Here is a 72089-nt window from a genome sequence, read left to right as displayed (position 1 = left end):
ATGTTGATTTAGAAGTTCCATATCAATTTCTGCATATAAGTTCTCATTTCCATTCATTTTCTTTATTCCTTCACTCTGCAGTTCTTAATAGCAGCCTTTCAAAAATTTAACATTTATTTTTTTTCCAAAACTCCTCACCTTATTTTGGTATGCACATATTTATTGAATCAAAGGCTGAATTTTCCGCCAATATTATTAATGATATTAGCATATCTCTAGATACAATGGGGGCAGTATTCCCAAGTATCAACTTTCCACCATCCATCAACTCTCTTTGCTTACCAATTTTTGTAATGAAAATATTTTTCACTTCCTCCTATCTCACAAGTTGGGATTTTATCAACTATTTCCTTGACTTCAAATATATTTTATATATCTCCAAATCCTATCAGGTCTTTTAAATTTCTCAGAAATCCATCCCTTTTGTTGCCTCTTTATTTATGGCTATTCCTAAAATCATGACATTTCCTGGCAGTGCATCTAAATTCATCAACAGGTGCCCCATTGTCCACATTTAAAACTCTAACTCTTCAGGACCCTTCACAAATTTCTCTAAACCTGTCTTACCCATTTTACTCTAACTCACCATGTTAAGCATTTAGCTCCTCACTACTCAAAAGTCTGTGCCTTTAGCAAGGGTATCCACCTAATCTTGGAGACTTATTGAATCAGAATTTGCATTTGAACAAGAACTCTCCCTCCCTAGGTGATTAGTATTCACTGGTTTCAGTATTCACACCATATGAGATCTTATTTAATGTCATTGTCATTACTACCACCCTTGTGTTCATTCTCCTATGCCTGTGTTTTATGTTGTTGCTCTGATTAGATCGTCATTCACTCTTGTCTCATTCCCCAATTAGCTTTTCTAAAAGCAAATTTAAGTGTTACCTCTAAATATAGTGGGGCCTTGACTTATGAGTGTCCCGACTAATGAGTTTTTTCGAGATACAAGCCGTCTCTCAGCCGATTTTTTGCTTTGAGTTGCGAGCTAAAATTCGGGTTACGAGCCAGCTTCAGATACCCCACCTCTAGTTGTCCCAGCAAACGTCACAGTGAACGCCACGACATCAGCCCAGCATCACGTGTCTTACTTGTTCTCTTTTTGATTTGACATACGAGTAATTTGAGTTATGAGCTCTGTCACAGAACGAATTAAACTCGTAAGTCAAGGCCCCACTGTATGTTTTGATGTAGTATATATTAAATAGTTAATATAATTCTCTCACAATAAAATAGTAGAAAAGGTAGCAAGGAGCTCTGGCTCTCATGGCCTAAGAAATTCTCCACTCCACACTGGCCGCTGAGACTATGAAACTGGGCTTGCTTCTGTAAGAACAAAGGAGACTTAATATATGGAAGGAGCTCAATTGGCCACCAATAGATGACTAGATAAAGAAGATGTAGTACATATATACAATGCAATATTACTCACCCACAAAAAAAGAAATCTTACCATTTGCAACAACAAAAATGTACCTAGAGGGTACAGAGAACAAACCAAGGATTGTCAGATGGGAGAGAGTGCCTGGATGAAAAAGGTGAAAGGATTAAGAAGTTCAAATTGGTAATTATAAATTAGTCATGGGGATGTAAAGTACAGCATAGGGAATATAGTCAATAATATTATAATATCTATGTATAGTGCCAGGAGGATACTAGAATTATCAGGGGTATCATAACCTTGTAAATTATATAGTTGTCTAACCACTATGTTGTACACTTGAAATTAATCCTATATAATAAAAAGCTAATATGCAAATTGACCATAATGCCCTTGCACAAGATGGCTGGCAGGGGAGGGCAGTTGTGGGCAATTGGGTCGGCAGGGGAGTAGTTAGGCATCGATCAGGCTGACAGGGGAGTGGTTAGGGGCAATCAGGCAGGCAGGCAGGCGAGCAGTTGGGAGCCAGCAGTCTCGAACTGTGAGAGGGATGTCCGACTGCCGGTTTAGGCCCAATCCCATAGGAATCTGGCCTAAATCAGCAGTCAGACATCCTCCAAGGGATCCCAGATTGGAGAGGGTGCAGGCTGGGCTGAGGGACAGCTCCCCTACTCCCCAGTTCACAAATTTCATGCACCGGGCCTCTAGTATAAAATAATAGTGAACATCAACTGTGAACATAATTTAAAAGAAAACAAAGAAGGCATCCTAGAATAGCACCCCTTTACTTATAAGCTTGACCTATTGTCTGTCCTTTGCTTTGCTTATTTACAGATTTGGTTATAATCGAAAATGAAAACAACTTTTATTTTGCCCAATTTTAAAAAATTCTAACCTATGTTTGAATCTGGACCAGTCTATAGCCAGAGTCAGCTCAGGACCTACCTTATTCCCCTCCGCTCCACACCTAAACATATCACTATGTAATGTGCATATTAGGTACTTAAAAAATACTGAAGTTGTTGACATGGAAATTTAGGGCTGGAAAAAAAGATAAAAGCATACTCATCTGTGATCTTGTTATTTAGCATCTTTAATACAATAACATAACTATCATCATTGTTAACATTATTACGACTATAATTTAAAACCAAAATGTCATCATCTTGAATAAGAGAGTGAGAATGGACTTTTTTATTACATATTGACAGGACAGAATCAAGATTGATATTCTGTTAACAATAATGATCCAGATCCCATAGTGAATAAGCTTTTTAGGGAAAGCCCCTGACTAGTCTTAACTGGATTATTTCTACAAGAGACATGATTGTGTCATCTCATTATAACTGCATAATAGAGATCATAGCCTGCTTATAAGAGCAACACAGCCCAGCAGAAATGTCCCTCCTTATTAGAAAAAGCACAAATTATAATTATGCATGATTTTTATAAAGAATTCTTTGAACTCATAAATGTACAATATTCTTAAGTAAAGCCTATTTGATAATAATTAATAAATACTACCACATTTGGTGAAATGTACATGGTGTTAGCTTCAGTCCTTGGACCACACGCTGGGCCCACTTATTCTTTCCCCATTCTCTCTCAAACCCACGTTAGTCACCCTTTCACCCCCAAACTACAAAGGAAACTACTCTCCTAAGACTCTACATGTTACCAAAGCCAATCAAAATCATTAATACTCATATTACCTAAAATTATGAAGCATTTGGCATTCTTAACCACTCCTTCCTTCTTAAGACCTTTTCTTTCCTTGATTTCATAACATCAAGTCATTCCCTTCACACTTACAATACAATCTAACATCATTTTCTTACCGCTCTGGTGCTTTTCCCCAAGAGATCTGAAACCCTGTTCCTTTCCTTCAATGCAATGAAGCACTTCGATGAAATGATAGAAATGGTTCAGTGCTATCTCTGGTTGGAATTAAGAGTAGGGGTGCTCTGGTTGGAATTAAGGTTAGAATTAAGGGTAGGGTTGCTCTTTCCTGGTCAGCCATCAGAAAGCATGTATTAGGGTGATCAATTTCTCCCAGTTTGCCAGGGATGGTCCTGGCATTAGCCATTGAAACCCTTGTGTTTTAGGAAATTCCTTAGTCCTGGACAAATTGGAACAGTTGATTACCCTAAACTGTGTTCACAATCTGTAACCATTAAGTCCACTTTTTCATAGTGGCTCAACTAATTCACTTTCACATTTAAATCATGAATTTAAACAGTCTTTTCTGGGCACAATTTTGCTATAGATTTCAAACAACCAATTATTAACCTAACTGAAAGACCACAATTATATTGCCTCAATATGAATGCAAAAAATCTAATGGTAAATTCTTACCATATCCATCATACTTACCCACTAGGACTCATGAATAGGTGTGGTTTGCAAGCATACCTCTGAACACAGAGCTGAGAATGTACTATCCATATTACTGCAATATTTAATATAACTCTGTTAATACGAAGCTAGATACATACCTTGTGTGACAACATCCTATCTGATAAAAGAGAAAAATGGTAATTGGCGTACGACGATACCCTTTTCATTGGCTAATCAGGGCTATATGCAAATTAACTGTCAGCCAAGATAGCGGTTAACTGCCAACATAGGTGCAATGCTGGGAGGCGAAAGGGGAAGGAGGGAAGATGCTGCCTGCCGCTGACTGCAATCGGAAACCCAGGCGGCAGCCAAGAGCCAGAGAACCGAGCTGCCTTTGCTTGGAGAAGCCAGGCCTCCTTTGCTGGCTTCTGTGATAAGAGAACCTGGCCGCCTTTGCCGGCCCTGGGCCAGTAATGGGAGAAGCTGGGTGGGGCAGGGAAGAGGCGGATGTCTGCCTGGCTTCTCAGATCACTGATCACCAGTGATGGGAGAACACCCAGAGGCGGGGCCAGAGGCCAGGCTGCATAGCTGCCTGGGGACACCATCTGGACCCCAGGGGCGACGCAGCCAGGCCCCAGAAGGAGACCCAGAAGGTGACCCAGGCGCTGGGGCTGCGTTGCCGCTGGGGCACGCAATCCGGTCCCCCGGGGGCGACGCAGCCAGGCCCCAGAAGGAGACCCAGGGCCCGGGGCTGAGTTGCAGCTATGGTACGCAATCCAGTGCCTGGGCTGAGGAGACCCAGAAGGAGACCCAGGCGCCGGGGCTGTTTTTGCCGCTGGGGCACGCAATCCGGTGCCCAGGCTGAGGAGACCCAGGGCCCGGGGCTGCGTCGCAGCTGGGGCACGCCATCCGGTCCGGGGGCGATACAGCCAGGCCCCAGAAGGAGACCCAGGCACCAGGGCTGTATCGCTGCTGGGGCACGCAATCCACTACCTGGGCTGAGGAGACCCAGAAGGAGACGCAGGGGCCTCGCAAGAGGAGAGTCTCCATGGTCAGATGGCGTGGTGTCAGGACAGGAATAAAGACCCGAGGTGACTCAGATGCCTGGCCACAGGGTTAGACCAGCCAGCAGGGCCTTTCAGTTGGGACTGGGGTGGGGGTGGGGCAAGGGAGGCAAGCCGGAAATAGAGAACTACAACTCCCAGGAGGCTTAGCAGCCGGGCCTGGGTGCCTGGCTGTGAAATTGGATGGGCTGTAGTTTCGCAAGCCACTTTAAACTAGAGGCTTGCAAGGTTGGAAGTTCTGCGTCGGGAGCCAGGGAGAAATGGAGCTGGAGCAGAGAGAGGGGTCCATGGCAGCCGTGGGCTTTGAGGAGTTCTCAGCACCTCCTGGCTGGGAGCTGGCGCTGCCTCTGCTGAAGGTTGTCACATCCTGGAGAGCGAGCTTGAGACCGAAGTGGAGTTCCTGTCTGGGGGTCTGGGCAGCTCCAGCCTCCAGGAGCGAGATGAAGAGGAGGAGGCAGCCTGAGGCCAGCAAGGGCGGCGCCAACAGGAACTCAATTGCAGGAAGTACCAGGCGCTGGATCAGCGCTGCAGGGAGATCGAGCAGGCGAAGGAGCTGGTCCTGAACAGGCTCCATCAGGTATAGAGGATAACATGGAGACTCCAGCAGGAGCGGAGGTTCCTCATGAAGGTGCTGGACTCCTACGGTGACAACTTCCGGGCCAGCCAGTTCACCATCTTACTGGAGGACGAGGGCAGCCAGGGCAGAGACGCCCCCAACCCAGGCAACGCTGAGAATGAGCCTCCAGAGAAAGAGGGGCTGTCCCCGCCCAGGAGGACGCCAGCACCCACAGAAGCCAGCAGCCCGGCCCCTGGCGAGGGGCCCAGCAGTTGGAAGAGGCGGCGAGTGCCATAGGAAGGGCACTGGGCAGGAGTCCCGCTGACTCCGGAGCTGGCCCCCCGTGCAGATAAAGGTGGAGGAAGACTTTGGCTTCTAAGCCCTCGAGGCTCTGGACTTAAGTTGGGTTTCTCGGGGGCCAGACAAGCTGCTGCCCTACCCCACCCTAGCCAGCTCCCCCTTTGACTGACCCCCCAATAAATGGACCCGATGCAAAAAAAAAAAAAAGCTTATAGAGGCATGTTTATAGGATCAAATAGTATAAATATAGATGTAACAGGACAATAAAAAGAGAACCTGGCTATGATGATAACCTGAATGCTGCCTCTGTGTCATTCCTTCTTTGGGAACCCCTGGACCTGCTGGGGCTGGACCCCAACATTCCTCTTCTTATAAGGACTTCAGTGAGATGGGCTAAGGGTCCCACTGGAACTGCCACAATTTAATGTAATCCCCTCTTTAAAGATCTTATCTCCATATACAGGTACATTCTGAGGTTCTGGGGATTAGGATTTTAACATACATTTTGTTGATTACCCAAATCAGCCCTTAACAACCAGCATGTTTCAGAAAGTAGATTCCTACAGGGTTATTTACCAAACATTCAGAAGTATTTTTAAAAGAGCTAAGCCCCTCGCCCACCGTGTGGGCCCCTCCCAGCGAAGAACGAAGGCCTGGGTTCCGGGCACCGGAGGAAAACTGGTGCCAGCAGCCAGGGGAAGGGGCCCCCAAGGGGCCCCAGATTGGGAGAGGGCACAGGGTGGGCTGAGGGACCCACCCGAGTGCACAAATTTTTGTGCACCGGGCCTCTAGTATATTTAATAAAACTCTCACAATAATAAAATATGCAAGTATAGAGCTATTATTTTCATTGTTTTTTGCTTATAACAAGTGCTTTCTGTGTTGAAGAAAAACAAGGAAAAGAAAAGCAACTAATCCGTTAGACTGCCACAATTAAAGTTTTATTTTTGGCAGTTTAACAATTGAAATACAAAAACACATTGCTCTTCTATTTTCAGATTTAAAATATAAAATAAAAATAATATAAATGAGATGATAATATATATTTCTTCCCAGATGATAAAAATATTTCTGTATCATTTAAATAAAATGCCTATTTACAAAGAATTTACTTTATTATAATTACGTGTGTTAAAAAATTGTTCATGTCTTATATGCCAAATCAAATTATTCATTTAGAAAATAGAAATGCTTTTATTTTTAAAATTTATTAAAATTAGCCCAATTCCTTCATAGCCATGTTTAGATAGTTTTATATAAATAATACTGTTTTCTCTTCTAATACACATATCATTTCTTCTTAACTGTTAGCTGGTTGACAATAGAAATTTTCTTATTTTCTTTTTAAAATAGTTATTAAACAAGTCATATATAGTCAATTCTTCCTTCCATTTAAATAAGAGAAAAGCCTAATTCTGGTGACACAATCTGTGGTCTTTGCTGATTTTGCCTTAGTGGCTTATCATCTTTAGCCAGTGAATAATTCTTTCATTTTGAGCTCATCTTATCCCTGATGACCCAATTATTGCTCTGGGTAATGACCCAGTCAGATCTTATTTAGAAAGAAACTTACTTCTAAACAGCACGTAGTGATGCCTTTTTGACCTCAAAGAAGCCATAAAGGACATCTGCATCATCATATAGAGTAAAATGGGTCCAGTAAAATTAGGTTCCAGCTGAGAAGAAAGCCTCCTGGAGGCATTTCATGCCTCAGAATCATTGACTAGATCAAATGTTCCATTAGAAATTGTAATTGGTTTCATTCTTCATTCTCCCGGATGTCATTTATAAAAAAGTATTAGGTGGTCGTGTTTGACCACAAGGTAGATGCTTTGGTGCAACCTTGAATCTGCTTTGTTACTAAGCTAAACTATCTAACTCTTTAAATAGTCCCTTTATGGTTTGTTTTTGCCATTTTATCATTATTCTACATGGAGTTTGCAAGTCTGTTCTGTTTTTCAAATCTTAGAAAGTGAAGATTAAAACTAGCTATCATAAAAAAATATTTTCTTAGTACATTGGGAAGGAATGCACACAGAAGAAGTACTTGGTTGTTCCTTTTATTCTGAGGAAATCTTAACTGAGCAAGGCAGATTACACAGGAACATGCTGAATTTATTTTCAGATTTATTGTGTATTCTTTAATTCAGACAATTTAAGCAAAAATGCAAGATGAAGTTGAAAAAAACAAGAGCATTGTCTGCTTACTGGGACAGCTGCTGTATTAGGCTGTAAGGAACACAGCATAGGTAAAAAAAAAAAAAAAAAAAAAAAAAAAAAAAAAAAAAAGGAAGAAAACAATGTTGGTAGGAGAGAATGGAGAAGACTGCTGGTCTGTAGAAGGAGGGGCAGCAATCAGAGGCTAACCAGGATCTATATGCAGCAGTAAGATCACAAGCTTCCCAAGGGGGACTCACTGTCAATCCCTCGATTCTTAATGCCACCCGTAGAGTTTTGGTCTTCCTCACTGACTTGGCAAGAACTGCTTTCATATCCTTCCCCCTCTCCAAGCTTTCCACATCACTATTTCCACTCAAATGACAGTGGAACCCACTAAAGAAGTAACCAGTTAATGGCCAATGTCATTACTAAATTATGAATCATTCTCTGGTAAAAGGTGATCATAACTAAGTTAATGGGAATAATTTTTTCACCTTGTTTTTGTTTGTAAGAGGTTGTCTTTTCATCCCTAGGTCATGAATAAGTGCAAAGTCCCCTAGTTCTCTTTGCTAAAGTATGGCTAATTACCCTGAAAATAAAAAAAAAACACACAAACAAGTCATAATTATGGGCAAGGTGAAGACATTCCACCCATGACCTACTGAATTATAAAATCTGGGGTTAAGGCCCAGCAATCTGAATTTTAACAAGATTTCCAAATGATTCTGATGTACACTAACATGTTGACAAGCACTGTCTTAAGAAGTAGCACTTAAAATATTTGATTCGGGTAACAGGGATTATGACTAAGGGTTGCAGAACTAACAAAGATCAACTAAAGAACAACAAACAGATGATATTTATTCAGAATTTTCTATGCAAGGGAGTCAGCTACTATGAATTACATTTGGCAGAGATTCGGGCAGGCAGGGAAGTTGGACAGCTTTATAGTTTTAAAAAAGTGTATGTGTGTGTTGCGGGTAGAGGGGGGAGCTTCAGGGATGCTCTGGTTGGAGGTCGTCCACATGGGGATGTTGGAGGTAAACTAACTAGAAGTAGCACATCTTATGTGACTGGTTTCAGGAACATATTTGGCTTTCTCTGCCTGGTTCACAGAAGTAGGATAAAAAAAATAAGGAAACAAGCAATTATTGACCAAGTTCTGACCATCTGGGCCAATTTCTGGAGAGTTTGGATTTGCTTTCTGGAATGAATGACATGAAAATGACTAGCCAGCAACAAATCTAGAGCAATGAAATTGTCCAAGCACTCCTCATGCCCACAAGTTAATACTGATCTCTATATCATGTAGGGCATTGTCAGTATCACTAAAACTTCTGTCACTTAGTGATAAGTGTTTTACTATCTTTTCTAGTTGTATGATTGCCACCATTTGGGAACACTGCTCTGATTGCTTGCATAAACTATAAGGCAGCAATTCTCTCACAGAGAGTGTCTTAATAACCAAAAGTGATTTCCTTTTGGAGAACACACATGAGTCAGAATTCCCAGCCTTTGATTTATAGAATCAGACTCTCTACCAAGAAGATTTGGAATTCCTAAAGTGCCTGAGATGTTAGTATAAGGCAAAGAGGATCAGGTATCTCCAGCCCACAGAGGAAGTAGTGTGCAGTAGGAGTACATGGAGATCCAGGGAAAAAAAGAATTTGTACATGACACTAGGTCAGAATCAAGGCCATACATTACCTGGATTACATATTAGGATCCTTATTATTTTCTTTCAGATGGAAAGTATTTAACTCATTGTAGTACAAAGGTTTTTGAATTCAAATTTAGATTACTTAGGGTTTAATACATAGAAAAAGAACAACTTATTACAGCCTAAGAGAGAGGGACACTAGCAAAGTACAATTCTATTTCTAAAGGTCATTTTCCATGTAGATTTAGGTAGAAATGCCATCAGCTGTATGGTCTCATTTGATGAGACCAGAATTGCCCAGAAAAATTGTAAAATGGGGACCTAGTGATGGATGTCATGTATAGTAGCTGGTAAGATTGAGGGCTGTGACTACTGTTTGGGAAGTCTGAGAATAGCATTAGAATGAGCTTGTTCTGAAATAATTTAGTATATCATTTTTAGAAGACATTTGGTCAGCATATAAAAAAGAAATAAAATGAGCATCCTTATTCAACCTCTAAGGCACTGTAAGAAAAATTTTTTTTTAAATCCTGTATATGTAGAATGGTTGCTAATGTGAATATTCATAACAGCAGGTTTATATTGGAAAATTCTGATCAACCTAATTATTAAACACAACTAGAACCGAATAACACTCAAAAACAAGTAAAAGTATGTAATATGTATTTGAGAGAAGTGAAATTTATAACTATATATATTTACAGCAGAATCTAATATTTTTCCATAAACCCCACATTTACACATGAAGAAATCTTACTTACAAGATATTTCTTCCTTTGCTTATCTTTATTTAACAAATTTTCAACATAATATATATAAATATATTTTTTACAGTAAGAAAATGACAACTTAAGTACTCCCCACACCAAATAGATACTGGTTTAATTTTCCTGACACTTTGCCTCTCTAGTGAGAACCATGAAAAAGCAATGACGAGAATGCCAAGTTTAAATGTATTAGATTCACTTTTAAAAATCCCAAATCGGGGAGACCCTTGGGAGGAACTACATAATTTTTGCAGCAACAGACAAACCTACTATTTCTTGAGTCTTTGTTCATAAAACAGAATGAGCTCTTAAACCAAACTAAAGCCTCCAAACAAGGCTCTGTGTTCTTTAGAGATGGGCCATATGTCGCATTTGTCACTATTGACCTTCTCCATGGGTCCTCTGTAGAGTGTTTGCGACTTCATAGATGTTTTATCTCTGGGAAGAGAAGTTTTAGTGTTCTCTGGCCCCAGCAATTGCTGCAGATATTCCAACAATACATTTAATGTTTGGTTGGTAGGGAAACAATGTATATTTAAATGATGCTTTCAAAGCAGGTGTCATTGCACCCCTATGTTCATAGCAGCACAATTTACAATAGCTAAGATTTGGAAACAACCTAAATGCCCATCATCAGATGAGTGGATTAACAAACTGTGGTACATCTACACAATGGAATACTATGCCGCTATGAAAAACAAGGAACTTTTACCATTTGCAACAGCATGGATGGAACTGGAGAGCATTATGCTAAGCAAACTAAGCCAGTCGGAGAAAGATAAATATAACATGACCTCACTCATATGTGGGTATAATGATCAACATAATTTGATGAACAAGAATAGATCCAGAGACAAATGGCAGGGGAGGGGGGTTAGAGAGCAACCAAAGGATTTATGCATGCATATTAGCATAACTGATGGACACAGACATTGGGGCTTGCTTGAGGTGGGAATGGCTGGGGGGAGGTGGGGTCAAGCGGGGAAAAAGGCAACACATATAAAACTTTAGACAATAAAAAAATAAAAATAATAAAAGCAGATGTCATGGTACTCAAATTGTCAGAGAGTGCCTTTCCTGTGCACCAGTGCAAATAAATATTTTCTTCGAAGGGGAATTAGTGTTAAGACTATAAATTTATTGGTATCTTTAAACCATTTAAAATTTTGAGTTATTATATGATTTGTCTAAAGTTCAAACAAATATACTCTTCTAATATAATTGAGATGTGTGTTTGGTTTTGATTTCCAAACAAGCCCATATAAAAGATGTCTAAATTAAAAGATTTTCATTAGAGTAAATATTAACATTATGAAGGTGTGTGTGTTTTTCAAATTTGGTTGGGGGACATTGGAGGGTGGTGTCAAGTCTCTAGATATCTCTTTCTGTGCATGATCCTATCACTTCACTTCTTTCATTGCTAAACATTTAGAAATTTAGCGCTCTCACATTCTCTAATCTCACTCACTGTACCTTGGCAGCCTGGTTCCTAATTCTACTACTCAAAATATTAACTCAAATGTTTCTTACATATTTTGTTAAGGTAACATTAGCCGCTGTAACAAATAAACCCACAAATTTAGTGGTTAGAGTAGAAGTTAAGAATTTTATTTTCTCCTCTAGCAGAAAACTTATAGGAATTCTATCTTGGAAAAAGTGGCCTCACAATAGTCAGCATCTAATCAGCAGAAATAGAACAAGGAAATATGGTAGTGATATACTTGGCCCAAATGTTGAACTCACTTCTGTTATCATTTCATTGATAAAAACTACCCATATGTCCACACTTAAACACAAGGGGTGCTGGACAATGTACACTTTGAATAGGAAGCTGCTCCCCAGGATTTCTCTACATTACAGAATAAAACAGTATAAGAGCCAAATCTAAAACAACTGAGAACCAATAAGGAAGAAGCCAAAGTCAGAGAGACCCTCAAGAGGAAATACATAAGTTTACAGCACATCAATTAGTTCATTAAAGCTCTTGGATCTGTAGTCACGTTCTACATGACCCCATGACATTCACTCTATTGCATTCTGTATGTGTATATATATATTGGCCCAAGGGAGAAAAGAGGAAGGAATTTTACAAAGTCCTGAAATTCCAATATCTTATCTTAATTTCTTCCAGCTCTCATTCCTTCTCAATGGCCCACAGTCCATTAACAAGAAATCAGGTGGGTTTTTTTCCAAACTATGAATAAAGGAAATCAGAAAATATACTCCAAATCTAGCTTTTCCTTAATTTTTTCAAATTCTAAGGTTCTTGGCACAATTCTTGATTTTCCTGATGCCAAATTGGTTATGGAGCATCTAGGTTATCTAAATATACTATCAGGGGTCTGATTTCTCACGTAAGGGGGATGTAAAAGTCCAACTACTATATGGTGAGAAATCATGATTTCTAACATATAATGAAAGGGGAGCCAGACTCAATGCCCATCTGACTTTTTTTCTAATTCTGTAGGAGAAATATCAGTCTCCACAAATCAAATTTGTTCACACAAAAGACAGCAGCAGAACAAAGAATAAAGGCTTTTATAATTATGGCTTCATATCTGAATGCAAGTTAGAAAAATAATACTTCATTGCATACAATTACTCTGTTTTTGATGTATGGTATGTTCTGCCCAGTCTGGGAGCACAGCTTTAGCCTCTCATATGCTTGTACTTTTTCAAGACTATAACCATCTCTATAATAAAAGCCTAAGTGACTATTATGGTGGAATGACCAGAACAACTGGTTGTTATGATGAGCACTGACCATGCAGAAGCTGCCTCCTTCTGGTCATAGCACTGCTCAGCCAGAAGCTGGGCTCATGGCTGGTGAGCGCAGCAGCAGTGGTGGGAGCCTCTCCCGCTTCTGTGGCAGTGAGCTGAGCAGTAAGGAGCAGCGAGCAGGCAGGCGGTAAGGAGTGAGAGTTCCTGGACTGCGAGAGGGCACAGGCCAGGCTGAGGGCCGCCCCCCCCCCTCAGTGCATGAATTTTGTGCACCAGGCCTCTAGTCACATATAAAACATCAGAGCAGAAAACAAATGGAGCACTTCTGTGGTTTCCTCAATCTGAGAAGTTAAATTTCCAGAACATACACAGGAGGGATAAGCCATCTTTCACTTTTTCCAGTACCAGAGGCAGCCTCAGAATTTATACAAATATGTAGTAGGAAAAATTTTGACTAAATTTATTATCATATAAAATGAGTTAAACATACACTTTGCCTTTGAATATATGGCTTAGTGTTTTTTAAGAAATATATTTTTATTGCTTTTCAGAGAGAGGAAGGGAGAGGGGGGGAGAGATAGAAACATCAATGATGAGAGAGAATCTTCGATCAGCTGCCTCTACTGTGGATAGAGCCCGAAACCAAGGCATGTGCTTTCACTGGGAATTGAACCATGATCTCCTAGTTCATGGGCCTATGCTCAACCACTGAGCCACATCAGCTGGGTTATAGCTTAGTGTTAAGAGGTCAATAATGTAAATGTACATATACATATATATGTATACACACACATCTTGCAACTATAAATGCACACATACCCATTCACACCACTTTATATGATGTGATGGGTATTTTGATTATTTATAATTTGGAGTATTCTGATTTCTTTTATTCATAGACTGGGGGGAAAAAGCTGATTTCTTGTTAAATTAAAGGTGAAATAAAATACACCTTTATTTCTATTAAGATGCACACCAATTACTAGTCTAGAGTTCATTAGAGTTCATTAGGTCATTGTACATTGCTCTCTTTATCCAGTGGCTTAGACAGGTTGGCATAGGAGCATCACTCTCATTGTATTCCCTGTGAATGATGCGCTCCCCACTTCTGCCCCCCAGAGTTGTGTAACACATCAGAATTGTGCACGGGGGCAGCACTGAGCACAGTGGTAAGATGGATGAAGAAAACTCCCTTCCTGTGTTGCTCTCATAATAGTTCATTTATTCCTGTGGCATCTATGATGTGGTCACTGGACATTTACTCCAGACATTAGTATTAAAAACATGCATTGGCCATATGCTAGATATTTAAAACCTCATTTAAATGTTCTGATCTTTTACCCAGTTTTCACCCAGGAATAATAATGCCTTCCATAAACACTATTGAGAGACTTGGATTGGACTAAATTTGTTAAGCCAAATAACCATGTTCAAGTTCTCAGTACCCATAGAATCTACTTCAGAGTTGAGATTATATACCCATTAGCAGGACAGGAGTATAAGTCAAGCAAAGAGGGAAACCTTGGGGTCATTTTCCTTGTAGATTTACCTTGGGAGAATACAATCCTTCAGGAATACATGGAGTATATAAATAGGCAAGTGGGAGGTGCCTTCTGATTAGTGTCTCTATTCCACAAGTAAGATTTAGAATATCTCAATGTCAATGTGCCAGAACTGAGCTAGCTACTTTGACCTTTTTGCATTCTGTCTGCATCACTATCAAAATATACAATAAAAATGTCTTGTTAATCATGAACACACTCTTTGCCTTCTCATATTGAAGGCTGCTTCCAATCTTGGATCACATCTTTCTGATCTTTGCATGCCTCCAATACCCAGCCCACATCCCTTGTGTACAGTAAGTGCTCAATAAATGTTGGTTGCATTGAGGAGTGACCAAAAAGCAAAGTAAATGTAATGGTGGTGATACAATAGCTATGTATGAGGCATTTTGTTCTTTGAAGGACTTAAAAATAACATGAAGGACCTGGGGATTTAATAATACAATTGGGGCTGTATCTCTGAGAGGGCTGTACACACAGAATCAAATCACATAGGCAAGTGGTAGCAGCAGCCTAGCAGGAAACAATAATCCAAGCTCTCCAGATGCTGAACAAATAAATTTGGAGAAATATGGTAATTGTTAATAACATGAAATTGACAAGAGAATGGGGAACCACTTTGATATTGGATTACTACCTAGTCAATATTCAAGCTCATAAGAAAGTGAGCAGATGTTAGCCAAAGCAGATGTGAACATACATACAATAGAATAAAGACTAAAGGAATTTGGTTGCTTACTTGCAACATATATTTTATTTGATAGAAAAAACCCTTCAAACTTAATCCAACTAAAATGGGGCATATTTGGTTCATTTCTTTCAGTTTTTATCCAGTTCCCTCCAATAAAATTTACCAAATTTGATAGAGGCAGTTGACAAAACATTTCACCATTTGTGAGCTCAGCTGTCCAAAATCACCCCTCTCTTCTTAGTCAGGGCCCAAGAAGGGACATAAGTGGGAATTTCTCATTTATCACAAGGAGGAATATCAAAACAAGCAAAATCAGAGAGCAAAAATTTTAAGAACCTGAAGTCCAGAAACCAGAGGCGCAAACATCAGTATTTTTTTTTTTTTTTCAAGAATCCAGGTCATTCTACTATATGTCATATATTGCTTAACAACAGGGATACGTTCTGAGAAAAGTGTCATTAGATGATTTCATCGGTGCGAACATGTTGGAGTTCACTTATATAAACCTACATGGGCTAGCCTGCTACACACACAGGCTGTATGGTACAGCCTATTGTTCCCAGGCTACAAACTTGTAAAGCATGGTACTGTACTGAATACTACAGGAAATTGTAACACAATGGTATTTGTGTATCTAAACATATTCAAACATAGAAAAGGTACAGTAAAAATACAGTATAAAAGATTTAAAAATGGTACACTTACCATGCATGGAGCTCACAGGACTGGAAGTTGCTCTGGTGAGTCAGTGGGAGTGGTGAGTGAATGTGAAGGACATTACTGTACATCAAGCATGTCAAACTCGCAGCCTGCGTGCCGCATGCGGCCCACAATGAATATTTTTGCAGCCCAGCCAATATAACGGTATGTAAGACACATTTTAATAAAAGTTTCGTAACTTAATTTTTACAATATCCTGTTATACATAATTATTAATAACGAACTACACCGTTCGCTAATGACTGATGACTATAATCATGTTGCATTCATTTCCCTTCCGCGCCTTACATGCAGGCGCACCATTTCTCTCCACTAATACTAGCAGTGAATATTTTAGCAGCCAATTGCCATATCATTAGTCTTGGACTGACTTGTTTGGAGTGCGCAATAGGAAATATTTCGCTTTCGGAGAACAAGAAAACTAGGTTTACTTGTGTTACGCTTATTAACATGCAGTTATGCAGTGTTTGGTAAGTTAATGTTCAAGAAAAATATTAATTTTTATTTAAATGTTCTATTATTTTATGTTAATGATTACTCATTTATTCAGCCCTTTGTATTCAGCATGCCTCTATCGAAATAAATCTACGTTTCTATGAAAATTGTAGCTTTTGTTTTTTTGCAGCCCACAGAAACTTAAACCTTGTTTATTTGGCCCATGTTAGCCTTTGAGTTTGACATGCTTGCTGTACATGACTATAGGCTTTGTAAACACTGTACACTTAGGTTACACTAAATTTATAAAAAATTATTTCTTCAACAATAAGTTAACATTAGCGACTATTACTTTTTAATTATAAACTTTTTACTTTTTTTAACTTTCTGATCCTTTTGTTATAACACTACAACAGTTTTAAACGCTTAGTAGACTTCTTACCTGTTTGACAGTATTGACAGTAGTCGCTTCATGGGCCAAAAGTCACACCCATGGGTGTTATTTTTTCTTGACAGACTTTTTAATTTGCTGTGTTTCTTTGTTTTTTCAACCCCTTACCTTTTGACTGAGTGATGATCACGTTGGGCCCATTAGCTTCTGTGAAGGGCTGACTTTTTGGTCTTTTGTTTTTCTAAGTTGTTTGCTCAATTAAAATAATTTGCTGGTCACCACTTCAACCACTTAATAATAAATGTTTGAACACTAAGTGGGGCAGCCACACTCTTAATCATGGCTATCTCAACTTTAATTAAATTTTATTTCTCAAAGCATTTCTAAATTATATCTTATCAACACTAATAAAAGAGAAAAATGGTAATTGGCTTACGAGCTACCCTTTTCATTGGCTAATCAGGGCTATATGCAAATGAACTGCCAACTAAGATTGGCAGTTAACTGCCAACAAGATGGCGGTTAATTTGCATATGTAGGCACAATGCAGGGAGGTGAAAGGGAAAGCAGGAAGAAGCCCCCTGCCACTGACAGTGATCGGAAACCCAGGGGGGAGCTAAGAGCTGGGGGGCAGGGCAAAGGCGGCCCTGGGGCCGCCTTTGCCCTGCCCCCCAGCCATGATAGGAGAATCAGGTGCCTTTGCCGCCCTGGCCGGTGATAGCAGGAAGTAGGGGTGGAGCCAGCGATGGGAGCTGGGCACGGTCGAAGCTGGCAGTCCCAGGAGCTAGGGGTCCCTTGCCTGGGCCTAAAGCGAAGCCCACGATCATGGGGCCGCTGCCACTGCAGGTCCCCGCTGCCCTGGCCGGACGCCTAGGCCAGAGGCGTCAGGCCTGGGCAAGGGGCCGATTCTGCGATTGGAGGGTGATGGGGGTCAATGCCTGAGGGCTCCCAGTATGTGAGAGGGGGCAGGCTGGGCTGAGGGACACTCCCCCCCCCCACACACAAACACACACACACACACACCCAGTGCACGAATTTCGTGCACCGGGCCCCTAGTTAGTTATAATTGAGAATGAGTGCCTCCAACTCTATATACTGCCAAATTTATGAACACTCTCTAATCCCTTTCATTCATTCTTAAAAATCAGGATATTCTTTTCTCAGGTTATCTCTTTGTGTAATATTTTATGAAATTTAGTCAATATCAATCTGCATGCACTACTAATATTTAGTTTTCCAATGTATTTCCCGAGAGCCACACTTTCATTAGTTACATTCTCTACCTTCCCTGCCATCAAAGCCTTCACCAAATAACTGGCCCTTGCAAAACATGGACTACCATCCTTCCAGATTCTGATAATAGCTTTCACATCCACCCCGAAGATAATATTTTATGTTTTTGTTACGGCAGTATCCTAATTCAAGTTACCAAATTAACCACTTTAAGTGCTCAGTGGCTTAAAAACTAAGTAAAACAAGTTACTTCTCACTCACATTTTGTGTCCATCACAGGTCAGGCAGGTCCTCTGCTCTGTGTGGTCTTCACTCTTGATAATAGGGGAGTCACCATGTAGGTTCCTATCAGTTTCTGTAGTGAAGGAAAATTGCAGAGTTTCATACAACAGAAATCAGACTCTACAGTCTGAAAGTGAATTATGTTCCTATCATTCACAGCACATTGGTCAATATTAGCCACATGGTTCCACCTTCAGCAGGACCAGGAAGCGTAATCTTCCCATTAGTTGAATAGCACTAGTGACTAACCACCCCCTACAATCTAATCTCCACACTACAGCCAAGTGAGTTTTTACATTATTCAGCTATGAAACTGCTGTGCTCAAAACCCTTCCATGGCTTCCCACCATTTTCAGTGAAAGAGTCAGTTCATGCAACAGCTTCCAGGCCCTCCATCATTTGGCCACCTACTACCCGTCCACCTCATCTCCCACTCTTTCTTCTCCCATTCTTCTCCAGCCACACCAGGTTCTTTGTTACTCCTTGACCTGTCAAGCTTCCAACTGATTCAGGCCTCACACTTGCTATTCCTTTGGCCTGGAAGATTCTTTCCACAGATACATGGCTCACTCCTTTACTTGTTTCTCATGTCCACTCTCATGTCACCTTATCAGAGAAACCTTCTTTGACAACCCTATATAAAATGGCATCTCCTTCCACTGATGTTATTCTCTAACCTTCTCTCTCTGCTTCATTTTTCTTTAGTGCTGACTTCTGCCTGACATAACAGTATATATGTGCTTATTATCTGTATTCCCCCAGAAAATAAAAGTGTCTTGAAAGACAGATTTTTGTCTGTTTTACTTACTATTAGATCTTATGAGCCTAATATAAGCCTATCACCTAGTAGATGCTCAATAAATACTTTATGAATGGATCAATAAACACTGTGGCGATCCCAGGGCATCAAAGCATTGACTAAGACACAATATACTGGAAGTATCAGATTTTGGGAGGAAAAATAAGGAAAGGGGGAAAAAAGATAAATGGGAAGTTAACAAACACAAGGTTTTGTTCTTGCCAATCTCTTCTGAAATTTGTCTGTGCTTATAAGAAGATCAGTATTGATGAGGATGCGATATACTGATGAACATGTTTGAATATAAATTTCTTCCCTCTCTTCATTTCCTTGTTGTAACTCTTGAACATCTATTGGTTTTAAAATGCCATGGTTATAATAGTAGCACTGAAAAAGTATGATATCCCTAAGTTGAAAACTAAGGGGGAAATATGTAAACACATGGAAAATAAAGTGAAATATGGAATCAGGAAATGCTTTGCCTTGAAGATCTACAATGAAACTTCTAACATGAAGTATAAGGGGATTTAGATGAAAAAGTCATCAATCTCTCACACACCAGCTGGTATTTCCCCCAGTCAACAGAATGGGAAACGAAGTCATAGAGCAGTATAATTAATTGCCTAGGTCACAGAAATTGTGAGCAGCAGAGTAAGACAACTACTAGAGTTTCTGACCTCTGGTTTACTTGTACTTTTTCTGCCCTATAGTGCCCATATATTAAGTCTCATGGCTGTGCTGCGCCAGCACAGCCTGGTTCGGTGAGCCTGAGAGGGGGCGGTGAAGGATTAAGAAAACACAGACAAGAGAAGAAAAGCTGGGGCTGGGTGGGACGCTGCCCTCTCTGATGGAGAGACAGCGCCACAGCCTGCAAGCCAAGTATTTATTTTATAGCCAGATTCCACGAGGCAAAGTAAGGGCATGGTCAAGATGTTTACAACATTCCTGTGAGTTTCGAATCTACTCAATTACATGCTCCTGATCAAGCTTTGTTTACTTGCTGCACCTCAGGCAGCCTGTATCACTTAGCCACATGGGACCATAGCTTCAGACCATAACCTGTCCAAACACTGTAGCCGCTCTCCACATAATTCTAAATACAGTTTGAGGCAGAATTAGGTAATTTGTCCCAGACAACAGAACTTGCATTTGAGAAAACCAAAATTGTACTCTAAAATAATATATTAAAATATTTCACATAACAATAAATGTCAAATGCAAAAATATACACAGAATAGGAATTGGAAAATGTAAGTAAATAGTTTTATAACCTGCTTTTCCTAAGAGAGCAAAAATGACATCAATGTTATTTACTGTTCACCTTTCTTTCTCCTCCTGACAACAAGCTGAGTTTCTGCTAAGCCAAAAACTGACCTTAAATATATACCCAAATGAAGACTTAAAAACTGTCTGGTCTAGTGTTTCCTGACCAGTTTAAGTGCAAACCTCACTCACATACTCTTTCAAAACACTCATTTTCAAAATTATTTCTAATTTTTTCTTAGTATCCAAGAATATGTAAATTTAGGTTAAAAATTTCAATTGTACACCATGACCAAATGGGATTTATGCCAAGTAGGCAAGGCTGGATTAACATTCAAAACTAAATTAATGTACTTCATCATATCAGCAGACTAAAACAAAAATCACATGGTCATATCAATAGATGTAGAAAAAAAAATGACAAAATTTACCACACATTCATGATAAAAAAAACACTCAATAAACTAGGAACAGATGGGAACTTTCTCAACTTGATAAAGACTGCAAATAACCTACAGTTAATATCATCCTATATAATAAAACCCTATTATGCAAATTGACCAAACGGCAGAATGACCGGTCGCTATGATGTGCACTGACCATCAGGGGGCAGACTCTTAACACAGGAGCTGCCCCTGTTGGTCAGTGCACTCCCACAGGGGGAGCGCTGCTTAGTGAGAAGCAGGTGGGTAGTAAGGATGCGAGAGGGATGTCTGCCTGCCAGCTTAGGCCTGCTCCCTGTCTGTGAGAGGGCGCAGGCCGGGCTGAAGGACCCACCACCCCAGGGCACGAAGTTCGTGCACTGGGCCTCTAGTATTTAATAATGAGAAACTCAAAACTTTCCCACTAAATTCAGGTAGAAATCAAGAATGTTCCATCCCACACTTCCTTTTCAATGTAATACTAGTTGCTCTTGCATTATGGCAAGAAAAAGGAATAGAAGATATACAGAGTGGGAAGGTAGACATAAAAATTCATTCAAAAGTTACTATGGAGAGCCCTAGCTTATTTGGCTCAGTGGATAGAGCTACAGTCTGCAGATTGATGGGCCCCAGGTTCAATTCTGGCCAAGGGCATATGCCTGGGTTACAGACTCGATCCCCAGCAGTGGGTGTGCAGGAGGCAGCCAATTAATGATTCTCTCTCATCACTGATATTTCTATCTCTCTATCCCTCTCCCTTCCTCTCTGAAATCAATAAAAATATACATATTTTTAAAAAGTTACTATGGAGAGGAAAATGATCCAGAATTACCAACATAATATTGAAGGAGGAGAAGAAAGTTAGAGGACTGACACTACCTGACTTCAAGACACTATAAAGCTATAGTAACCAAGACAAAGTGGTATGCAAAATAATAGACAGATCAGTGGAACAGATTAGAGAGCCTACATTGAACCCCACAAATCTTTCATAAAGTAGCAAAGGCAATACAATGGAGCAAAGATAGTTTTTTTCAACAGATGGTGCTGGAATCTAGACATAGATCTTTCACCCTTCATGAAAATTAACTAAAAATGGATCATAGATTTAAACATAAAACTATAAAACTCCAAAATGCAGCGCAAGAGTAAATCTAGATGATCTTGGGTATGTCGGTGCCTTTTCTGACATAACATCAAAGACACAATCCATGAAAAAACAATTAATAGCATGGACTTCCTTCAAATTTAAAAATTTTATTCTGTAAAAGACAATATCAAGAGAATTAGAAGACAGTCACAGTTTGGAAGAAAATATTTGCAAAAGACACATCTGACAAATAACTGTTATCCAAAATATACAAAGAACCTTTAAAACTCAACAATAAAAAGCAAACAATCCAATTAAAAAATGGGCAAAAGATCTAAGTAGACACCTTATCAGAGAAGATATACAGATGGCAAATAAGCACATAAAAAGTTGCTCCACATTATATGTCAAAGGAAAATGCAAATTAAAACAATGAGATAACACTACACACACATAATATGGGCAAAATCTGGAACACTCACAACTCCAAATGCTGGAGAGCATGTGGAGCATGAACAACTCTTATACAGCACTGGTGGGAATGCAAAATGGTGCAGGTGCTTTGGAAGTTAGTTTGGCAGTTTCTTGCAAAACTAAATATCTTCTTACCGTATGATCCAGCAGTCATGCTACATGGTGTTTACCCAAAGAGATGAAAACTATGCCCATACAAAAACCTGTACATGAATGTTTATAGCAGCTTTCTTCATAATTGCTAAAACTTGGGAGAAACGAAGATATTCTTCAAAAGGTGAATAGATAGTTGTGATATATCCAGACAATAGCTATGAAGCTATGAAAAAGTATAAAGGAATCTTAAATGCATCTTACTAAGTGAAAGAAGCCAATGTGAAAAGGTGACATGCTGTATGATTCTAACTATATGACACTCTGGAAAATACAAAACTATAGAGGCAGTAAAAATATCAGTGGTTGTCAAGTTGAGGGTGGGTTGAATAGGCAGAGCACAGAGGATTCTTAAGGCAGTGAGAACTAGGTATAATAGCATAATGATGGTCATATATTATTATACATTTGTCCAAACTCACAGGATGTAGAACACCAAAAGTATAACCTAAGGTAAAATATGAACTTTGGGTGAATATGGTGTGTCAATTTAGGTTCATCCATGGTAAAAATTTTTAAAAAGTAACATTCTGGTGAATAATGTTGACAATCAAGGAAGCTATGCATGTGTAGGCACAAGTGCATATGGGAAATCTCTGTACATTCCTCTTGATTTTGTTATAAGCCTCAAACAGCTCTAACATATAACCTTTAAAAAGGAGTGATTCTATAAAAAAATCAATCTATAGATTAGTAAAAATTTTATTACATAATATATTATTCAATACTATTATAAATAACAACAGCAGCATACCCAATGTTCAATGTGCACACAGAACATTCTCAAAGACTTGCCGTATGTGAGGCTGGAAAATATATTTATGGATTGAAATGATGCAAAGTATGACCACAATGAAACTAAATAAGAATCAATAACAGAAATATTTGGACAATTCATAAATGCATGGAAATTAAACAATGGACTCCTAATTAACCAATAGGTCAAACAGAAATCACAAGAGTAATTAGAAAACACTCTGAGGTAAAAAAAAAAAATTTTAAAAAAACATAACATGCTAAAACTCAAGGGATGTAGGTAAAGCAGTACTCAAGAGGTTACATGTACAGTGACCACAGGTTTTGAGCTAATGATAAACTAAAACAAGAAATACCTCATTCAACTAATTGTTTCTTCAACATAGACATGGACAATCTCAAGCTGCCCTATTTAAACTTTTAATGACTTGAACCACTTCCTACATCCATCCCCTGAGCATTTGCAAACTGTTGATCTTGCAGATCATTTTGCAGATTAAAAAATCTGAGGTACAGAGAGAATGACTCTGTGTGTAATGTCACAGAGATGAATAGTGACAGAGCTAGTGTGTAAAGCCAGGCTCCGGGTGCCCTTTGCATCAAACCGTGCTTAAACCAGTCATATTTCACACATACACAGCTTCCAATTCATGTTTTTGGTAATGTTATTAATGAAGTAGAATAGCATTAATGAACGATGTTTATTTTCACATCGTACTCATAGATAAAACTGAAAGAACTCAAATTGGAGATTACTCATGTTCAGATTTGTAAGGTTAATAAGTCACCATAAGTCTGCTGTTTGTAGGATGTCATCATTTTCTTGACTTCAGAAATAGCTTCCCATCAGTAAAGCTCCTTGGGATGAATACTTGCTAAATTAATGAGTGTATCCAGTGGTACTAATAAAATATATCCTGAAATCTGTCCAGTTGGTCTCTTGTGAAGTTATCTCTGGAGTTGATTATCCAGTATCATGCCTGCATAAAAACTGCAGCATAAAAATATGTGTCTCCTTTCATTAGTAACCATAACAATTGTGTCTTAAATAGGCATAGGAAATGCAATCCTAAAATCCACCCAGTTCCTTGCTCTTTTTTATAGAATGTAGCTACTGACGCCTGCCATGCTGAGATTTAGCCTTCTTCTTTAGGAAGGCTCAAAGGACTTGTAATAAGCTTAGAACCTGTTCAAATCAAGAAAATGTTATTTTGTCACATGCATATGAGAAAGAGAGTAAGCTGAAACTTTGTGGAGGTTGGTGTCAGTCCTTCCAGAATAAGTCAGCATGAGGCTCCTATTGCTGCTTTTTGCACAAAAACCACAGATGTCTTCTCTCCAGGATATATATAAGGTCAAAAAAATATTGATTTTTGTTCTGCCCATGAAAGAAAAACAGCTGCAGCAATTTCCCTCCCACAGTAAACAACTAGAAAATTGAAGAAAATACATTAAATAACTGTTTTTCAGAGATTGGACATAGGCAACTCAAGATAGCAATCCTTGAAAAAAGAAGACAATTAAGGTGAGCTCAACGGTTGTACCACCATAACACAAAAAGGGGAACCCAAAGGAACCCAGTAGTCTTGTTGAGTTGAGGAAAAAGAGAAGACTAGATTTTTGTGAGGCAGGATCTCAGAAAGGAGAAAACTGCAGAGAGAGCAAGTACCCCTTGAAGTTTTAGATGACTACTAATCTGTGAACAAGGGATAAAAAACTATCTGAAGGCATGGTTAGAACAATGGAGCTGGACTAAGCATATTTGGCTTTTTCTGTCCAATTTTACCAGTTTTGGAAATTATTACATATTCCCTGGGGAAAAGTTAGTAAAAGATGGAGGAAGGTCAGGAACAATACATAGATTGAGCTCACCTCCCATGGAAGGTGGCATCAGGACTGAGAAACAAGCATCACATACCTAGAGTATTTACCTTGTTACTAATCTTTATTAAATTATCTGACACCAAAGAAGATCATTGGCTAGACCAATTTTACATGTATGAATCATATATGTGTACAAATATATGCATAAATTTCATATACACTGACTGGCCAGATTATTATGACCATCTGACATTTGTAGGCAAATTAGCCATACACTGCATCATATGGGATATGGAAGCCGAAGGCCTGTTCGAACACCTTTGCTGTCTGCAGTTACCAAGATAAAACGTCTCCAGTTCGCACAGGAACACAAGGATTGGACAGTCGAGCATTGGAAAAAAGTCATGTGGTCCAGTGAATCACATTTCCAGTTGCATCATGCAGATGTCAGAGTGAGAATTTGGTGGAAACAGCATGAAAACATGCACCCCACATGCATGAGTACAACCCTTCAAGCTGGTGGGGGCAGTGTTATGGTTTAGGGCATGTTTTCCTGGCATGATTTGGGCCCTTTAATTCGTGTGGAACGTCTGAATAGCACAACATACCTAAGTATCGTTGCTGATTGAGTTCATCCTATCATGTTGATTGCATATCCCAATGGAGATGGCTTCTTCCAACAAGACAATGCGCCATGCCACGGTGCTCGTATTGTGCACAAGTGGTTTCAAGAACATGAGGGAGACTTTACCTTGCTTAGGTGGCCCCCACAATCACCAGATCTCAATCCATTTGAGCATTTGTGGGACAAAGTTAAAAGAGCCATCAGGCAGCTCATTCCACAACCATCAAATCTCACAGAACTGGACAGTGCTATTCATCAGGCATGGTGTCAGATTCCTCGCATCAACTTTCAACATCTCGTGGAGTCAATACCAAGAAGAATCACCGCAGTATTGAAGGCAAAAGGTGGTCTAATGAAGTATTGATGGGGTGGTCACAATAATCTGGCCACTCAGTGTATATAAGTCACATGGGTTTAATGTTTAAATCCAGCTCTGTGTTCTACACAGATAACACAATTCTTGATGAAAACAGTTCACTCAGCCCCATGGCACACTGGTATGCAGGCTCTGATCATCCTTCCATAGGAAGTCATAGTCAGGAACTTGTACCTACAATGATATCATTTTGGCTACTTATCACCATGACCTTGATGACTGAAGCTATCTCCTTTTAAAGATATGATCAAAACTGGGAGGTAGTTACACTGTGTAGTCTTCAGTGTGCCAGAACAAGGATATAGGCTAATGGCAGAGCTACAGCTATGGCAATTAAGAAATGTCTAGATAATGCTATTATCTTTGCCCTAGCCAATGGAGAGGAATGACATAAAGCAAGGATGTACACTTTAAAAATGTATAAACGGCGTAATGGAAAAACTTTTAGAAACAGGTGATTTATTTTTGAGTTGGTAATTATAACATTAGATTTTTCATCTTGTGCTTCTTTCAGAACTATCATTCCTCTAAAATTAATACTCTCAAATCTGTTCTCTCTTCTGTAACTTCAACTCCTACTCCCTCACCATTTGGGAATTAAATTGTCTCTCAGGTTACCTACAAGCTTTTAGGTACTCAACTGGATGTAAAAACACATGTCTAGTTTTCCTGAAACAAATATTTCTTTCCCACTTTTCTAACCCCTTGGAGATTAGTAAATAACTCTACAACTCTGGGGGGAAATTCGCATTATAGTTTGGGTGCTTGCATTATAGTTTGGACGTTCACATTATAGTTTGGGTGTTTTCTTGAAGTGGTTAGCAAAATATCAACTATGAATTAATAGTAGAATAATATTTTTTAAATTAAAGAGTCAAGATTAGAAGAGGATGTCATCTGTTTATCTAGTGTGGGTAATCATATGGAACAAGATTTATGTTAGTATCAGTAGAACAGCTTTTCTGTTTCTAATTATCTGAGTTATTTAGGTAACTATTGTAAAGATGACTGACCAAGAATCACAGAGAAAAATCTCAAATACTATGATCACTCAATAAATAAGACTGGTGAAACTTCAATTTATATCAATTACAGAATTGTATATCAATATGAAACTTCAGCACAACTGTGAAAGTCACATCATGTTCAGCAGTTCCTAAATGGTCACAGCTTAACAAACTATTCAGGATGGGAGATTTTTTTTTGGGGGGGGGGGGGGCGGGGGGGGCGGGGGCGGGCTTCTGTCTATCCTCTGTCTCAAGTTAAAACCTTCAATAACATCCCTGGCAGATGTTAAGCAATAGAGAGACTACAGTCCACAGCTCTCAATCCATTGTGTTAAAAAGAGTGAAAGAAAATTTTATCTTACCAACATCTAACTCCTTCTATTATCTAGTAACTGTCTTAGTTTTATCTTCTGAGACAACAAAAAATAACTCAGCTCTTTCATTAACATAACTGGTGTCCTGTCTCTTTTCTTCCTATCTTATCTTCTCCAAGCAAACTCTTCATTTATTTAGCTGCCCAGGAGACTCAAATGGTGAAGTCATCATCAGCCTGATTGCTTTCTTAAAATCAATAAATATTTTCATATTTTATGTCTCTTGAAAAAAACTTTTTTCCAATAATTTAGTTTCTCTGAAATTATTCCATTTCATCTTATCACTTCAGTTTCTTTTCTCTAAGGTTCCAAGGTTTAAGTGAAGTAGACATCTGTTTATCTGGCATTACTTGAAAATTTTTCCCTTCATTTGGGGAATAACCATACCAATTTGATTTACATTGAGAATGCAACTCTAACTCAATATCATTCAGACTTTATAGACACAGACACAGAGAAAAAGACAAAGACAATGACATAGTCACAGACACAGACACAGACATACACAGACACAGACAGATCTAGATATGTAAATCTAGATCTACATATAAATACACAGAGAGATCTTTATATATACACTAGAGGCCTGGCACTGGAAATACATGCACCTGTGGGCCCCACCCTCCAGCCCCCCAATATCCATGTATTTTTGTATATGTGCATATGTATGCATATTTTGTGGGTGGTTTTTTTTTGTTGATAATCCTCACCTGAGGACATTTTTCATTGATTTTTAGAGTAGAAGGGAAGGTGAGAGACAGAGAGAGAAACATGGATGTGAGAAAGACACATCAATTGGTTGCCTCCTGCACATGCCCCAACCAGATCTGGCCAAAACAGCAGCGCTGACAGGGCCAACGGCTGGTGGCCCCCTGGGGCTCAGGCGTTGAGCATATGGCAATTTTCTGTTTCTGTTTCCACTTCTGGTAGACATCCCGCTTGTAGGAATTGCTGATAAAGTGACCACTTTCTGTCTTGATCTTCTTCTTGTCCTCCTGTCCTGACTGTTCCGCAAACCGCTTCTTCTTCCGGTCCCACGTGAGCAGCTGCCAGCCCCTAGTCAGGTTCTGGGCCTCGTTCCCTATCAGGTTCAGGACAGCGCCAGCCACCTGCTGCTCAAAGGTGCCCCTGTCCCCACCAACGCTCAGGCCCCGTTCACTGTTGAAGTCCTTGGGCTGATAGGGGACATAGAAATACTGGTCCAGTGGCCAGGCCTCCTCCTTCTGCCTCTTGGCTCCCCGCTCAGATCCGGGCTGCTGCCACTTCTGGCCCATGACCTCTGTGAAGACATCCTCCATGCTCTCTTCCTCCTCCTTCTCCTCTCTCTCCTCCTCCTCCTCCTCTTCCTTCCCAGGCTGTACCACCTGCCTTGCTGGGCAGCTCAGGGCTGGCCCTCCTGTCGTTCCTGCTGACCCTGCTGGAAGCTGGTGATGGCCCTGCAGTCCTTCTGCCATTTGGTCCACATCACCTGGCTGCTCAGGTCCCAGATGGAGGCGTTGATCTCAAAGATAGTCGCCCAGGATCGGTATTGCTTGATGCTGTCCACCAGCCTCAGCTACTGCAGCTCCTTCTCCTCAAAGCTCAAGCTGAAGAGGGGGTTCAGGCCCAGCCGTGCAGGGTCCAGCTCCTTGGCCTCTTTGATGGACTCTGGCAAGGGCGCCTGCCATGAGCGCATGTACTGCTGCTGGGTGTTGTTGGCCACGCGGCCCAGGCCCCACAGCTCCAGAGATGCCTCCAGGGTGTTCCCCAGGCCATAGTCCTCATCAACCACTATGCTCTGTGGCACCTGACCGAGCACGCTGTCCATACCTGCCTACCACACCTGAGGGCTCCTTGTGGGGGCGGGCGAGGGTAAAGGCATGGCCCAGGAACAGGTGCAGGTTCAGCAGGTAGGGGACCTCATCTGGGGCCACCAAGGAGTAAGCTGTGCCACTTCGGCCAGCCCAGGCAACACAACCCACACAGTGCAGGAAGAGCTTGCCCTTGGCTGGGAAGCTGAAGTTAATGACATTTTGAAGCAGCATGATGTCCAGGCCCCAGGCTGCCAGGTCAGTCACCATGAGGATGGAGCACTTGCTGTGGGTGAACTTGGCCAGGTTGATCTTGCAGGCTGTCTGGTTCAGGGCTCTGTAGATGTGGGCGCAGCTCACCCGCTGTGGTGGCCTCACACCCAGAGGAGACCAAGTGGTGGAGGGGGGTGGGGGAGGTAAACACTCAATGCCTGAGCCAGGAATGGGGGGGCAGGGCCAGATCAGTGGTTGGCCACTGCAGTGTGTGTCATAGCGACCAGTCCCAGTTATTCCCCTGTTTGGTCAATTTGCATATTAGCCTTTTATTATATAGGGAATCCTTTTATATAGCTATTAGAGGCCCAGTGCACGAATTCGTGCACCAGTGGGGTCCCTGGGCCCTCCAACATCCCCCAAGAGGTTCCAAATTGCGAGAGGGCATAGGCCAGGCCAAGGGACCCCACCGGTACATGATCAAGGCCAGGGTGGGACTCAGGAGGTTGGCCAGCTGGGGAGGCACCATGGGAGGGCTCCAGGGTGTGTCTGGCCCCTCTTGCTCAGTCCCAATCAGCTGGACCCCAGCAGCAAGCTAACCTGATTGGAGCATCTGCCCCCTGGTGGTCAGTGCATGTCATAGCGAGTGGTTGAGTGGCCTTAGCATATCATTAGCATATTATGCTTTGATTGGTTGAAGGGACAACCAGACACTTAGCATATTAGGCTTTTATTATATAGGATAGGTAGATAGATATAGATGCAACATTTGACTTCTAACATACAGAAGTAGATTTACCTTACTTTTTTATTTGTAAATTTATATCATTAATATATTATCATCAGTTCAAATGTGTTCTCTTTTTATGTTTTATTTTATTTCCTTTTCCCCCTCAAAGTCAGGCTTTTTTTTTTTCATGCTTCTGCTCCAGATAGACCTCCCACAAATTTTATTTCTTATGTATATGCACAGCAGTGTATAATATCTAGCAATGCTTTGCATATGTTTTATTTATCTGCATAAATAGCATTGAGCTATACAGCCATTTAATTTATTATTAATAATATTTTGATCTATGCACATTAATCTATGTACAACTAGGCAATTTCTTTGGAATCCTGTGTACTAGGCCCTCATAAAAATATTTTGCACTTTGTTTTTCTATTTATTTATTTCTAGTTTGTTTTCATCACTTTGCTACTCCAGGTAATGCTATCTTAATGTGCTCAAATGTGTTACTTTGTGTACTTGGGCAAGACATTTTCTCAAGCATACACTTAGCCGTGCAATTGCTGGGCCTTACAATATGCACATACTCAATTTCTTTCAATGCTGCGAAAATGTTATTCAAAATAGTTGCACCATTTTCTCTTCTACAGAAGCAGGTAAAGGTTCCCATTTCTTTACATCCTCCCTACCCACTTGGTTAATCTTATCTTGTCATTCTTTCTTCCCCAACAGTCACATATTAGTCACTGAAATGACTCCCATAATTTGAGTTTTGTTTTCTAATTTGTTGGTCATGGCTCTGATTATATTTTTTCCCCTCAGAAAGCAATTTTCCCCAACCAGTTTCAGGTCATGACTGACCGCCTGCATTATTTCTTATGTAATTCCACTTGAAATTTATCACTAGCTTTTCAAGGAAGAAAGGAGCAACTATATGGTGCAATTTCCGTGATAGCTTTTCCTAAAAGCCTATGGAAATAGATCTTCATACTTCTCAAGCTCTTGCTAACAGCATTTTTCTCTAAATGATCTTTTATGATTTGTCATTTTTTATTGAATGATTCCCTCACACCTCATTTCCTTCACTGTACATAATGCTATTTGACCAAGTGTAACAAAAATTCCCCTAGCAAATGAAAAATAAAAGCAGCCGGAAAAACTAATTTTATTTCTCCAGCAATCACTTTGCCACTTCTTATGTAGCAGATGTGTAGAGGGGTCCCAACATCCTCAGCCAGTCTGGGGGTCTGGAGCATGTTCCCCTTTTACCTTGGAAGTGAAACAAAGGAAATAGCCCATCTTGTTAAACACTCATTCAGATTCCACTCTCTTTGCGATGGGCTTCCTGAAACTGCGACATAAAGTGCCAATTGAAACCAGCCCTGTCATAGAGACTTTCACAAAATATGAACAGTGCTAAATACCTTGAAGTGAATCGATTTCCACTGAAAGTGTTTTAACTTCCTTTTAGGTCAAGAAATAGCACTTTCCCGAGCTTCACTATAACCTGAGAATTAATCCTAAGAGGCAGGTGTGCACTGCATACCTCATCTGTTCTGTGAAATTCATTGAAATACCTTTGTGTAGGAGTGTCCTGCCAGGCTGAGGTGCAGTTCTCAATGGCAATGGACGGATTACTCTGTGAGGGCGTTCCCTCCCATTAGAGGCTGCTCATCTGCTACTTCCGGTAAAAACATAATTAGGGTAGACCCAAGGGCAACATAAGATGTGAGCCCTTTTTAAATGTGTTAGACAGAATGGGCATTGGGTAAATTTGACAGATGAGCAAACTGAGGCTTTGAGAGATTTGAGAATTAAACAGGGACTCACAGCTGTGGTTACAATGACCCCTGAGGATGGAGCATAATCATGAAATGGAGGAGAAATCACCTAGAAAAGAGTGAAGTGACACAAACTGGTGGTTATTTTCAAACTGCCTATGTTCTGTATGGCATTTATAAGTGGGGGACTCCCATGTAAGAAACAGTAACAAGATGATGGTAAAAGCCATTATCTCTAACAGTGAGTGCCTGCTATGTAATAGAGACTATTACTATGTCAGATACTTTATTAGCTTATTTAACCCTTCCAACAGCCCTATGAATTAATGTTAATATACCCATTTTCGTGACAAAGAAACTCAAAGAATATATCAAGTAATCCCAGATCACATAAGGAGCAGAGCTCAGCATGAAATCAACGCCAAGCACCAGTGCCTGTGCACTCAAAACTACACACTCATGTCTTCACAACTCAAATAATACCACATAGAAGCCCCTCATAGCTTCTTGGAGAGAACAGTATCTATCCAAATACGGGGATATATCACTGTTCCCCACAACCTAGCCACCTGGAAGTTTCCCTCTTTTACCCACATCTAGAGCCCTTATGCGTGTGTGGCTCCGTTTTCCTTTCTTTGCCAGTGCTAAAAGTGGAAGGGCAATCCATATTTTTTCTCTGATTTCACTCTTTATTAAATAATTAGAGGCCCAGTGTACGACATTCATGCACTGAGGTGTATGGGGGGCCCTCAGCCAACCTGCACCCTCTCCAATCTGGGAGCCCTCAGGGGAGCCCTCTCCAATCTGGGAGTTTCTGTCTGTCTTTGCAATCATATGAGTAAATTGTCTGAGACCCCAACTCAGTTTGGTTTGTTGCCCACAGAATAATAGAGGCTTTTTTTTTTCTTTGCTTCATTGGTGGAGATTTCCTGGAAGTTTTAGGATATCTTCCCTTTAATTTTTCCTAGACACTCTGATTTTACTTATGTCTCTCACCTTTGCTTTCCCTCTATCCCCAGTAACTTGCTTCAGGCTCACTTTGCTCTAGTGTCTACGACAGTGATGGCGAACCTTTTGAGCTCAGCGTGTCAGCATTTTGAAAAACCCTAACTTAACTCTGGTGCCATGTCACATATAGAAATTTTTTGATATTTGCAACCATAGTAAAACAAAGACTTATATTTTTGATATTTATTTTATATATTTAAATGCCATTTAACAAAGAAAAATCAACCAAAAAAATGAGTTCACCTGTCACCTCTGACCCGCATGTCATAGGTTCACCATCACTGGTCTAGGAGCTCCATCTGCCACCAGAACTGTGATTCCCAGCACTCCTGGTGCTCCCTGCGCTCCGGGCTTCCACTTCCAGTCCTGGGGCTGCCACCAAAACTACTATACCCAGAATTCCTGGTGCTCCCCACCCTCTTGGTTTTCCCTTCCTTCTCTGTCTCCATTCCATGGCCTCCCACTCTGCAAAGTCCTCCAAGCCACCAGCCCTCCTTCTCTGCTCTCCATCTGGTGGCTTGGGGAGCCAAGTTCCTCAAACCACTCCACTCTCTGCCAGCTCTCCAGCTCTGCTCTCCACCCGGCGGCTTGGGGGGAACAACTGAGGGGGTCATGTCCCCCCAAGCCACCGGCTCTCCCACTCTGCTCTCTGCCCAGTGCCTGTGTATACAAATTTACCTGCCATCTTTGTTGGGTTAATTTTCATACTCACTCCTGATTGGCTGGTGAGCGTAGCAGAGGGATAGTCAATTTACATGTTTCTCTTTTATTATATGGGATATTAAACAATCATTTCAAAACCAAGACAGGGTTCACTGTGTAGAAAAAGACCTTGACTTCTTTGTACGCTGGGCTCTGAAATACTTGTGCTAAGAAAAGCCCGTCTTCCCAGCACTGACACCCACCAGTAGAGTGTGAATCAACCCATGGAATGAAGTGTTGGCTGTATGAAATCAGTCAGTTCCTTGACCCCCACCCCTGATTCTAGGATGACTTTTGTTCTCTCTGGCACATTATGTCATTTCCCCCCCCCCCCCCGAATGTGATGCATTTACTGATCACTAATATAATTCTTCATTTCTGGGTCAAGGGAGACTTTTTCTGACAGATTGGTTGAAGAAGGAATGGGAACAATTATTTATTTCGAAGGATGACTCAAACTCTCATGTTTTCATTTATTTTTTCCACTGTCCTAGCCAACATTCTGAAATGATGTCCTAAGAAGGCTATCGGGGCAAACAGACACAAGTTATCTCTGTGCTTTGCTGTCAGTTATACCTTTTTTTTTTTCATTTGCTCATGAAAGAATAACTATTTCCTGGTCCATATGGAGGAATCTGGCAGAATGAGGAATATGTGTTGCACTTGGGAAAATAGAATGTGAAAAGCAATGAACTAAGGACAATGAGATGCTTATTCTCCAAACAACTGGGGAGATGAAGTATTGCAAGTCCAAATAAACAATGGCCATTTTCATAAGGCAGGTGACAGTAGTGTATTATACTTTTTAAAGAACAAAAGACATGGCTCTGCTATCAGAGCAGGCCTATTGAAACCCAGAGGCATGGCTCACTCTACCATGACACAAGATATTGAAAGTCTCTGAAATGATGCTGCCACCACATGTGTAAATCTAGCCCTAATGCAACTTCTAAGCACTTAGAATGAATAATAGGTACTATAAGGGCCAAATTTGGATAAAGCCAGGCACTGACACAAAGATGGGTGCTTGGCAGTGGCAGAATTTGATGGAGCACAGCTGGTTCCCCCTTCTCAGTTCTTGAAGGAAAGCAACACAGGGCTTGAGGTTGCAGGCACAGATTCCAGAATGCCTAGAATCAAATCTTGGCCCACCTTCCATTAGTTGCTGACCTTGAGATAGTTATTTAACCATATTGTTCCCTAAGTGTCTCATATAAAGAGATGGTATGCTGACAATAACAATAGCTATCGCATAGGATTGCTGTGAGGGGTAGAGTTACCAGTGCATGAAAACCTCATAGAATAGCTAGAATTTATTAAATAAATATATAATATATGTAGCCTTCATATAATTATTAGATAATACTGAGGACTGGTGACTTGGAAAGGAATTTCTAAAATTATATGGACCAGTTAATTTCAGGTAAGGACAATGGGTGAATATGGATCGCAGACTCTTTGTCCCCCAAAATTAACTGCATCAACCATGCACACTACAAAACCCCATTAACAGAAACTATAGAAAGGATCACATTGAATTCTATAAATGTTAAAAAAGAAACAGAAGATTCCAGAATATCATTAAATGTCTCATAATATCCTCACATCTCCTTTCCACCACCAAGAAGCTATTCTGGCAGGAAAGAAAAACAAATATGGCCCAAAATCTTGCACTGACTCACCCAAATTAGGTGAAAGGTGAACTTAGTGGTACCTGTATCTTTTCATTATCTAATTCTGGGGATAGTGCAATGAATTTATTGGGGGGGAGAGAGGGGAAACAGGGGGACCACTAAAATGGAAGAACCAGACAAACAGGCTGACTTTTTTTGCTGACAATGTGTACATAGACCTAGGTAAGTATGTCTCAGCGATGGTGTGAGCACACTCCACCATGACATGCTTCCTCAGCACACCAGGAAGTAGCAACGTCCGCCTGAACGAACTCCTAGAGCCACATGCACAGTACCCCAGCCTTTCAGCTATTGGTCGCCTGTAGCAACTGTCTCCCTCTGATTGGTCCCCTCATGCTATATATACCCCTGTAGTTCCACAATAAAACGGATCTGCATCGCCGAACCTGGTCTCCGGAGTCATGCATGCAGATTCCCGAGCGCTAGCACGTTGGGGTTCCGTCGTCCTCACCCCCGAGGGACCCCCTGCTTCAATAATGAATACTCTGAGTCATCTCAGTAAATCAGAGACATGATCTTAAGTGTAAGATTTTGTTTCTCCATGAAAATAAGTTACAGACCCTTGACTAGATACTGTAGAACCTGGAATGGAACCTTCAGCAAAATCTCAGAAGAGAAAGCAGAGCCCAGATATTTTACCAAAGTCTTCACTCCCCTCACACTAGCCTTTCTATTGTGCCACAGCTAAAGAAACTACTTGTTTGCTTCCCAGGGCTACTGAATGATCTTTCTTTTAAATAGGCTTCATGTCCAGCTCTAAGTTTTACTTTGTAATACCTGTTTCATTTAACTAACAACAATGTCTTGTCTTGTGGATTTATTTCTCCAACAAATATAAGATGAAAAGCATTGTAGAGACCATCTCCTACAAAACTGCCCTTCTGAGAATAAGGAGAGCCTTCAAAGAAAAGTTAAGAAATCTGCTTATTAAATCCAGCTAAACTCTTATTTCCTTCGTTGTTGTTGACACAATTGCTCAGGATGGTTTGTGCTTTCATTTTAATTGCTTTTACCCAGTTACTGCTCCAAAGTTGAAGACTTGGGAGTAGTTAGCATGAGTATTTTCTACTTTTTGCACATTTGTGACAGTGAAGAGAGAAGAAAATTCTATAAGATCAACAAGAGACTATTTTTAATGACAAGGTACTTGGGGAAGGTGGCATGTCAGAGCCCCAGGGGTGAAGTAAGTCATTGGAGGAGCCCAGGGCAGCATGGGCCTCTGTTCCAGGAGGTATGCAGGGCACACTGAGCCTGGGGTTATCTTCTTGTCAGCACCAACCCCCCATCACATGTGCCCATTTCAGAGCTGCAAGAGGCTGCTGGCAGCCTTGCTGTTCACAGAGGACTGAAGGCAAGGATGAGCCAAAAGTTTCAATCTGGGGTTATTTTAGGTCATGGACTACGGTGACTTAGTAAAATATTCAAGAGGTATACCTTGACAAATCCAATCTGTTCCTTTATCAACTTTGATATACTGGCTGCATCCCTCAGGCACTGAAGGAAGCAGTCTTTGTTCTCTGCTAGTACCTGCTTTGCCAAAAGCCAGGAGAGGAGAAGAAAGTCAGACTTCAGCAGAAACGGTGAGTCCTGAAGCAACATTTGAGCTTTCAATCATTCTCACCATGATTTCCAGCACCCAGCATGTTTTTCCAGGCCCATTTCCACATTCTTCATCAGGGCCAACTTGCGAATGAGAAGTAGGGACCTGGAGATCCATCTCAGCCGGGAGAGTAAACTTCTGCTGATTGGAGCTCATCAGAAAAGACTGCAGCTCATCTTCTCACCACCCCCAAAGCAACAGCCTTACAATGCCTCCAGGCTTCCCTCTCTTTCATTCTATGCTTATGTGTTCTCCAAGGGCCAACTCAATTGATGCTTTTTCTCTGCCTTGGAGAGAGACAGCCATGTGTTCGGATTTTTACTTCTATCACTGCCTAGCTGTGAAACTTTTGGCAAGTTACTCAACTTTTCTGAGCCTATTTATTGTAAGAAATGTACCCAAAGTAGTCACCTGAGAGGGTTGCTGTAAGGATTAAATGAGAAAATGTGTACATGGTGCCTGGTATATTGAAGGTACTTTTATGCCTACTTTATCCTGATGTGTGTGATGCTCCAATTATTCCAGGCAATTCCTCATATTATCTGTTGTTAAAGATAAAAGCTATAGGTCAAGAAGGATTTTTGCTCTCTACATTATTTTTTTAAAGGTTGTGTTTATTTGTTTGCTTAATATTAGGCAAGGCTAGAATATGTTCCTTTTTATTAGTATTATCATCATAACTGAAATAGCACTAAAAGCTACTCTTTAATGAACAATTTTGTTATTCCACTTAATCTTTTCAACACCTTCATGATAGCTGTTGGTTATTTGTTGCAATTATCCCAAAACTTAGCAGCTTAACAAAGCAACTGGTTTCATATACCTCATGGATGTGTGGCTAAGGGATTTGAACAGGGCTCAGCAGGGCGATTCTCCTGCTCCTCGTGGTATCAACTGAGGCCACATGGGTTAATCGGCTGGTGGGCAGGCTTCTTTGGAGACTCCCAGGATGGCTTTATTCACACGCCTGCTCCCCAGGGACTGCTGGAAGCACTTGCTCTGCTGGGACAGTTGGCTGAAATGTTGGCGTATGGCCACTCCAGCTTGATATTTTCAGCCTAAGTCAGACTGCTCAAATAGCAACTTAGGACTCCCTGTAAGCCAGGAAATAGAAGCTGCCAGTCTTTTAAGGCTTGTACCCAGAAATTGCCAGTGTCATTTCTGCCATGTTCTATCAATCAGACTTCATCTCCTGATGGAGAAACTGTTAAATAATTTGTGTCCCTGTTTAATCCACTAGGAGGTATTATTGCTATTCTACTTATTTTGCAAATACAGTCCGAGTTTCACAGTAGCTGATTGACTTGCCCAACATCATGCAACTAGTGGTGAAAGAATGATTCAGAAATTCCTGGCCCTGCACACCTACTCTCATGTTAACCAGTTATTATTGTGTTTCTCTTTCTCTTTCTCTCTCTCTCTCTCTCTCTCTCTCTCTCTCTCTCTCTCTCTCTCTCTCTCCAGCATAACTAGAAACGAATGCTCATTCAAGCAGAGCAGTCCTGTTGCCTCCATGGAGGAGTGCCGTGGGAATTGTAATGGCTATCAGGCTCCCTGCTGCAATTGGAAAGTTGGTTAATGTATTGGCACTAATACAGCACCTCTTCCCATCACAGCAGAATTGGCTGTTACTGTCATAGTTGGATTATGGCCACTTCTCCCTCCTTTGCAAAATTTAAGTCTGTGATGTTCTCGTCAAGAGAAATGATGATGGAGTAACAGCCGGCCAGTGATTAAATTTGCTCGGCAACAATTCGTAAATAACCTACACATTCCATTTGTGGGCTTTGATTTGGTCCCTAAGTTGTACAAAGGGCTGACTTCCAGGTATTGGAATGGAAAAAAAGCCAGGGTGGGCCAGGGGCCATGGTGACAGGGGCAGAAGGGGAAGAGCCTGTGAGGGAGCCAGACTGGCCTCAGAACTGCAATGAGAAGGGATAAGCAGACAGGCATCTTAAGAAATCGGTTGGCCTCTCTCTTACCCTTTTCAACTGTCTACTAACAATCTCTTCCCTCCTTGCCACGCTCTGCCTGTGGCAGGTGGGCTGCGTGCTCCCTGCTATTCTGCTAGAGTCTGACTGTGAATCCAGCTCTGCTCTCCCTCCTTGCAGGTGATTTCAGGGGAGGAAGGAGAGGACGAGCGATGCCATTATCGTGGATAATAAGAGTCCATGAATCTTATTATGAGGATTTCCCTTCTTTATTCGCTCATTGTGCCAGGCCCAAACTGTTCAAACACACAGAAAGAAAATGCATTTGCACTCTTGCTCTAAATGCCAACAAATGGTTACCAGGTGATGAGACAGAGGGAGAAAACTAAAGAGAGCTGACTGAGCAAAAGGAATGTATGCCATTCAAAATGCATGGACAGAGAATGCCTGCCAATTAGCACAGGTTTAATTCTTTTTGTAAAATAACAACCGTGACAAAGGAAATAAAGACTTCATGACATCCCTCCACATACAATATCAAGTTTTCTTGGTCTTTTAAACTATGTTGTCCTTTTTTGTTCTATGTTTCAAGGAAAGTAATTTGAAGTGAATATACATTCTTTTCTAAAAATAGCTATATTGATATACTGTTTTTTCCATACCATTAAATTCACTAGTTTTACATACACAATTTAAGAATTTTTAATACATTTACAGAGTTGCACAACTATCATCACAATCTAATTTTGGAACATTTTTATCAGCCCTGAAAGAAACCTCGTGTTCTCTTGCAGTCACTCCCTGTTCATACATCCAGCCTCAGGCAATAACCAATCTACTCTTTGTTTGTCTAGATTTGCCTTTTCTGGACATTTGATATAAATGAGATCATACAATATGTGATCTCTTGTCTCTGGCTTCTCTCACTTAGAATAATGTTTTTCTGGTTCAACAATATTATAGCATGTATCAGTGTTTCATTGCTTTTTATTGCAAATAGTATTCTGTTGTATGCACGTGTCACATTTTGTTTCTCCATTCACCAGCCAATGGACGTTTGGGTGGCTTCCACTTTTTAGTTGTTATGAACTATGCTGCTATGAACATTCACATGCAAGTCTTTGTGGAGATGGGAATTTTTATTTCTAAGATTGCTGGAGTGACATGAAATACCTATGTTTAACATTTTAAGAAACTTCCAAACTCTTTTCCAAAACAGCTACACCATTTTATATTCCCAGTCGCAATCTGTAAGGGATCAAATTTCTCTAATTCCCCGCGAATTATTGTTAATGTTGACTTTTTTATTATAATCATTCTTCTAAGAAGTCCTCAGGTAAATACATTTAACATTACTGCCATAAATCAAGAAGATGGAAATGTTTCACATTTTAATGAAAACATGTCTCTGTTTCCAGGCATTTAGAGACTTAAAGTGAAATTTCACAAACTTTGGGGGTTAATGTGAATTCTCTTCATAAATAAGTCCAATTATCTCAAAGACTCATGCTTATGAATAGACTGGGATCTTGTTTCTGGTGTTATTGGGACATGTTCACAAACAACCTTTGTCCATCACTGAAATCATGTCTCAAATATATGGGAGATGTTGCAATATCTCTTACTATTTCCTACTCAACACGCCCATGATCCTTTGTGTTATTTTTTCATTATCTTATAAAACTCTGATGGCAAGCAGATCCATTCCTGATAATCAGTGGTCATTAAGAAAATATTTGAGCAAGGTGAAGAAATGCTATAAGGTGATACTCAAAGGAAAGACTCAACATAACACATACTTCTATGTGTCTTGTCAACTGAGGGTGATTAACTGTCCCAGTTTGCTGGGGCTGTGGGGTTCCCCACAGTGAGAGATGGACAGTGCTGAAACTGAGAGGCCCTGATAACCTGAGGGAGCCTCAGATTTAGACACACTACTTGTGATCAAACATGGAGCTCGGTGGGGAAGGCAGATAAGAGATTTGGTAGAAAAGTGCATCTATCTCAGAGTTGGGATATCTGAGATTTTTTTGTGTGTTTTCACTCTCCTAGTAATTGGCTCTGACTTAAGGAGTGGCTTGGCCCCTCCGACCTTGATGAATATGAAATCAGATATCTCAAAAGATCTTTTCCTGCTCTGATAAGTCATAATTCTTAGATGTATGTAATTATAAATATAACTTTATTTTATTGTTCCACAACCCCCAGCCAGTAGAGTCAAGAAAAAAGATAATTAGGCATAGGATTATGACATTTAAACTTAGAATTCTGTCACTTCTGACATTTTAAGAATATTAATTAATTGTTTGTTGTTCCCCATGGTTATTTCTATTTCTTAAACATTATAAGAGTGAATAGTATTATACTATTAATATAGTATTAACATAAATTTTTTCTGGTTCTGGGATTCCTCAAATAATCCAAATTCTAATCCTAAAAGACTAAAGCTTTTCTCATGGAATTCAAAACAGTCTCTGGCTTTAATTTTGGAACATAGTACAGTATTTGGTCATAGTATCTGGTACATTTAAGGAGCCTAATAACTATTTGTTGAATTCAACTGAATAAATAACTCTTTGATTTGATTTTAAAGTTACTATGCCCTGAATAGCTGTGGTAATTTTTCTCATCTCCTTTCCTTCTTTTCATTTTTAAAAAAGGTTATGATAATAATAACTGACACTGGGTGTATAAGCATTAAATGGAAAATGCAGATAAAATAATTTGTAAATAATAATACAATTTATAAATGTACCCCATTAACGTGTCCTGTTAAAAAGGAAATACACTGAGTTTATACACACTAGGTCTATATAGTCACTCAAGACTCGGTAATTAACGTGGGCTCTCAGTGGAGTTCTGAATTTCCATTCTGAGAACTGTAGCAATTTTTAGGGTTTATTATGATCTCTGATTGTATATATGTGCAAAAATACATTTAAGAAATTAAAATGCTTATATAGCTTAATTGCCTCTAAACCCGCATGTGTACATTATGAAATGTAGTTAATTCAAAACAGCAATAACCCCAGGTGAAAACAACAGCAAACAAACAAAGGCACACACACATACACACCCTACCACCATTCTCACAGCAGCAAGCAATTGCTCAGGGAGAAATTTTTGAAAATCAACTCAAAGGATTGGTTCTTTACTTTTTAAGGCAAATGGTACTGTTTTGTAATGAACCCGGGATTTCTCCACCTCTGCACTACTGACATTTCAGCTGGATAATTCTTTGTTGTGGGTGCTGCCGGTGTACTGCAGGATGCTGAGCAGTAGCCACGGCCTCTACCCACCAAATGCCAGGAATAATCACTCCAAACCTCCCACCTCCCCCTGTGCTGTGACAAACAAAAAATATTTCCAAATATCGCCAAATGTCCCCTGGGGGTGGGGATGGGGGACAAAAATGGCCCAGATTGGTAACCACTAATCTATCCTGAGAGTACATGAACCAGCTGGGAGAAATTTAACAAATAAAACATTGGAGTACTTATGTAAAAATTATATTGTGACATTCTGTAATAGTTTACACATTTACCTACAATTATTACTCATCACAAAATAATGTCATTCTTGCCCTTAAACGAAATTGAGACTTGTTGCCCATCGCACTCCTTTCCCCTGGAAGTAATATTGTTTCTTTGACCCTTGTTCTCTCTTATAGTTCAAATGCAGCTTTGTTTACTAAAGTCACATTTGGGAAGGCATCCATCTGTAACAAAAAGTCAGGCCTTTTTGGTAAGGTTTGCTATTTCAAAAGGTTTTGCTTGTCGAATTTTAGAAACTTCTATGGTACTGAAATTCGCCATTATTGTGTGTTAGTTTCATTCATTCCAATGAATTTTCTAATAACAATGTAACACGATTCTTTGCTATATATATATATATATATATATATATATATATATATATATATATCTTTCACTTATATAATATACATAATATATATATATTAATTATCAGTGTGTGATAAGCAATGTCATGAGAAACTGAGGCAAGGCAGTTTCAAGAGCTTTGCCAAAGCAATGAGAATTAGTGGAAGCTAACATTTCCTTAAACACTATAATGATTTGTGGCCTTTTATCCTCCAAGAAGTCTCTTCCTTCCTATGCAAAATTGGTTTCTGTCCATTTACCAGAAGTTCAATGAAATTATTGAGGAAAAATTATTAAAAATAAATAATATCTATAGCATTACACAGCTTCATCTTCATCTCATCAACTACATACTAGACAACTTCTCTCAAAAATTTTAGTGTCTAAAATTCAAACTAGTCAAAGATGAAATAATCATCTATGCCCCCCCACAAAAAAAAAAAACTTGCCTTGTTTCTGAATTGCTTATCTCAATGAATTCACTCTTGTTTCTTTTCACCCAAACTAGCAACCTCAGAATGGCACAGACCCAATGTATTTCTCATTAGCATGTTCGTCTTTCTATCCCATGGCCATAACCTTAGTCAGACCTCATATTTAGATTTTGTAGTGTTAAAAAAAATGAACAGTATCCTGTTATGAGCTGAATTATACCCACCCCCCCCCCAAAAAAAATTCATGTGTTGAAGCCATAACCCCCAGTACCTTAGACTGAGACTGCATTTGGAGATAGGCACTTTAAAGGGGTAATTAAGTTAAAATGAGGCCTTTGGTAATGGTTTTAATTCAACAAGGAGAGTAGCACACACAAAGGAACACACCAGGGATGTACCCACAGAGGAAAAGCCACCTGAAACCACAAAGAGTAGGTGGTCCTTTGCAAGATGGTGGTCATCAAGGAATGAGATCTCAGATGAAACCAAACCTGCCAACACCATGATCTCGGACTTAGAAGCCTCATGAATTGTGAGAAACAGATTTCTGTTGAGTAAGCCATTCGGTTTGGAGATTGCAACTGAGAATGGATGCAATCACATCCTCCATCCATATCCATGACCAAATTATAGGCTAAAATTAACTTGACACACCAACAACTCCACTATCTGGACTTGTGAGCCTCTACCGTTCTTCTCAAGGTATCAGCTCCTGTACACCAACTCTAACCATTTACTTCCTGCTGGAAATACCCTCTCCACAGTGTTTACCCTTTGGTAAAGTCCAACTCACGCCATTGTTTTTAAAGAAAAACTTTGAACCTTCTCCAATATGGGAAACCTTTCTCACATTTTTGCCTCACTGTACTTTGTTTACCCCGATACCAATGACACTTCACTGTACTTTGTTTCTACAGGACTGTCTACAATGCTGAATAGTGAGCTCCTTAACATCAGGGGTCATGTTTTATTCATCTTTACGTTCTCTTGTGCTCACTTAATGTGTTTAAAATAAATATAATGAATGAAAGAAGTCAAGAGTGAATGAACATACTGCTTTGGGCTAAGTGAGGGGTAAAAGTATTTCAGGTAAACATCTATAGAACATTATTGTGACACCAAATCAGAAGGTCTTCCCACTTGTGAAGTACAAGAAAGGGTTTGCTAATGAGTAGATTTAATTCATTTCTAGGATAGAGGAAATACCAAAATTAGGAAAGCCATCCCTTGGGCCAGGTATACTCAGACATACTTTCATTCTTTGATCATAATAAAATGGAAATTTCAAGACATCAAGAGAAAGTGACCAACTGAAATAGCTTTTACTAGCCCTTTGGTACAAATCTCTGCTAAAGAATTTCTTCTGACACCCAAGAAAACTTGGAAATACAGGCTGACAACTTCCTTCATCCTGGGTGTGAACAAAGAAGGAGCTATTTTTAAGATGAGTTTTCTGGGCATAAGTACATAAAATATTCTAAATCATTTTATTACCTCTCCTGGGGCATGGACTATAACATCTTGCCACAATATTATTATCTCACTTGGGGCTCTGGCAAAAAGAAAAAAAAATCTTTGTAAAATGAGAATTGTCATGTAAATTTCATAATTTATCTTTTTAGAAAGGGGCCCACACATTTTAGTGAACCTGCTTCATACTCAGCTTACTTTCACATTCTTAAGGAAAATATAAAGTGATATTGTTACTTGGTGACATTGAAAGGCCTCCTGGGCAAACAAGTCCTCTAGTTTTCTGGATTTTTGCCGGAAGCCGGTCCATCCTTGCTGCTTGACACAGTCGCTGCAGGAAAGAAACATCTGCACAGCATATGTTTCAAGGGACCTGGCGTATATAGCATACTGTTCTTAATATGTTTGCTCCCCTTAGCGCTGTGTGTTTTAACCAAGGTCACCTCTCCGAGAAAGGTTGTTTCCCCAGGTAGGAATTTTTCCCTGAAGTCAGGGAGGGGATGCCTCTCCTAGAAAGGTTGTTTCCCCAGGTAGGAATTTTTCCCTGAAGTCAGGGAGGGCATGAAACTCCTTAACTAAGTGCCAGGCGGGTAGTTAATCACTACAAACAATCATGCTTAAGCTACATAATCTTTACTCCCTGGAATGGAGATAAGAAACGCCCTAACCTTTGTAATAGAAATTGACAGGATTAAAATCAACTGGTATAAATACGGATGTAACAAGACAATAAACAGCAGAGCCTCTCTGGAGATCAAGACCAGAACTTGGCTGGAGATCCTGGCTAGAGATCCTGGCTAGGCTGCTGATCAACTGAACGCTGTCTCCGTGTCCTTCCTTCTTTGCCGACTCCGTCTACACCTTTGGGGACCCCTGGACCTGCTGGGGCTGGACCCCGGCATCTGGCGCCCGAACAGGGTTCCCTTAGGTAAGTCCCCCCGTACTTGGGACGGATAGGACTGCACCGTAGGGTGCTTCAGACCCCCCCTATAGAGGATAAGTAGGGTAAGCGGGTAGTTAGTACAAAACTTAGATTGACAGGATGGGTCATACTGAGTCTAAAGAAAAAAGACTTTGTATTAATCTTTTAACGCATATGCTTACTAGCAGAATTGGAGTTAAGGTTACTCCCAGTGAGACAGAAAGTTTTATAGAAGAAGTATGTCAATGGCTTCCAGAGGATGGAACTGTTAATTTAAAAACTTGGGTTGAAGTAGGAAAGCAATTAAAGAAACACCATGAATCTGACGAGGTCCTGCCATGTTTCTTTTCCCTCTGGGAATCAATCTGTGACACCTTGGCACCAGAGGCAAAAACGGTTGAACTTTCTCAAAATTTAAATAGTCCCTCGGCTCCACCCAGAGAGGATACATCATCATTGTCTTCAGCTCAATCTAAAAGCAATTTAGCTATGCCTACTGATCGGGAGGAGAATAAATATCATAAACATGACCATTGGTCCTTTCCAGTCAGTAGAGAGGAGAGTGGCCCTCCCATTCAAAACAGGCTCCCCAAATTAGAAAGGAAGCCTAAACCAGGTCCTGTGGCTCCTAGGAGCTCCATGTCTAAATTTCAAAGGGCGATAAGAGAAGCTGAAGCTAATGGAGATCTTGAATTCTCACTCTGCTTCCCAGTTACATATGAGAATGAGTCTGGTGGGAATAGAAACCCCACCTTGGAGCCTATACCTTACAAAGTACTTAAAGAATTAAAATTGGCCTGCTCTGAATATGGACCTCTAGCTCCTTACACACAAACCTTGGTAGAAACCCTAGCCAGTAAATGGATGACTCCTTATGATTGGTCACAGGTTTGTAAATCCTGTCTCTCAGGAGGCGATTACTTATTATGGAAAACTGAATATGATGATCTTGCTAAGAAAGCTGTAGCCACTAGCGGAAAAACCAGAAAAGGAATAACCCTAGACATGATATTAGGAGAAGGTGATTTTAACACGGCTGAGGAGCAAATGAATATGCCCACAGAGGCACTTACCAAAGTAACCAGTTGTGCAGTAAGTGCCTGGAAATCCCTACCGTGTACAGCAGGAAAAACAACCACCCTTACAGAGGTTAAACAGAAGGTCGAGGAACCATATCAGGATTTCCTTTCTCGCCTCATGCAGGCAGTCAAGAGAGTAATCAATAACAAAGAGGCAGCCGATATCCTAATCAAACAACTGGCTTTTGAAAATGCTAATAATACCTGTCAGGCTTTATTAAGGCCGATTCGCAGAACAGGAACTATAAATGATTTTATAAAACAGTGTGCTGATGTAAGTCCAGCATTTATACAGGGTGTAGCTATAGCTGCAGCTCTCAAAGGGGAGACATACCCTCAATATGTACAGACTATAGGACAAGCCAGCAATAATATAGGTAATAAAAGAAATATGAACTGCTACTCTTGTGGCTTATCTGGGCACTTTAGCAGAGAATGCCCAAATAAAAATAATAATAATACTCAGGCCAGATGGCAAGCTCCTCGACAGCCTGGAAATACGTTAGGGAATAATATTAATCCTCCAAAAACCATTTGTCCCCGATGTCAGAAAGGATTCCATTGGGCAAAGGAATGTAGATCAAAATACCATAAAAATGGTCGGCCTTTAAACTCTACAAATAGCTCCCAAGGAGGTTATATCCCATCACCTCAATTAGGAAACTTGAGAAGGGGCCAGCCCCAGGCCCCTGCAATAATAGGGGCATCAACCTTCAACCCCTTTGCAAATTTCGATCAGTCAGTGACCTCTTCAGGGCAACCCCAGGCAGTGCAGGATTGGACCTCCACTCAACCACCCATGCAATACTAACCCCAGACTCACCAGTAGTAGCCATTCCTACAGGAGTGTCTGGGCCGCTGCCTGAGGGAACTGTAGGTTTAATATTAGGGCGGAGCTCCACCTCCTTACAGGGGATCTTAGTCATCCCAGGAGTTGTTGATGCAGACTACACAGGAGAAATACAGATTTTACTTTCCCCACCCACCACAACTATACAGATTCAGCCCAACCAGAGAATTGCCCAATTACTCCTGTTACCAATACATAAAATAGGGACAGCTGTTACCCAGGAAGCTAGAGGGGCTGGAGGCTTTGGATCTAGTGATGCAGCATTTTGGATACAAGAAATCCATGCTACTAGACCTACAAAAATTTTACAAATTCAGGGAAAACCAATTGAAGGTCTATTGGATACAGGAGCAGATGTTTCCTGCATAGCAGAGAAGGATTGGCCCTCTTCATGGCCCACGCACACCACCTCCACTTCCCTAGTAGGACTAGGCAAGGCATCTAATGTAAAAAAGAGTTCTCAGATTCTAACTTGGGCTGATGAAGATCAACATTCAGGAACATTCTGTCCCTATGTAATTACGACTATCCCCTTTACATTATGGGGAAGAGATATCTTGTCTCAAATGGGAGTTGTATTATATAGCCCCAGTGATAGAGTAACATCACAGTTGCTAGACACGAGATTTAATCCAGGAAAGGGATTAGGAAAGGAAAGTAATACCTCACACTCCTGGACAGGATCTGTAATTGGGGCCATTGCCCTTAGGACTGCTGATCCCATAGTCTGGAAATCGTCACAACCAGTATGGGTTGAGCAATGGCCCTTAACATCTGAGAAAATATCAGCAGCCCGACAATTAATTGATCAGCAATTAGCAGAGGGACATATAGAGCCATCAAATAGTCCCTGGAACACACCCATATTTGTAATAAGAAAGAAATCAGGCAAGTGGAGACTTTTGCAAGATCTAAGAGCCATAAATGCCACCATGGAAGATATGGGTTCCTTACAACCTGGATTGCCCTCCCCTGTGGCAATTCCACAGGAGTATTGTGTTGTTGTTATTGACTTACAGGATTGTTTTTTCACTATACCTCTTCACCCAGCTGATTGTCAAAGATTCGCATTCAGCATACCATCAGAAAACTTTAAACAGCCTTATCAGAGATACCAATGGAAGGTTCTCCCACAAGGGATGAAAAATAGTCCTACATTATGTCAAAAGTTTGTAGATCAGGCATTGCAAGTTATTAGAAAGAAATTTTCAGATCTATATCTTATTCATTATATGGATGATATTTTACTAGCTCATAAAGATCGGGCTACTTTACAGGAAATTCTTACTCAGACCATCCTTGCTTTAGAAGAACATGGTCTAAAAATAGCCCCAGAAAAGATTCAGACTGAACCTTCTTTTTCATACTTAGGCAGAATATTACATACCTCTACTATCACCCATCAGCCTCTACAATTAAGAAAAGATCATTTAAACACATTGAATGATTATCAGAAACTATTAGGTGATATCAACTGGGTCAGGCCATATCTAAAAATAACCACTCTTGACTTGAAACCTCTATTTGACATTTTAAAGGGAGATTCTAACCCTAAGTTTCCCCGACAATTAACTGTAGAAGGAGAAAAGGCTATAGCAAAAATAGAACAGGCCATCAATAAACAGCAACTACAGTATCTAGATTATTCCAAATCTTGGGCCTTAATTATTCTAGCCACTAAATATACTCCTACAGGATGCTTGTGGCAGGAAGGACCATTAGAATGGATACATTTACCTGTCACTCCTAGGAAGATTGTACCACCCTATCCCTCTCTAGTGGCCACTCTCATTATCAAAGGTAGACGACGCAGTATCGAACTCTTTGGAAGAGAAGTTACTGAGATAATAATACCTTATAAAAGAGAACAATTAGACACACTATTACAATTTGAAGAAGAGTGGCAAATAGCTATAGGTAACTTCCCAGGACAAATTTTACATCATTTGCCAAGATCACCTATATTGCAATTTCTCTCCCTACATCCATTTATATTTCCTATTAAATGTTCAAAAGAACCATTATCACCTCCTGCCTCCTTAGTATTCACAGATGGTTCCTCTAATGGTAGGGCAGTAACAATCATTGACTCAATAACCCATGTTCAACAAACTCTAGAGACGTCAGCTCAGAGAACAGAGCTTTTGGCAGTCATTTATGCTTTTGAACAATTGCAACAGGTTCCCTTTAACTTGTACACTGACTCTCAATATATAGTTAAATTATTTCCTCATATTGAGACCGCCTCTCTCCCACAAGGAAGAACAGCCATTTTCTCTTTGTTAACTCAGCTACAAACTTGCATTCACAAACGAGAAAAGGCTTTCTATATTGGACATATTAGAGCTCATTCCTGCCTACCAGGACCCTTAAGTGAAGGAAATTATCAGGCGGATTTACTAACTCGCCCAGTAGTTTGTACAGCTCTAGAAGAAGCCCGGCGGTCTCATGCCATTCACCATCAAAATGCTTCTGCTCTCCGTCTATATTATCGCATATCTAGAGAAGCTGCTCGAAGTATTGTGCGTGACTGCGGCCATTGTCCTACTCATTTTCCTAGCCCTGCTACTGGAGTTAATCCAAGAGGACTTAGACCCTGTGACTTATGGCAGATGGATATTACTCATGTCCCATCTTTTGGCAAACTTTGCTATGTGCATGTTTGTATTGATACCTTTTCTCATGTTATCCTTGCTTCTGCACGTACAGGAGAAGCCTTTAAAGATGTAAGTCAACATCTATTCCAATGCTTTTCCTACCTAGGAATACCAAGGGCACTTAAAACTGACAATGGGCCTGCCTATACCTCTAGAGCTTTTAAAAACTTATGCTCTACATTCGGCATCGCACATACTACAGGAATACCCTACAATCCTCAAGGCCAAGCAATAGTAGAAAGGGCTCACCAAACTTTAAAAACACAAATTAAAAAATTACAAGAAAATGAGTTTAAATATTCCTCTCCTCATCATGTTCTACAACATGCTCAATTTGTAATTAATATACTAAATGTAGATTCTGAGGGAAATTCCCCGATGTACAGGCATTGGAACCCTGATCTATCTAAACCTAAAGCCCTCGTCAAATGGAAAGACTTGCTTACAGGAGCCTGGAAGGGACCTGATGTACTTTTAACCTGGGGGAGAGGATATGCTTGTATATTTCCACAGGACGCAGACTCACCTGTGTGGATTCCAGACCGTCTAGTCCGACCTTATGTCTCACCGCCCGCCATCTCTGCCTCATCATAGCACACCTGACCAGTGCCCATCTGCAGCAGATGTGCAGCCCTGAGCTGGAACAATCTGTCCATTGGGAGGATCACATGTGCCTCCTTTTTGTCTTTCCACATGTCTCAGCTTTGCCCCACATCTCCTTTCCTTTTTCCTTTTTTTAAAAATCTAACTACTTGTTTGCTGGTTCTTTGGCCTTTCTCCTTCTTTCCTGAACACAGCCTTTTCTAGAATCTCCCTACCCTACTGTTCCAGGAAGGGCACCTCCCTTTTCTGCCATGACTAGGGGGTGTCTAGTATATGTCCCATACATGGAGTTGTCTTGTGCCAAGAGCCTGACATCCTGGGCTGAGAAAGCCCTGTTCCAGGACTCTCCTTTGTCCTGTATTGGCGCCTCTTACCCTTGTGCCAAGAGGGACCCTCTTCTTACAATCCAATTGCCCATAGCTGTTGCCTGAGCTCTCTGTTCATGCTGAGGTTGAAGCTTCATGGTGGCTGGTACCATGGATCTGTCTCTGGCCCAATGGCGTAAGCTGGGCCCTCTCTAGAGAAGAAACCTGAGTTCCCTATGATCAATGCCAGAGCCCCGCCAGCAAGCGAGGGAATCCAAAGGCCGTTGCTGGGCATGGAGGCCAGAGGGACATAGGCTATCAAGGAGACAAAACTGAACCTCACATCACCCTACTTGGCCCAGAGATGGCTGGTAGTCAACGACGGGTAAGACGCCACAGGGTGGGGCAACCTAAGACAGGCACAGTCGGGGGCCAGTAGGAGAAAACTTGGGGTGCAACAAAGGTGGGGCACAGACCCCCCTCCCCAATGGTTCAGGGGCTTGAACACTCGCCCCTTCTGAGGAAGGTCTCCTGTCCCCATGGCTGCTTCCTGCTTCCCATGCCCAGCTCAGATCGGGACCCAGGTAAAGACAGAGACTGGCTGACAGCAGCTGCCCTCTCACTGCAACAGGACTTGTTTCCCATTTCTACCTGGGACCACAGGGAAAGGGGAAGCTGAAGGAAAGGGCTGTGTCAGGATGCTGCCTTCTTCCCTTTCTTCTCCCTCTTTTTTCTAAACACTTCCATGCCTTGTAGTTCTTTTGCTTTCTCTTCTTTTTCTACTACCCTCCATTTTCAATATCAGCTGGATCCAGAGGGCACAGCTTACTCCTCCTCGGACATCGACACCACCATCAACCACAGCCCTGATGGACCATTTGATGCAGCCCTTCAACTTGCTGACGCTTTGGGAAGCCTGTCGCCAGTGACGCCGCCCGCTAGCCAGACCAACAAAGACAATCAAACCAATAACTTGAGGACAGCTGAAATCCCTTGACTGAAGAGGCTGGCAACCTTCTACAGGAATGGGGCTCCTTCTGCGCTCCATCCACTATGTTTATAGCTATGCTCACTATCATTGCTTGCCACTCTTCTTCCGAGACTTAAATGGCCCAATCTGAGAGGTGGCCACTGATTTGCATGCGTGAGCATTTAAAAAATAAAAAAGGGGGAATTTGCCGGAAGCCGGTCCATCCTTGCTGCTTGACACAGTCGCTGCAGGAAAGAAACATCTGCACAGCATATGTTTCAAGGGACCTGGCGTATATAGCATACTGTTCTTAATATGTTTGCTCCCCTTAGCGCTGTGTGTTTTAACCAAGGTCACCTCTCCGAGAAAGGTTGTTTCCCCAGGTAGGAATTTTTCCCTGAAGTCAGGGAGGGGATGCCTCTCCTAGAAAGGTTGTTTCCCCAGGTAGGAATTTTTCCCTGAAGTCAGGGAGGGCATGAAACTCCTTAACTAAGTGCCAGGCGGGTAGTTAATCACTACAAACAATCATGCTTAAGCTACATAATCTTTACTCCCTGGAATGGAGATAAGAAACGCCCTAACCTTTGTAATAGAAATTGACAGGATTAAAATCAACTGGTATAAATACGGATGTAACAAGACAATAAACAGCAGAGCCTCTCTGGAGATCAAGACCAGAACTTGGCTGGAGATCCTGGCTAGAGATCCTGGCTAGGCTGCTGATCAACTGAACGCTGTCTCCGTGTCCTTCCTTCTTTGCCGACTCCGTCTACACCTTTGGGGACCCCTGGACCTGCTGGGGCTGGACCCCGGCAGATTTTCCCCTTCTTTACACACACTGAAGGGAGCTCCACAAGGCAGTGGGATTGTGAATTGACATAAAACTGTGTGCTCTGATTGCCCTCACTCCTATCTGTCTCTCCACCGTTCCAGCAGCACTGTCTGGATGTCTCCATGGAGGCATGCACTGAGAAGGAGGGAAGATACTATCCAGGACGAAGAGTCACTTCAATGACTAAATACAGTTCTCAAAACCATAGCAAACATCTGAAGGCTACATACTTAAAATGAGCAAGAGCTAGGCTTTCCTGAGAAAAAAGGGGGAGTCATGACTTCTTAAAATTTCCAAAATAATTTTAAATATCAAAACTCAAGCTTAGAAGACAGAACATAAAGTATATGTTAAAAAACCACAGAGCAGAGAAAACTGTGCCATGGGTAAAGAAATTTTCATTTCCTCACCCCTAAAGGAAATACATTTTTTCAACCAGTGGGCAAGAAAGAAGACGTGATGTACAGACTGGGATAATGAGGCTGGTGCTCGTCTTAAGATATTCCCACCAACTCTATCCCAAACTCTTCCTAGACACATCTAGGATGGCAGAGTGAGAGATATGCCCAGTGTGGGGCTGGGGAGTCCTAGAGCAGTGGAGTTAGTGCTGTGCTTCCCAGAGCTCACCCCAGGAAAATTTCATGCCTCTGAGAAAATGCATGGGGCTGAGAGCAACTTCACACACAGGGAGAGAATTGGTGATGGTAGAGGGCAATGCTTCAGTGGACAGCTTCCTGGGTTTGAGCTCAAGATGCAGAGCTTGTGGGCTTTGTAACTGGAGGCTACAGTAGGAACCATGGTCAGAGTCCAGACAGATCAGCCACCTGTCTTGAAAGCTAGCAAGTTCAAGACAGCCCACAAAATAACCAGACATTATTCCTCCAATGCCCCCTGGGAAAATGGATCATGTCTTGGGAGAAGGGGAGCTGAAATAGAGAGGCAAATTTTCAATTTCACTGAATATTTACATAAAAGAGATAGGGTTTTAAACCAAAACTATCTGAGATTTCCTGAAGAGGACAGATAGTTTTCCAACAACAGTGTGCATGTTGAGAGCAAATACAGGAATCTTAAAGAAAAATGCCTTTTTGTACATCTGGGTTGGTACTGTAAAATTAAATCAACTATAAAACAAAAATGTGTATCCATACCAACAGTGAGAGGGAACTTTTATGGGCTGAGGCAATTTTTACTAGACATATGCTAATAGTACTGAGGTATCCTCAATAAAGGCAATGCGAGAAAGCCTAACAGGTAGCCATAGTCGTCCTTTCCCCAAGGATCTGACTTACCTAGATTTCAGTTTTGCTTCTATTATTCCTCTTCTCAAAAATCATTGTTTTATTAGGGCTAAAAGTAATCTGGGAACCTAACCAAGTGGCATCACTATGTCTGGTGCTCTGAATGCTGAGATGAACAAGGAAACAGCTATGTCCTCAAGAGCCTCCAAAACGATGGTAGCTACACGCCTATGCCAAGTGTGGTGAGAATATGAAGCAACTGGAATGCTCCTCCACTGCTGGCAGGAACGTAAAGAGCAACCACGCTGGAAATCTTTCTGACAATATTGACTCAGGATGAACTTCTCCATACCCTATGACCCAGCAAGACCACTCGTAGGTGTCTACCCAACAGAAATATGTGTCTATGTTTCTTCAGAAGATCCATACAAGAATGTTCAAAGTGTTGGCATGGCTCAGTGGTTGAGCATGAACTCTTTGAACTAAGAGGTCATAGTTTGATTCCTGGTCAGGGCACATGCCAAGCTTACGTGCTGGATCCTCAGTAGAGGGCATGCAGGAGGAAGCTGATCAATGATTGTCTCTCATCATTGATGTTTCTCTCCCTCTCCCTCCCTCTCTGAAATCAATAAAAACACATTTTAAAAAAGAATCTTCAAAGCAATATTGCTTGTAGGAGACAAAAACAGCCTATCAAGAATGGATAAACTGTATAATCACATAGTAAAAAAAATGTACAACAATGTAGATGAATAAATTAAAATAAAACAGGTGATTATGGGTGAATCTTATAATGTTGAGCGTAGGATTCCATTTTTAGTTAATAGACAAAAGGTAAAAAAGAATCTAGAAGACAGAAAAGTCTTGGCAAGGAGTAGAGGCTAGAAGGGGGGCATGCGAGAGGCTTCTGGGTTATTTCTTGATCTTATGGCTTCACACAGGTGTGTGCTTAGTTGGTGAAAATTCAGTTTGTTGTATATTTATGATAGGCATACTTTTCTATTCACATTATATTTTAAAATACTTTATGTGGCACTGTATATTTCACTATGTTATTTTAATATTATCATAGTCCAGAAAAAAAAGTTTATAAAATTAACCTCCCAAAACCCAGATATAAATTACAGAGGATCCCAGATCTATATCCGTCTATTATTAATGCAGAAACTGAGTTTGCTTTTCGCTGAGATTTCCACAGCTTCCAACAAAAACTGTCAAAGTTCTCCACAGCCAGCTGCATGAATATACAAAGGTTCTCAGAAGCAAAAATAGGTAGGAAATGTCAGAATACTCATATTGCACTTCCTACCATCCCTTCTTACTGACACACACACAAAAAAAACACCTTTAAGAACCCCAAACTTAAATTTCTCCTTCCCATCTTAAATGCTCTAAAATTACAATCTTAAAAAGCATCATTTCAGAGGGAGACAGGCGCACCAGCAGGTGCTATTTCTAATTCCTCGCGGCTACCGTCTGCATAGAGTGCTAAGGGATAAAAGCCATGATGAGAGCATTCTTTCCACAATTTCATATTCATGGAATTTGTTGTTACTTAACTTTTCACAAATCATTAGGCTGAAGTACCTCTCCATTCTTCCCCCAAATAGTGTCATTTGACCTGGCATCCAGCTTAATATAGCCTCTGCTTTTGAATAGATTTCCTCACAAGTGGCAATCTCTAATAGGGTCATGTCGAGAGGCAACCCTACTGCATGCTACCTACTGCACGTTAGCGTGATGAGGGTAATTTCAAATGGCATTCAATCAGAAAATCTGAAAGTTTTATTCGTGAGGTTGGGGGCTTTCTCATGCTCAGATGAGCCTCACTGCAGCTCGACTTTGACATTTCAACTAAGATTTCAAAGGATGGAATTTTTTAAACTGCATGCGTATTCAATGGTCCATATTGCCTTACAGATCAAAGAGTTGGTTGTATTTTTAGAATATCAATTCAAATTCTTTTTGAATTTGAATTCTAAGTATAATAGACCACTTGCTAATTACTCATCAGTATGGAGAATCTCTAAGTATGTGAGATATATATTAAAACATGAAGTTCAAAATCTGTGTCTTGGTGGGAAAGAACACTACCCCTGCAATGCTATTAAAAATGTGCACCTATATTTCATTACAATTTTTTCAGGCTAGAACTGCTTGTGTAAGAAATGAGGCCTGGAAAGAATTTGGGGGGGGGGGGGGCTGAGATGGAACTGCTTGCCTTTTCCAATCTTCTGGCAGTTAAAAGGATTCTGGGCAGAGTCCTGGCTTAATAGGAAAATATGCTGAAATAAACAAATCATGATGCCTTGGGTGGAAGGGGAAGGCATATAGTTGCCTTCTCTGAGTATAAAAAAAAAGCTTAACCAAGATTAGTTATCACTTTTCAAGGAATTCTTGACTCTGAATAAGCTAGACAAAAACAAAAAAAGATACAAAGTTGGGATTAAGTCATGATTCTGTTATAAGGCATTTTGAAGATAGAGACTCTGATCATTGTGAGTCATTCTGACCTCAGTGGAGTAAGATTGTTAAGTATTAGATTTAGTTTCTTTGCATCTTTACTATTCAAGTGACCCAACAAAGAGCCAGGCTGAGAGTTTCTACTAGAATTTAGACAATTAACCATATTTCTAGTTTCTTGCTTCTACCATGAAGTCCTTTTGAGAAGAAAGAATGAGGGCATTATCCCCCAGCACCATATAGCTTCTACTGCATTCCCACTACAGTCTGTATGATCCCTGGCTATTCTGCCAATCTTTGATTTACCTTCCTGTGAGCTAATCCACATGTAGCTAAACTGTGGCTCATCTCAATTTAGGACTTTATCTTTCAGACATCTATACTTACTTGTTCTACTAGTTCTTTTTATTATAAAATAAATTATTATTATGGAATTGTTAAAAGTTGAGTAACTGGGAGAGAAGAGATTTTTCCCTATTTCCAATAACAACAACAAAACATTTAGTACCACTTTGGTAGTTGCCTTTCCTATACATATATAAGCTTACAGTAATTATATAAATTATAGAAATTTTTTTAAATATATTTTATTGATTTTTTACAGAGAGGAAGGGAGAGAGATAGAGAGTTAGAAACATCGATGAGAGAGAAACATTGATCAGCTGCCTCCTGCACATCTCCTACTGGGGATATGCCCGCAACCCAGGTACATGCCCTTGACCGGAATCAAACCCGGGACCCTTCAGTCCGCAGGCCGACGCTCTATCCACTGAGCCAAACCGGTTTCGGCAAATTATAGAAATTTTTATTCAATAATCTGAAATATTTTTGAGGGCATTTCTGGAGTATGCAGTAATGTGCAAGCTCAACATTAAAATATCACCAATGGTCTTTAAATGTTTTAGGTTTGGTATTATGATATAGTGGAACCCTTATTCTTTAATGAGCCTACAGTCATTAGCTATCAGGCCTTGGTACAAACCAAGTCCATGGACTTTTCCCTCAGCTGAAATTCAGGAAGCAAGTAGACACTAGCACAAAAAAAGCTCTAAAAGGCAAGGTCAGTAGGTGCTAGATAACCTTTCCATCTGTTTGCTCTGCCCATACTTATCTTTTCCACATGGAAGAATACTGGATCACGAATTCACTTTTCCTTACTGGGGCCCTTATTCATTCCTGAACTCTGAGTATATAATGTTCTGGAATATCTTTGTTGCTGATACTGACTTCTTCCCCCTTTCTGACCTAACTTTGCTTTTCCTACAAAGCCCAAAATTACAAAAAAATAAAAGATGGTGAGAAAGAACACCAGAGAAAGAGGATAAAGGAACAAAGAGGTAGGGAGAATTAGTCAATACTGAGAGATTCCAGCTAAAGTCCTGGAAAACCCTTTCTGTATGATCAAGAATAAAATTACACTCATTTATTTAACCAGGTCTTGTGTTAATGAAAAGGGAGTATATGTCCTCAAACAACTGGACTGAGCCAGCAGCTTATTTTCTAGCTTGTATTTAATTGAAAATTATTATTAGGATCACTTGGTTTACTTGTACTGTTCATACCCTACATAATGAAAAAGCTCAGATTTGAACAGTTAATTAAAATAATTAGAGAACAACTTGAGGTTTTAAAAATTGCTTACACCCTATTAAGCAAGTAGTGATATTATGAAATATTGGGATCTGTCACTGCTGTTTGTTTAGCAGACCATGCCTCCATTTTGTTTTATTGTTTATGCAGAACATTCTGACTTTCAGGGAGAAGAGATTTTCACAATGCTATTAAAATGCTTTGTGAAGACAGATTATCTAGAGCTGCCAAACCAAAAGTTTGGCTTGGAGAGTCAGTTAAGCATGCCTTGAAGAACTTAAAATAACTATTGCCATCACACCAAGCATGGCAATAGTCTCTGGATGAAAATCCTTTAAAAAGATGGATTTTAAAATAATTAAGCCTAGTTGTGTAGTGGAAATAAAAGAGATTTGATCAGAGTCAAAATATGAGTTTTGCAAAATAATATGTCATGAGTTAAATAACTCTAAGCCCAAACTTTAATTTTAACAAGTTCCTTATTCTCAGGATGCTGTTTGTTTGGTACAAAGAGATTCCAACTTCTGAGACATGCGAGATCCAGTGCTTTGTTAAAACAGTGGCCTTGTCATCAGAGATAGCAAGTGATTTTCACAGTATCATGTAAAAGGAAAGATTATAATCTCTCTTGTGGGGAGTCCATCAGCCATTAATACCTGGACATGACTGTCCCTTTGCCTCCTAAGCACCCACAATACATTGCATAACAAATTTCACAATACATTGTTTCTCAGATTACTTCAAAGCAAAAATACAACCTTATAAATATCCAGTATTCCTTTCACATGCTTTTCCATAATGTCTGATTCCATGTACAGACTATGTGAAAGCTCAAAGCCCTAGAAATGTCTTCACATATTCTTTTGTAAAGCCAGGAGTAATATCATGGCTGACACAACGAAAGCCTGAGGTCAACTGATTGTTTCCAGATATCATAGCAAATCAAACTGCAGTTTTCTTTTGCCAACCCTGGTGCCACCAGCAGGGCCTACAATACCAGTTTGTGTTATGCCGGGAGCCGGTCCATGCTTGCTGTTTCAAAGGACCTGGCATATATGGCATACTGTTCTTAATATGTTTGCTCACCTTCTTGGCACTATGTGTTTTAACCAAGGTCTCCTCTCTGAGAAAGGTTGTTTCCCCAGGTAGGGATTTTCCCCTGAAGTTAGGGAGGAAATAAAACCCCTCAACTAAGTGCCAGGCGGGTAATTAATCTCTTTAACTATGAACAATCATGCTTAAGCTACATAATCTTTACTCCCTGGAATGGAGATAAGAAACGCCCTAACCTTTGGAATAGAGATTGATAGGATTGGAATCAACTGGTATAAATACAGATGTAACAGAGACAGAACTTAGAAGACAGAACCAAGAGAGACAGAACCTAGGCACAGAACCTACAAAGAACGTTCTCTAGAGACAGAAGAACTTCGCTGGAGAGAACATGACAAAAGATCCTGGACAGAAACTGGCCTCAGAACCTAGAGACAGAACCTAGCGAGAGAACATGGCAAAAGATCCTGGACTGAACCTGACTACAGAAATTGGCAAGAGAACCTGACTAGAACCTGGTGACAGAACCTGGCTGGAGAACCTAGGGAGGGAACATGGCTACAGAACCTGGCTGGAGAACCTGGAGATCCTAGTAAGAGAACATGGACACAGAACCTGGCTGGAGATCCTAACCAGAACTTCGCTGGAGATCCAGACCAGAACTTGGCTGGAGATCCTGGCTAGAGATCCTGGCTAGGCTGCTGATCAACTGAACGCTGTCTCCATGTCATTCCTTCTTCGCCGACTCCGTCCACACCTTTGGGGACCCCCGGACCTGCTGGGGTTGGACCCCAGCAGTGTTATTTAAGAGATAGACTACATTTCTATTATATCTGGGACAGCGGTTCCCTACCATCCCTAGCCTAGTCTCATGTCTACAGTAAAAGTGAACTGACAGCATGTCCTTCCCATTGTGCACCAGTATTTTTTTTTATGCTTTGTCCCACTGAACCTTCAAAACAAATCTATGAGTTGGAAACTATGATTTCCATCTCACAAGAGAATTAAATGGGGCTAAAGTATAAAACAATTTAACATGATAAAAATTACTAGATGAGAATTCAAATATTGATTTGCCTAAATCCAAAACCAGTGATCCTTTATCAGGCTATACAAAGAGGTTAAATGTTTTTCCTTTTCCAAAGAAGAATTTGTAACAACTTACAGAATTACTCACGGTGGATATCATGCCACACGGAAATCTCCAAGCAGGCTGTCCCCACATTTGCTTTCATGGCCTCAAGCTTTAGGACACATTCATTCTCATTAAGAAGTAGAGACCTCTGTAGATGGGTGTTGGGGTTTTGAGGATGCAAATTACAGAACTTATCTTCTTCCTCTTCTAAATATTCTAACCAATTAATAAAAGGATAAAATATAATGTTTTAATATATCATATCATTTTTGTTATTATGGTGTATACTTTGCTGGTTGACTATTCATCAACTATTCTTTTTCTTCTTCCTAAAAAAACCTTGTTTTGTTCAGTGAAATGTCTCCTTTGCATTGCCTCAGAAGGAACAATGGTGTGACCCACTCAAAGGGTGGTCGTAAATGGTCTAGAATTCATTTTACCCTTTGCTAATGATTGGTTAAGGAATGTCCATGAAACACAATTAAGCCCATTGAGATTTCCCTGTTAAAAGAAGTATTTCTACTTTATGAGCAAAGGTAGGAAAATAGGAAAAACATAAATTGTCCCCCTGCTGCATACTTCATCAGAACATTGATGAAAAACATTGGAGACACTCAATATTGTTATCTAAATATAATTACATGATAGGAGAAAGAGAAAGAGAGAGAGAGAATTTGTTTATCAGTTAAAATCAATCATTCTCTAAGTGCTTTTCTTACAAAGACAGTTTTTTTAAAATTAATGTTTATTTGGCTATTGCCTGCATGATGTTCTCTGGAGGAAAATTAGACTCCTCTGAAAATTGAATCTCTTTCCTTCACAAATAATGGTCTTCTATTGAAATGCATATGCTTTGCATCAACTGGTGTTATGGTCCTTCACTGAGGCTTCAGTGATGTGCAGCAAGCCAGTTTTCCACACTGCCTCCCACTGAGGATGGCACTATGGTGAGCTTTTTAAGCTTCAAATAAGGCTCCAAATGCCTCTTAGGAGTAAGTGCTGATTGTGGGCCAAACAGAAATCAGAAGTTGTTCATGCTTCGCTCAGTATTCGTGATTATAATTCAGGAGAAAGAGTCAAGGTGAGGACATTCAGGATGGGAACTTATTGAGATGGGAGTGGAGGTTCATAAAGTCAAGAGAGCAGGAGGCAGATAGATCTCAGCAATGGGTTTGCTAATAAAGAAGGCAGAAAGAGAGTACAGTATGACTGAAAATTTGTGAAGTTAGACTTGACATAACCTGAGATGGAATCTCAGGTTTGCTATTTACTTGCTGTGGAACTTGGGTAGATTGATTTTTCTGATCCTCAGTTTTTGCACGTGTTAATTAGGTTTATCACTAGTCAGCAGGAAGGTTGAAAGAGTATAAAGGGTCAACCATCCTTCTTTCAAGTTCAATTTTATCCCTATCCTTTTATTTCCCTCTTCTACATCACTGACCTTGTGCTTATGACATCTTTAATCAAACTTGTCATCTGGACCAGGACTGCCTTAGCTTTATGGGCTACCACCCACTGGCTGCCCGTGGGCCAGGGAAGTCAGACAGAGCAATAACAATAAGCCAGCAACATTCATGTTCTGCTTTAGTTTACAAAATGCATTTAAAGACATTCTCAATTTAGTCTTCATCACAATCCCATGAGACTAGTAGTAAGACTCCCACTTTACAGATGATGAAAAAGAGACGCAAAATTTTAAAGCAATTTCCCCAGAGCCAGTAAACTAGAAAAATGTGAATCAGGATAAAAACAAAATCTGCTTCACGAAAATTCTGTGTTCTTCATCGGCGCTTGGAAGTTAAGAGAACCATTATGGAAGCAGGTTCTGTACTAGATGCTAACTGGTACCGTGCCCCGATTTGCTGTAGCTGGCTGGTGCGCCCATCCTCCCTGCTTTTGTGAGGTTGGCTGCCACAGCTAAGAAACAAATTTGTCCCAGGAACTGGCCTCTGCCAAAATGAGCTACTCCCATCAGAACATACCTGCAAGGTTTTGCCTTCTTCCTCTGGGGTAGGTGTCAGCCTGTAGGAGACAGATTCTGAGGCATGAATTCCTACCCCCAGACCTGAACATGGGACGACTCCATGGTATTACTCACACTCCAGAGCTCTCTGTACAACCAGACTGAGGTCACATATTTGCCTAGCTTCTTCCCCTACCCTACCCTGTGTGGTTCCTTCCCTTATAGGTTTCCACTGAGAGCATGCTCTCATACACCACTTGTCCAGGTAACTCCATCTCAGAATCTGCTTCAGGAGATCCCAATCTCAGGCAAGAATGCACTATGACTTCACGATACTTGGGATTATATCCTGGATCTTGGAAAACTATGTAACTGCTCTAAGCCTTAGTTTCCCCAGTTTAAATACAGGGGTAGGCAACAGTAGATTTACAGTTGTAATACAAATAAATAATACAATAATTAATAAATAATAACACAAGAATAAACTGTTTCACATACTCACAACTCTACACCCACTGTTGCCCACCCCTGTACAAAGATGAGAATAGAATCTACTTCATGCATTACTGATGATCTAAACTTCAGTGACCAATGAAAGAGCTTCTCTCTGCACTAAATAAATGTTTGCAGGTGCTTATTATGATTGTGATTATCATCACTATTGCAATTCCCATGGCACCCCCTGTCCAGGCAAGTTCCTTGGAGATACAATTTCCTGAACGCTACTCAATCAGGCTGCTAGCTGGAGAGAAAAAAATTATACAGAAGAACAGCATATACAGTGATGGTAGCCAGGGGACTGCAGTAAAATGGGCATAAACAGAATTATATACTTCAAGAAATATCTAGACTTCCTGATTCTGCTTGTTCAAATTGATTTAGTGAAGATTTATGGAGTGCCATGTGCCAGGAATTGTGGGAGGTTCTAGACATCCAAGAAGGGAATCTATTTCTCTCTTGAGAAGTTGACACTAAAAGAGGGAGGAAGGGTTTTGATATTGTGATGCACTAGTAATCCCTTCAAATGTTGAATACATAAATGTATAAATGTTGGCTATTAAGTCATAATGTATTTGAAAGCCTCATATAACTGTGTAAGAGGTGAAATAAACAGGCTTGGGGATAAATCTAGTTGTAATATAATTAAGTTAGTTACATAAGCTTTTAATGGATTATATTTTTAAGCACTAATACTTGGACATTTTTGCTTTTAGCAAATTAGGTATCATTTGAACACATTGGCTGATGCTTAATAAGAATTAGAATTACATTTTGCTTGTTATATAAGTAAATATCTTGTTACATGCCTGTTTAACGCTTGCATAAAAACATTCCAAACAATCTCTTTAGTATAAGAGTCTAATTACACATTTATCATTAAAATTACAGTGAGCTAATTGCCTTGGAAATATCTTTATCTCTCTTGCAGCTTGCTTAATCCTAATGCATGTTTTCAATAACCATTTGTTACTTAATTAACTAATTAACAAACAATACCTGTCCTATGGAAAATTCTAAATTAAACACTTGAGGCTCTTTAATTGAATGCTCAATAACCCAACATAGTCGTTAATATTAGAACTTTTAAATATTGCAAAGATTCTATTGAATTACATATTAGTTTGCCCCTGTTATCTTTGGGATTTAATTGGTAGAAAAAGGGCACTTAATAATACACAAGGGGTAGCCAAAACAGCAAGGCTCTGATGAAAAAGAAAATATTCATTAATAGCTGCTGAGCAACAGCTAAAGTTGGCTGGCCACACTGATCAGCAACCAAGGCAGACCATGCATTTAGAAGACAAATATCCTCACCCCAGGAAATTGAGAAGCACATAAAAGACAAGTACATATAGGCCCAATGTCAGTAGTGCCTGATACAAAGCAGTCACCCCCCGCCCCCATATCCTGTGCCCCTGCTCTATCCTGTGCTTCTTTGAACTCACCTGAAGGGTAGTGTTTTCTCCTATGGGTGTAGTATTTGTAGACAAACTCAAAAGTATTCCTTTGTACCATGTTTCCTCATATTGCTTTCCAAGTTTCCCATCTAGCCTCTCTGATTTAACTTTGGAAATGCAGCTAGAAAGAACTTTCTAAAGTACAAATAAATTCTTAACTTCCCATTTCTGATTTCCTGCCACTTTCCTTTTTTAATTTAAATTTTGTTTTAATGCTTAAAGTATTACAAAGAGTATTACATATGTCTCCTTCCCCCCCACCCGCCTTGACCTTCCCTGGGCCTCCCCTATCCCCCGGTGTCTTGTGTCCATTGGTTATGCTTATATGCATGCATACAAGTCCTTCGGTTGATCTCTTATCCCCCTCCCTCCTGCCCCCCAACCCTCCCCGGCCTTCCCACTGTAGTTTGAGAGTCTGTTCAATGCTGCTCTGCCTCTGTATCTATTTTTGTTCATCAGTTTATAATGGTCTTTATTATCCATAAATGAGTGAGATCATGTGGTATTTTTCTTTCATTGACTGGCTTATTTCACTTAGCATAATGCTCTCCAGTTCCATCCATGCTGTTGCAGATGGTAAGAATTCCTTCTTTTTTTGCAGCAGCATAGTATTCCATTGTGTAGATGTACCACAGTTTTCTAATCCATTCATCTGCTGATGGGCACTTCGGCTGTTTCCAAATCTTAGCTATGGTAAATTATGCTGCTATGAACATAGGGGTGCATATATCCTTTCTGATTGGCGTTTCTAGTTTCTTGGGATATATTCCTAGCAGTGGGATCACAGGGTCAAATGGGAGTTCCATTTTTAGTTTTTTGAGGAAACTCCATACTGTCTTCCATAGTGGCTGCACCAGTCTGCATTCCCACCAGCAGTGCACAAGTGTTCCTTTTTCTCCGCATCCCCTCCAGCACTTGTCGTTTGTTGATTTGTTGATAGCCATTCTGACAGGTGTGAGATGGTACCTCATTATTGTTTTGATTTGCATCTCTCAGATGATCAGTGACTTTGAGCATGTTTTCATATGTCTCTTGGCTTTCTGAATGTCCTCTTTTGAAAAGTGTCTATTTAGATCCTTTGCCCTCCTGCCACTTTCTAAGGATTGCTTTCTAGAATCTTTGCAATTACTCTTTGCAGCTCTCCAAATTTTAATCCCCCGTTTCCTATTCATTTCCTGATATCTCCAGCCACCTCTCCACATACCTTATGCTCTATTAACATTTATTATGTTCCATTACCTTCAGTTTTCATGCTCATCTACCTTGTATATTACCTTCTCACCCCCCTACCTGTCCCACTCATTCTTCAAGGGTGCATCCTTTAAAGAATTACCTGCTCTTGGAACCTGTAGTCAGACTTAAAACCATCTCTCCCCATGTTCCTTATATTATCTCCATTATGCAGTACATACTAAATTGTATTGGTCCTATGTGTATCTCTCAACTTAGACTATGGAATAAAAATTTAAAGTACAGACTATAGGGTCTAGCAATTATAAATTCAAATTTCTGTTTCACCAATGTGTAAATTTAGAGGCAAAATACTTAATTCCTTCAATTCTCAGTTTTTATGTCTGTAAATGAAGAGAAAAACTGTACTTCTCTCATAAGGTTATTGTGAGGATTATATGACATAAAGTGCAGTAACAATGGCTATTGTGAGTTCATGTTAATGTTATTGTGTACACTTAATATTATCTTTCTTCTGCCTCATATAGCTTATGGCAGGTTGTATGTGTGAACACTCAATAAATGTTGCTAATTGACTAGATGCATGAGTGACTCCATGAATAAATGTGTGAATGTTTAAAGCAAAGAGAGAAAAACTTTGGTAAAATATAGAAGTTCTTAAATACATATTTGAAATTATGTCCTTCAGCAAAGGGGTCAGAATTTTCCATGTGGCTATCGAGGGAGATCCATGACCATAAAGTAAATAAACAGAGATGGAGAGGTGAGTTGAATGTTAAAAAAATTTTCTTAAAAAATAGAAGGTATTTAAAATATAATGGGGTTTCTCATTTTCTCTTTATTTCATGTATTCAAGCAAACATCAAACAATAAGATTGTTTGGGCACCAAGAGCTGTAGGGCTGAAATATATGAGAGCAAAATTTTTTAAAAAATATATTTTATTGATTTTTTACAGAGAGGAAGGGAAAGGGATAGAGAGTTAGAAACATTGATGAGAGAGAAACATCAACCAGCTGCCTTCTGCACACCCCCTACTGGGGATGTGCCCACAACCAAGGTACATGCCCTTGACCGGAATTGAACCTGGGACCCTTCAGTCCGCAGGCTGACGCTCTATCCACTGAGCCAAACCGGTTAGCATGAGAACAAATTTTCCTATCTCTTTATGATTCTGTGACTTGATTTAAAGTTCCTAGGTACCCTGCATGTTGTTACAATAGTGCATGTGTTCACTGTTCTATTGGATGCAGCATTCGTCCCCTTTACTGTTCAATGTTTAAACTTACTAAAACATTGCTAAGTTCTAATGAACCCTAAGTTTCCTTAGTGACTCATTTCAGTGAGTAGTTGCTATAGTGACACTGAAGTTACACTTTTGTTGCACTGTGTGTAGATAAGGAACCTTGGGAGGAGAATAAGCTTCAAATCAACCACCAGAAATGGTGCATATTAAGGCATTGACTTTGGCTCATCTCCTACCTTGAAAATATTTTCAATGCTTGCTTTCAAGTTTTGACATTGTTATTTACATTTGGGATCTTTTTCTTTTCTTTGTTTTAAAGACACATTTTATTTTATTTGTATTACATTTATTGGAGTGACATTGGTTAATAAAATTATATAGGTGTGAAGTGTACAATTCCATGAAGCATCATGTGTATATTGAATTGTGGGCCCACCATCCAAAGTCAAATCATCTTCCAACCCCCTTTACCCTTTACTACCTTCCCACCCCTCTTCCCTCTGGTAACTACCACACTGGTGTCTGTGTCTATGAGCTTTTGTTGGATTTTCTTGTGTGTTCATTTGTTACTCTCAGTTTTATATCCCACATGTGAGTGAAATCATATGATTCTCAACTTTTTCTGACCAACCTGAGTCTGTGATGGCTGGTTGGTTACAGCATTGAACTCTAACCCTAATGCCCCCCACCCCCGCCCCAGGAATGAAATTCAAAATCTTCCAAGTTTGGGACAACAATAATTTGATGTAAATTTTCTATGTTTGTGCTGAAGTATTAGAAAATTAGTAGTTTTGAAAATACTACCAGTTGGAAATTGATGTACACAGTAAGTGAAAGTCACTCACACCCCTTGAAAGCTTTCGAGGAGTTGCACCCCTGAGAAATGGCTGTCCTGGAAGGGCCCCATCCCCCAGAAATCACCGTGTCCTAACCTGACCCTCATTACTTTGTACTTATTAGCACTATCTGTAAGATAAATGCTAGAGTCATTGTCTTCCAAAAAGAAAAGAAGCAGTGGCTTCCTTCCCTCCCTAGAGTTTGACACTCATTTTTAAAAATTAAAGCCCCACAAATACTAGTAGTCTAAACTTATTTCAGACGAACACTGTGCTCCCAAGTGTTGCTGCAAATGTTCATTAATTTACCTGTCAGAGACTGTGAAAGACATCACTATAATTCCAATCAAAGAATTTTCCTTTGCTTGTATTTAGAATGATTTCTCCCAGTTTCAATCATGTTTTTGTTAAATCCCATAGGGTGTGAAATAATAACAGGATATTGCTTAATTGAATATGTCACCGTGACAGGAGGTACGATGCTCCATTTAAAACACTGTGGTGCTTGCCGGCTACCAAACTGGATTGACTGCCCACGTGCACACACTCTGTGTTTCCCTCTACCCGGTCTGCCCTCCCCAATGCCCTGGCTCCACCGAGCTGGTGAAATCCTGTATTGCAAATTAGCCGTGAACTTGTCCTTTCTTCGGCCTTTCTGCACTCAAACTGTTGGTACTATTTCAAATGCCAAGAGACTGGACAGAATTCTGAAGACGTACATTGAAAGCTAGTTCTTAAATAATTTAGCAAAAGGATCACAGCCTTTTCAACGAGGTGGCAATTAAGTCATCACCGCTGCTGGCCCTATAAAAATGGATTGGGCCTGTTTTTATCACCGATACCTTCTAAACTGCTTTCCTACACAATCTGACATAAAAGTTAGAAATCATACAGGGAAAACTAGTGCCAGGAAAATAGAGGAAAGGTCATTACATAAAACTCGTATTTTTTAATATGTTCCACTGACATTAGCCCTGCGGAAAATGACTGGGCAGGTAATGTTTCAGCTACCCATGTAATTATCATTGTTCAAGACATTTGTCCAATCAAACATATTTTTCCTATTCAGCCAAGAAAAATATACTAAGTTTTACTTCAGGGATATCTCATTTTTCAAGACAGCTCAGCCGAGAAGACCTTCCCTTGCCTATTTTTTAAAATCCTTAATTTGCCTGTGAGCAATATTTATACACACCAGCCTTTCTGGCATGTTGCATCTCCCATCGCCCATCCCTTTTCCCCTGCTCCTCTCCCATGAATGTCTCTGTCCTATTACAGAACAAGCTTCCCTGAGAAAACCTGCTTATTATCCTGGCGGGTGTTCTGCTCTTTTTATTTCATGGCTGCAGCTCTCCATTTTTTACGTTAGGTCTGTGGCTTCCGGAGAGCAGTCAGAAAAGAACATCAGCAGAGGCAGGCCCGGAGCTCGGCCCTCATGCTTGGGTAACTTCCACAGATAGCTCCAACTCGGGCTGACATTTACAGGCACTTAATTCTCCTGCAGTGCTGGTGCAGCAAAGGGGAGGCCTGGGCGCTGGGTGCAGAGTGTTTACACTAGTTAAAGGCTTCCTTTTTAACACTGAGAAAGCCAGAGGGGCCCACCTACCTTGAAAATACCTCTATGAAGAGCAGCTGTCTCTTGGCTGAACATCAACTCTTTTCTGGAATTGTTGTTGCTGTTTAGTCATCTATTTCATCTTTTAGTCCTCATTCCAACAATGCCAAGTATATATTCTTAGCCCCACTTTTCAGATTGGGAAACTGAGACTGGAAGATGAAATGTCGCATTCCCAAAGACCCCAAAACAAGAGAAAGGGACTTCTGGTCTGCAACTGTATGAATGAATCGATGCTTTTCCCAATTTTATGAACTGAGAAGTCACCTGAAGATCCTGTTAGACATGCAGGATTTGAAAGCCTGGGTGGGGCCCGAGGTGCTGCATTTCCAATGAGCTCCTGCTGAAAACTAGCAGCTATTCTCTGGACCACACATTGTTCTCAGGGGTGCAGGTTATCCTTTTTAACAAAAGGAAACCATTAACGGCGAATACAAGAAGACCTGCGCACAGATGCCAGGCATTGGCACTGTGGGCACATGAAATCTTGATTCTATGATGCTAAAGTAGAGGCAGGCTGTGCCGGGAATCAGGCCAGCATCCATGTCCGACAGGCATTTTGCTCTCTGCCAGCAAGTTCTTTGGCAGAAGTGCCAGATGCACATTTCTTTTCTGGCCAGAATTTGAAATTTTTTCCTCCCTATTTTGTCTCAGTAAGTGTCTTACAAGTACCTTTTCTGCTTACAGACAACTCAATGGTTTTACAGAGTTGTTACATAAGGAAGCTATGATAGGGAGAGAGTTGTCCTTGTATTTGAAAGACACAGGAGTCCCTCCCATTTATGGCATTTTTTAAGACGTGTGATACATTCAAGCCCTAACACTCTTTCAATTGCTTTCTTCACTAGTGATGGGTTTGTGGACACTTTTTAAATTATCACAAATAATTAAGTAAAAGTGGACCATGCTGGCCACAAGCACTTTGGAAAGCACTTTGGCAGTATCTATCAACATTTAAACCAATCCTCATGCCAAACAGATGCCCCAAGATTCCATCCCTATGGATGTAGTAGCCAAAACAATGGAAACAACCCAACATCCACCAGCAATTTAATGGATTAAACTGCTGCACAGTCACATAAATACTACTACACAGCAGCAAAACAGAACATACTACCACCAGCTGCAAGACCTTAGATGAATTGTATACACCAATTTAAGACAAAGAAGCAATACTCAAAAGAGTATGCGAATAGTGGTTACCTCTAAGTTGGGCGTGGGATGAGTATTGATGCAGAAAAACATGAAGGAAACTTCCAAGGTGTTAAAAACATTGTACAACTTGATTTGTGTGATGATCATTAGAGGGTATACATGCATAACGCTAACCAAGCGAATGCTAATTATTTGTACACTAGGGGCCCGGTGCACGAAATTCGTGCACTGGGTGTGGGGGGGGGGGAGTGTCCCTCAGCCCAGCCTGCCCCCTCTCACATACTGGGAGCCCTCAGGCGTTGACCCCCATCACCCTCCAATCGCAGGATCGGCCCCTTGCCCAGGCCTCATGCCTCGGCCAGAGGCGTAGACCCCCATCACCCTCCCTGGATCGCCTGATCGGCCCCTTACCCAGGCCTGACGCCTCCGCCAGAGGTGTCAGGCTTGGACAGGGGACCCCCATCTCCCCCTGATCACTGGCTCTGGCCCCCGCTCAGGCCTGAGGCCTCTGGCCCAGGAATCATGCTTGGGCAGGGGACCCCCATCTCCCTCTGATCACTTGCTCCAACCCCCGCCCAAGCCTGACGCCTCTGACCCAGGCTTCAGGCCTGGGCAAGGGGACCATCATATCCCCCCAATCCCCGGCTCAGCCCCCCGCCCATGCCTGATGCCTCAGCCAGAGGAGTTGACCCTCATCACCCTCAGATCACCAATCACCGGATCAGCCCCTTGACCAGGCCTGAGGCCTCCGGCAGAGGTGTCAGGCCTGGGCAGGGGACCCCCAGCTCCCCGCGGTTGCAGGCTCCGCCCCTGCCCAGGCCTAACGCCTCTGGCCTAAGCGTCTGGCCCGGGCAGCGGGGACACACAGCTGCAGCGGCCCCGCGATCGTGGGCTCCGCTTTAGGCCCAGGCAAGGGACCCCTAGCTCCTGGGACTGCCAGCTTCGACCGTGCCCAGCTCCCATCGCTGGCTCCACCCCTACTTCCTACTATCACTGGCCAGGGTGGAAAAGGCACCTGATTCTCCGATCATGGCTGGGGGGCAGGGCAAAGGCGGCCCCAGGGCCGCCTTTGCCCTGCCCCCCAGCTCTTAGTTCCCCCCTGGGTTTCCGATCACTGTCAGTGGCAGGGGGCTTCTTCCTGCTTTCCCTTTCGCCTCCCCGCATTGTGCCTACATATGCAAATTAACCTCCATCTTGTTGGCAGTTATCTGCCAATCTTAGTTGGCAGTTAACTGCCAATCATAGTTGGCAGTTAATTTGCATATAGCCCTGATTAGCCAATGAAAAGGGTATCGTCGTACGCCAATTACCATTTTTCTCTTTTATTAGATAGGATGTTAATTACTGGTGCACCAAAGTCAGGGCCCAGGCAACAAGGTACATTGTCTGTAGAGAATTTACAATAGTAATACCGACTAGAAGTCAGACCTTCTTTTTATTAATCTCCACATCCTTGCAATTCTAAACAATGCAAGTGATAAAATACTTCTAATCAGTTCCCGCTACCCTGCTTTGGCACATCAGTGGTTCCTTTACCCTTTGGCATGCAATTTTGACCACAACAACGAGGGGTAAAAGAAGATAGCTGTGTGGGGACTAATGATGGCAGTGGATCATCAGCCACATTAATTCTGTACAATAAGAAATAGAATAATTAAAATAACACTGACTCATAGAGTTATGATCATTGAAAGAAATTATGTCTTTATTTAATGTATTTATTCATTAATTCATTTATGTACTTATAATTGAGATATAATTGTCTT

General features: G+C 40.7%; 1 protein-coding gene across 1 annotated transcript; it reads right to left on the bottom strand.

The window, feature by feature from the left end:
- Window positions 1-27707: 27707 nt before the first annotated feature.
- Window positions 27708-64339, bottom strand: LOC132211690 (ATP-dependent RNA helicase DDX54-like). The gene is given in 6 exon segments (XM_059656205.1): window positions 27708-27861; window positions 28249-28816; window positions 28819-29239; window positions 29241-29647; window positions 60403-60576; window positions 64270-64339. Coding segments are annotated over 6 exon segments (1794 nt in total).
- Window positions 64340-72089: the final 7750 nt, after the last annotated feature.

Source organism: Myotis daubentonii, chromosome 11, assembly GCF_963259705.1.
Source record: "Myotis daubentonii chromosome 11, mMyoDau2.1, whole genome shotgun sequence".
NCBI classification, from domain to species: Eukaryota; Metazoa; Chordata; class Mammalia; order Chiroptera; family Vespertilionidae; genus Myotis; species Myotis daubentonii.
The sequence above is the reverse complement of the archived record's forward strand: the minus strand, read 5'-3'. Positions and strand labels throughout refer to the sequence as shown.